The 70378-nt window shown below is 40.6% G+C and overlaps 8 protein-coding genes across 8 annotated transcripts in view; 7 read left to right on the plus strand and 1 right to left on the minus strand.

Annotated features, from left to right (window-relative positions):
* LOC122761000 (anaphase-promoting complex subunit 13) overlaps window positions 1-1084 on the plus strand; it is a 2973-nt gene extending 1889 nt beyond the window's left edge. Inside the window, exon 2 of the mRNA XM_044016195.1 lies at window positions 1-1084. This exon is cut by the window's left edge and continues 594 nt beyond it. The gene's annotated coding sequence lies outside the window, so the exon portion shown is untranslated.
* LOC122761001 (lathosterol oxidase-like) overlaps window positions 1-5120 on the minus strand; it is a 5938-nt gene extending 818 nt beyond the window's left edge. The window contains exons 1-6 of the mRNA XM_044016196.1: window positions 4949-5120; window positions 1761-1978; window positions 1505-1637; window positions 1210-1310; window positions 841-969; window positions 1-35 (exon numbers count right to left, since the gene is read on the minus strand). The exon at window positions 1-35 is cut by the window's left edge and continues 818 nt beyond it. Of these exons, the coding sequence (XP_043872131.1) occupies window positions 1-35; window positions 841-969; window positions 1210-1310; window positions 1505-1637; window positions 1761-1978; window positions 4949-4958 (626 nt within the window). The 5' untranslated portion in view covers window positions 4959-5120. The remainder of the gene's footprint in view (window positions 36-840; window positions 970-1209; window positions 1311-1504; window positions 1638-1760; window positions 1979-4948) is intronic.
* Window positions 5121-6868: 1748 nt separating this feature from the next.
* mt2 (metallothionein 2) lies at window positions 6869-7753 on the plus strand. The gene is made up of 3 exons (XM_044016213.1): window positions 6869-6979; window positions 7068-7133; window positions 7530-7753. The coding sequence occupies exons 1-3, from the start codon at window positions 6955-6957 to the stop codon at window positions 7622-7624; spliced, it is 186 nt and encodes a 61-aa protein (XP_043872148.1). The 5' UTR covers window positions 6869-6954; the 3' UTR covers window positions 7625-7753.
* Window positions 7754-8775: 1022 nt separating this feature from the next.
* On the plus strand, window positions 8776-9892 carry steep1 (STING1 ER exit protein 1). The gene has a single exon (XM_044016212.1). It carries the CDS (start codon window positions 8938-8940, stop codon window positions 9613-9615), a length of 678 nt encoding a protein of 225 aa, XP_043872147.1. The 5' UTR covers window positions 8776-8937; the 3' UTR covers window positions 9616-9892.
* Window positions 9893-12559: 2667 nt separating this feature from the next.
* Window positions 12560-35073, plus strand: nup93 (nucleoporin 93). Its single transcript, XM_044016211.1, has 22 exons — window positions 12560-12716; window positions 14294-14476; window positions 15007-15124; window positions 23993-24055; window positions 25137-25265; window positions 25940-26014; window positions 26715-26807; window positions 26954-27093; window positions 27508-27640; window positions 28314-28471; window positions 28570-28735; window positions 28912-29005; window positions 31357-31548; window positions 31647-31773; window positions 31941-32013; window positions 32586-32630; window positions 33246-33362; window positions 33447-33565; window positions 33649-33766; window positions 33868-33951; window positions 34123-34257; window positions 34799-35073. The coding sequence occupies exons 2-22, from the start codon at window positions 14298-14300 to the stop codon at window positions 34907-34909; spliced, it is 2469 nt and encodes an 822-aa protein (XP_043872146.1). The 5' UTR covers window positions 12560-12716; window positions 14294-14297; the 3' UTR covers window positions 34910-35073.
* A 1361-nt stretch (window positions 35074-36434) lies between these two features.
* On the plus strand, window positions 36435-42346 carry zpd (zona pellucida glycoprotein d). The gene is made up of 10 exons (XM_044016206.1): window positions 36435-38323; window positions 38469-38520; window positions 38616-38723; window positions 39661-39869; window positions 39965-40122; window positions 41254-41368; window positions 41483-41610; window positions 41689-41872; window positions 41964-42069; window positions 42199-42346. Exons 1-10 carry the CDS (start codon window positions 38303-38305, stop codon window positions 42318-42320), a joined length of 1203 nt encoding a protein of 400 aa, XP_043872141.1. The 5' UTR covers window positions 36435-38302; the 3' UTR covers window positions 42321-42346.
* Window positions 42347-43129: 783 nt separating this feature from the next.
* On the plus strand, window positions 43130-57746 carry mmp15a (matrix metallopeptidase 15a). Its single transcript, XM_044016205.1, has 10 exons — window positions 43130-43859; window positions 46176-46324; window positions 47352-47474; window positions 47565-47887; window positions 48507-48668; window positions 51091-51494; window positions 52842-52980; window positions 54262-54412; window positions 55078-55193; window positions 56554-57746. The coding sequence occupies exons 1-10, from the start codon at window positions 43728-43730 to the stop codon at window positions 57018-57020; spliced, it is 2166 nt and encodes a 721-aa protein (XP_043872140.1). The 5' UTR covers window positions 43130-43727; the 3' UTR covers window positions 57021-57746.
* Window positions 57747-61703: 3957 nt separating this feature from the next.
* LOC122761004 (cyclic nucleotide-gated cation channel beta-1-like) overlaps window positions 61704-70378 on the plus strand; it is a 28704-nt gene continuing 20029 nt past the window's right edge. The window contains 15 exon segments of the mRNA XM_044016204.1: window positions 61704-61782; window positions 62748-62829; window positions 62950-62971; window positions 63094-63139; window positions 63254-63356; window positions 64668-64687; window positions 64795-64894; window positions 65935-65959; window positions 66038-66125; window positions 66286-66398; window positions 66760-66823; window positions 67423-67498; window positions 67591-67615; window positions 69621-69945; window positions 70228-70377. Of these exon segments, the coding sequence (XP_043872139.1) occupies window positions 62749-62829; window positions 62950-62971; window positions 63094-63139; window positions 63254-63356; window positions 64668-64687; window positions 64795-64894; window positions 65935-65959; window positions 66038-66125; window positions 66286-66398; window positions 66760-66823; window positions 67423-67498; window positions 67591-67615; window positions 69621-69945; window positions 70228-70377 (1238 nt within the window). The 5' untranslated portion in view covers window positions 61704-61782; window position 62748.

A 70378-nucleotide genomic window follows, 5' to 3' on the forward strand; every position in this document is an offset into this window, starting at 1 on the left:
ATGTTGACAAAAACAAAGAGTGAGAGGTAGACGACCTGCAATGTCAAAATCCCAAATGTTATTTAAAAAATATTTCTACATTTTCTGATGTAATGTGAATGCTGACATATGTCATCAACGTGTCCAAATTCATTGTCACAGTCTTTAAAGTCATAAATAGATTAAAGATCCACTAAGATTTAGGCCCCCTTTCACCTGGCATTACAGTGTGTTTTCTGTGATTCACCACATGGTATTAACATGTGTCCAGTGTTCACATCAAGATCTCATGTCTTCAAAGATATCCAGCAACAGACTACAGCGTCACATTCTGTGTGTTGTCATATCAGCATCAACAATTATAGATACAGGTGAAGTTGCACTGTTGTATGGACTCCTCTTTGCTCACATCAATCACATTTTAATGTCAGGTGTGAAGGGGGCCTTATAAGGGGTATATTTGCAGAAATTGCATTGTAAGTGTGTTAGTTTAAGTTTCGTACCCTTGGAATGAACCTTTTATAACCTTGCACTTTAGGCATTGCTCTATAGTTGACACTGTTTTGCGCTGCACTGTTCTACAGCAGCACAAATGGATGCTTTTGTCATGCAAAAGCCACCGTAGTTCCCCCATTGTGCTTGGGAAAGGGAGGGGTGAGTGGAGGAGTCACCAACTCTTACACACTGGACCTTGGAACATAACTAATGCAAACCGAGGCTCGACAGTCATGATGTTTGTCACGAACAATGGTTTGAAAGCTTCATTTTCATCCGTGATAGTGTCCTCCTAACTTAAAATACTACCTAAACCATTGGTCTAACACCCAGATATTTTGAAAAGAATGACAGTGTTGCCATCACCTTGTGGAGTGGGAAGATGAAAGGGTAGACGTGGTAGGGTAAGCTCTGCAGGAAGCCATCTATTGGGTGGAAGGCATGGCTGGCAAATGGCGTAGGGATCTTGAATACGTGGTGCTGCTTATGTAATTGCTGAGGGGGAGAAACACAGATGGTGACAGTTTTAGGTGCAAGTTTGTGGGGGTTAAACACACCATGTAAGCAACATGGTCACAGTTATATAATAAAAGTAAAGTTCAAGCTTCAATCTGCCTTTCTATTTTGTTCCTCACCATGTCCCCAAGATAATGTCTTGCTACTTGGTAGTCATTGTAACATTTACCTGCCCGTCTGCTGTTTGATGCTGAGCTTTCCCTCCCCCTTGAAGCTCACCTTGTAAATGCTCCTATGGTGCATGCACCGGTGAATCCAGTAGATGCACATATCAGTGAAGAACAAGAATCCAGCAACGCTCAGGAAGACTCCAGGCCAGCCTGAAACAGACAAACCAGTGCACAAATGAGTCTCATCGGGACTTGTTATTTTTTCAAGCTGTCATCGTATGAAATTTCCAGTTGGGTGGTCAATTAATCAGTTTTGCTTTTCTGTTAACTTTCATGCTCACTTAAAATCACTTAAAATCTACATGAACTCATGGTCTGGCTTGTAGGATTTTGAGTTTTCTCACCCAGCGAGGATTCACTGAAGTTGTCGTAAAGTTTGCTGAATCCCCTGACCTCGCAGAAGAAAAGGGCTACTGTGGGGAAGCTCATCCAGAAGATGGCGGCAACTCCTAATTGGATTTCTTGTCTGACCTGGTTCTGTTGTTCAGTCAGAGACATGATTTAAGAGATTTAAGAGAGAAGAACAATCCCATGCTTCTAGTTGAAGCAACCAATAGGTTCACTGTTTTTAACTCATGCCTTATCCATTTCACAGCCTACCTTAAGAAACTGTGGATGTTTCATCAGCGTATGATCGAACACACAATAGAAGCTCAGAGCACCAAAGCCCAGGTAAATCAGCTCTGCTCCCAGGGTGGTCAACACCCACAGGCTGATGATCTGACGCAGAGCTTCATCCTCGGGCCACGAGGCCGGATAAACGTACGGCGTGAAGACGTAATGGTCGGCTATGCTCAGCACATGATCCATGGCAAAATCTGTTCAAAGCAGTTGAAATGTATGTCTTCACCGCCACAATAATGCTCACGTCTGTGTGAGAGAAACAAACTAATCAGTGCATGATGAAAAAGAACAGACTAAGTTCAGGAAATTCTAATTGTAAGGCAAAAACAACATCATATAAAGGTTGCAAAGGATTATAAATCCAGCAGGTCTAACCCAAAAAGCTTGTTTGAATTAATTTCTAGTAATTTAATAATCGAATAATCGCCCTTATTTATTTTGGGTGTTTTAAAGGACAAGTGTCTGTTAGATGAACCTAATCAAGAGAGAGACAACATATGAAGCCATGGATGGATTTACTTTGTAACAAAATAAATCTGTCACTTTCACAGCAGTTAAATGATCAAAGTTTCAACCAAGATATTCAGAGATTATGTCAAACACTAAAATACTATGACTGCCACATTACTAGACAAACATAAATAACACATTCAGCAGCATTATTAAAGGCCCAGTGTGTGAAATATAGCAACGTTTACCGGTGAAGTTGCACGTTGCAGTTGAATATCCCTCACCTACCTCATTCAAAAGGGTTTTCCGCCAAATAAAAGATATTTTCACCGGCATGTTAAAAATGGTGTCTGTCCAGAAACAGTTTGTGATTTCAGAGGCAAAATACTGAAGCTTTTCAAGGTTAATTCTGCTTCTCTTAATTTAGCTTCTTTGAGAGAACACTGTTTTAAATGTGCTGCTACAGAAGTGACAGAGACCAAAGTCCTGACTTTGAGTACTGTAGTTATCAGAAGCTGTTTAAGTTGCATTGTTTCATTTATTTGATTAGAAGCCCCCATCAGACTGTGGTCAACCATGACACGCCACTATTACCATACAATTGGTGTGATAAAACACGATAACAGGTTTTTCCAAGTGATGCATTCCCTTTTTATAAATTGTCCTCTAAGTGAAGAAAAATAATAATAATTTAAAACGATTGGTATTTTCCTGCAGTGAACATTAAAATCAGGAAAAAAAGAACTAGAATAACACAGTTTCTGCACCTTTGCTGGAAAACAAATCACAAGAACTATTTACAAAGAAACCGTATATTAACCAACCTGCTACATAGGACCAGGTCCAGGTGTTTCAAGTTCAAGACAAGTTCTTCTTCACACACGGCATGTCCTCCAGCGTTTGATACGTGACACAGAGCACATGGTCAGTGTAGTTTACACACTTGACATATGAAGTGACCATGCAGTCCGACACGTTTCCCAGAAGACACGTATGGATTCAGAGAGAGAGGCTAGTCTGTGCTTTTTGAGTATATGCTCGTAAGATCCCCAGAGACACAGATGTGAGTCCAGTGGAACAAGATCCCGGCTTGCTCAGCAAATAACAAGCAGCTCACTGACAGTGCCAGGACTTCAGCTTCCACTCTTTTCCTGCTCATTTCAGAAAACTGCAGATTTTTTTCCCCCACTGGCAGACAGCTTATTTGATCTCATGTAATCAACACAAGGGTAAATGATGTCTTTATAGTCACATTCAGGACACATCTGAACACATCCAACACATGCACACAACTCGTTTCAAATATAGTTTTCAGATTTTACTGTTGCACAGGGGAAACTCCTCCATGCTGTGCTGAAGGATCATGTTTGCCCTGAGCTGGATGGCCTTTACACACACACACACACACATTCATTCATTCACTCACTCATACACAGGTTTCCATGACTTCAGAGGACATTTCAGTGACTTACATTATTTCCCTGTAGACTTACAGTACTTTAACCTTAACCATAATTACTAGTGCCCTAACCTTAACCTAACATCAGTATAACTTTTTAAAAAAAATGTCCACACCTTACATTATGGGGACTTGATTTTTGTGTCCCCCATAATGTGACTGTGTAAACAGATTTAGGTCCCCACAACATAAGGAATAATAATGAAATAATATGAGATAGTAAGTCATAATTAAGATAAGTTATCTAATAATTATGAGATAGTAAGTCATAATTAAGATAAGTTATCTAATAATTATGAGATAGTAAGTCATAACTATGAGATAGTAGCTCATAATCATGAGATAGTAAGTCTGACTTATTTTTCAAGTAGTGTAAACATGCTTCCATACGAATGTAGAGATTTAGAGAATATAAAATCTTGCAAACTCTCAAACGTTATATTCATTAAAGTGCAGATGTTTCCCTCTACAGTTGTCCGACACAAACAGCATGTCTTGGTGCAGTGTGCAGTTCCCTCTATGACTGTCTGTGAAGCCACCCAGAGTTAATTATTACAACAAAGATCCCAGATATAGAACTTTCAAGTTTACATCAAACAAAAAAAACTAATATATATATATATATTAGCCAACTTGTCACTTGTATAAACGAATGTATTAATTTACACATTAATGCTATTGTGATTAAGTGTCTATGCTATAGGACTCAAACTGGGTATGGGTGTTTAAATAATTCACCATAAACACCACATGACCTTAAATCTGTGTCTGTGGTTCGACTCTAAACATGTTTGTTTAGAGTCGAACCTAAATCACCAATTTAATGACATTGTGTCTCTTATTTTTGTGTAATTTTTGTATCTTGAATTTTAAATTTAAAAATGAACTTGAACGTGTTTGGCCCCTGAAAAATAATATAGTCACTGACCTACTCAATAAGATTTTAATCATAATCTTATATAAATATATAATCGTACACTATAAAAATGCAGTTTTAAGGCCTCTGTTTTCACTCGTTTCACTGTGGGGTTTGCACTGGTTACATCCTGCAGTGACTCAGCTGCTTCTGTGTCATTAACGTGCACACGAGTGAATAAAGAGTGTGGGAAAGCCTTTCACAACACAGACGTGGCGGGCGCAAAATATACACAGGGCACAGTGTTGCCTTCAGGAGCCAAACACGAGCTCCCACATCAGAGAGAAATGAGTGCAAAACACACTGACACTACAAACAATAACATATAAACATACATACGTTTTGTCATTGTACTTGCTGAGGATATCAACAGATTATCTCCACTGGATTCAAGGCAACACGGAGATGATTAAATTGTCGATTCCACAATTAATTTATATCAGTGGTTTCAGTAGAAATATTAACATTTAGTGGAATTTACTTTAAGAATCTATTGTGTGGTATGTGTGTGAAATTGTACAAAACGTTAGGAGATTCTCATTTGCGCACTGCTCCGAAATGTAAAAAAATCCCCTAAAGCACTCGGTACATGAAGGCAGCATACTACAATGGTTGTGTTTACACGAGAGCCGTGTGCAAAACTGCGGGAGGGGGGAAAAAAGAAGAAGAAAAAAGCCCAGGAACAACAACAACAAGCCGTGTGCACAGTCACACGGGCCCAAACTGGCGAGCATTTTTACAGGCGTGGTGGTTTAACACGTGATGATGATGAGGAGGAGTGGTGTGAAAAGAAAGACAACACAAGAAAAGAAAAGTTTTTTAAAAATGTTTGGGCATGCCCATTGAAACAAAAAATTAAAAACTGTAAAATTGTTGTATTGATGTATGATTAAATATCTAAAAGTTAACTCATAATCTGCTCATATACTGACTACAGGATTATGGTGAATGAAACCTAAATAGGAAATTTACCTTTCAACCAAGATCAAATAAGATGATATAATTTAAACTGTAATGGATGTATAAAAAAATAGGCTTTGGCTTTGTCAATATTTTTAAAGTTTGAAGCTAATGGCGTGTTTCCACCGCCTCGGCACTGCCGGCCACTGACTGGTCAGAGTGCCGTTACAGGAAGAGACATCCGACACAAGAATCAAGCCAAACAATGTCGAACTGTAGATCGGTTGAAAATCCTATCCAATCCTAAAAACATGGGTTAATCCCCAACAATTACCAGGGCAATGTCTAAAATCTCAATATTTCACAGAGGAATCTGTGTATTTAGCGACAGCACTGCTGATTGCGACCGGCATCACAAACCCTGCCGCCGTATTTCAGTCCAGTGATTGCCTCCATAATATATACAATCACACTTTTTAAAAACGAACAAACACTGCTATACCTTTAACTCAACCATAACAGTGATAGGAATGGTCTTTTTAAAGCCAGACATATTCTTGTGTTGTATTGAGAACATTGAGAACATTGTATAAAATACTACTTATTTATTTGGTGATGGGATAAAGTAGTAGAATGGAAATGTGTTGTCATAGTAAATGATTAACATGTTTGAAATAAACTATCTATCACATTTGGTTTGACTAATTTTGTGGGTGTTCTCATGTATTGTTTTATTGTATGTTTTGTCTATTTTAATTTACTTACAGATTTAAACTGTACAGCCCTTTGGTGCAACTCTAATGTTTTAAATGTGTTTTTATAAATAAAGATAAGATAACATAAGATAATATTTTATTAGTCCCGCAGTGGGGAAATTTACTTTGTCAACATTGGACCTATCTATCTATCTATCTATCTATCTGCCTGTCTATCTATCTATCTATCTATCTATCTATCTATCTATCTATCTATCTATCTGTAACCACACATGTGAAATAATAATATAAAAACACATGATGATATTTTGTCTTCATTACAAATGAACTTTAGTAAACTATATTCCCTTATATAAGGTCGTTTTTCTGTAAACACATTAATATTCCTGTTTTAGAGAGGGGGTGGTGTGTGTGGGTGTGTGTCTGGGGGTCTTATGTAATTTTCAGACGACACTTCGCATCCTCCTGATGTGGGAACCTGCCTGTGCTCCCGTCTCCACGGCAGCGACACCAGCGTGTGTCGTGTGCACAAACCTCTTTGTAATCATCGACTACGTGCGGGCGTGCAGCGTGAGCGCGCGTGACAGGCATGCGTTTGCACACGGCACTGTTGTTGCCAGGGCTCCTATAAAAGAGCCGCTCCTCTCCAACTCACATCAAAACATTGACTCATCTACTCTTCACATCCTTCAGAGAAAGAAAGGAAGAACTTGACCTCTACTGTCAGCGATGGACCCCTGTGAATGCTCCAAGAGTAAGTGTTTTTATTCTCTTTGTCACTGTATGATTGTCTGAACTGTTCTTTTTTGATAACCGTTCTACATTTATTTTTTAATGTGTAGCTGGAACCTGCAACTGCGGAGGAAACTGCACTTGCACCAACTGCACCTGCACTACCTGCAAGAAGAGTAAGTCCCCACGTCATTGGAAAAACACATCAACTGCGTACATCAGTGTGGCTAATGGATGCAACATTTAATTTGGTTGTTTAATCTCTATTATTGGAACTCACTCATGTGTGTTTCATTTAAGACACTGGATTACCAGTTTGTTTAGTCAGGTTGTCCATTAAGTTAAAGGTAGGAACCTGCACAGGTGACCCTGATTAGCCTAATTTGCTGATGTGTAGGTGTAAAAATGGGTTTCACCCATTCTTTAAAGTTAAGCTAATTAAGTCTTTCTTGATCCTGAACCATTTGCTTTGAATGTATTCTCTGCCCCAACCAGTTCATTGTTAGGTAATGAAGAAGTCAAGTCTTTAATTTATCATTGGTCTGTAACTGGAGGATGTTTTGACCTTGCAGGCTGCTGCTCATGCTGCCCATCTGGCTGCAGTAAGTGCGCCTCTGGCTGCGTCTGTAAAGGGAAGACATGCGACAAGACCTGCTGTCAGGAGTGAGCCTGCACCACTGGCAGCCTCTGCCCCCCCACGTGTGACCTCCTGAATTGTAGTCTTAAATTGTCTGTATATGGAAGTCTTTTGTATCTGTCTTAATGAATTAAATGTTAACACAATGCTGTAAAATCACTGCTGTGGTGTTGGTTTCCATTTATTTCCCAAGTTTGAGCACCAAAGCAGGCAAAATGTGCATTTGTCTGCAATTTCAAGTGTAGCCTAGGAGATTACCCAATCTAAAGTGTACAGCACCAAAGCTGGGAAAGTTGCTCAACTTGAAAGTAGGATTCTGCTCAAAACTTGCTGTCATTGAATCATCTTAATGATGCCATTGAGTAAATGTGTGCAAAACCTGCAGTTTCTGTACTAAAAGGACATATGCTGTGTTAATTGACTTTGAAATCTAGCTGATAACAGCCTTGTTGGGTCTAATTTTAGACATTCAAATATGTTGCCTGCTCATCACACCAAAGGTTGTGTGAAAAGAGGCACAACTCTAATACAAACTAGTGATATTGGAATAATTAACATAAACCCAAAGAGTTCAAAGCTCAACATGTTTCTTTAAAGTTCCTAACCTCCTCGCTGGCAACTAGTATTGTGCCAAAGCAAGCTATGAAAACAAGCCTTGTTTTCCTATTTAAAAACAAGGGAATGTATATTAAAAGCACCAAAACAAGGGTCCATGGCAGACTGGGTGTTTAAAAACCTGCTGTGACCATCTTGTATTCAGAATGAGTTTTGGAGGGACAGTGAGTTGTTTCCATTTCTGAGCTTTGTACCTTTTTGTATTTTTCATAAAGACATTCCCAGCTATGTGCTGAAAAATAAAGATTACAGGGACTGAAAGTCTGTGTTGCCATTTTAGAAATTATAAACAAATTTTATTTTTACATTTGAAATATTAAAGTTTGTTCTGACATTATTTAAGAGGGTAACTAAGTACTTTGGATCAAACCCACATCAAAGGCAAAATGTTGAGTACTCCGCTGGCTCAACATTCCCAACTGAATTATCTGATTAAAAACACAAGTTCTAATAAAAAAAAGAAAACGGGAAAACATTTGCTCGCTTAACATTTCCAAATATATGGACATTTCACGAGCTTGCAATAAGACGGAACTTTTTCATCAGGCGGAACAAAAAAGAGACACTGTGGGTACGATGATATTGACGCACACCGGAAGTATTGCGTTGTTGCTGTGTTGAGGACACATTTTCGTTTACCTAAAATCTTGTTCTTTTCGTCGTCATGGTGACTCTGTAGCTGCGTTTAACTAACCTAACATTTCATTAAAACTCATATTCGTGCGAACATGCCGAAAGTCGTGTCCAGAAGTGTCGTGTGTTCGGACACCAGAGACAGAGAGGAGTACGATGACGGAGAGAAGCCTCTCCATGTCTACTACTGCCTGTGCGGGCAGATGGTCCTGGTGCTGGACTGCCAGCTGGAGAAGTTGCCTATGAGGCCGCGGGACCGGGCCCGGGTCATCGACGCGGCCAAACATGCCCACAAGTTCTGCAACGTGGAGGAGGACGAGAACACGTACGTCAAGAGAGCCGAGGGCATCGAGAGGCAGTACCGCAAGAAGTGCGGTAAGTGTGGCCTGCTGCTCTTCTACCAGCACCAGGGGAAAAACAGCCCCGCCACCTTCATAGTGGACGGATCCGTGGTCAAGTTCGGACAGGGCTTCGGTAACACCAGCGTGTACTGCCAGAAGCAGCCGGAGGCTCCCAAGAAAGTCCGCGTGATGATGACCAAGCGGACCAAGGACATGGGCAAGTTCAGCTCCGTCACTGTGTCCACCATAGACGAGGAGGAGGAGGAGATCGAGGCCAGGGAGGTGGCGGACTCGTACGCGCAGAACGCCAAGGTGATCGAGAAGCAGCTGGAGAGGAAGGGCATGAGCAAGAGGAGGCTGCAGGAGCTGGCTGAGCTAGAGGCCAAGAAGGCCAAGATGAAAGGGACACTCATTGACAATCAGTTTAAGTAGATTATTTCCACCTACGAGGGGACACACTGTGACTGTGGAGGTCTTTACATCCCATAGTAAAACACAGTTAATCCTGCTGCTCCAACCATCTGATCTGTCCAGTGTTGTGCCAGGTAACAGATCTCCAAGGGACAAAGACAGTTTGATATGCTGGGACATAGAGGAGTGACGCTGCATGTGAAGATGGTGATGCAGGGACGAAGTTATGGACCTTTATTTTTTTAAATGTTTTTTGTTCCATATTAAAAGACCAAATAAACAATTTTGGTGTTTTTAAGGCGTTTGTGGCGTAATATTTGGTTACTCCTGAGTGAATGTTGAAGATTAATGGTCACTTTAGCAACTCTTTGTGGACATAAAACTACAAACACTTAAAAACAGAAACATTTAAAAAATCTGAGGCCAAACAAAATACATGTGTTGTGTCTCAAAGTGTGTTTTCACAGTACATAAATATATTAAACTTCATTTTACATTGATATTATATTATTGCCAAGCTGGCTGTTTTAAAAACTAGAAATTCAAGACCACTAATGATCAATGATTTGTCTGTAAACTCAATGTAGGTCAGTGTTTAACTGGCAGGTCACAACCTGAATGTGGGTCATAAAAACACAACAGTGTCTTTTATGGACTGGATCACAGGGCTGCTGTCGTCTGTTAATGAACAGGACATTTTCGAATGCTTCAAATATAAGTTTCCTTGTAGGGGGCAAATTAGTAAATTCAGCAATAATATGTAGTGTGTGCTGAACTATTTTTCACTGATAGAAACTAATAACTGATAGATACACAGGCTTGAAGATTACAATTGTTTTTCAGTAAAAAAGTAGCTGGTAAAACTAATGATTGATAAAGTGGAGGGAATTTAGACATTTTATTTTTCTTCACATCAGTACATTTTCCACTGTGACATGTCAAAATGGTACATCAGCAGAAATAATTTTTCCTTTTTCCTCCCTCGGAGCACTGTCTTGCAGAAGGCGGAAGAATTAAATAAGCTCATCATGAGGTTAATTTATGTTCAGATTGATTCCAGAATCCTGCTGCATGAAGTAAAAGACTCCTGTGTTTTATAGCCAACAGTCACACAAGAAGTGATGTGCTCTGTTGAGGAAACTGTGGGGTGTTTGTACTCCACATGAGCAGATACAAAGTATCTTAGACCCTCTGGGTTTACTGACACAAGTCAGTGGATGCATGCCGTTAAAGCAAAACATGTCAGTGTTTCCTAAAGTCATTCCTGACATCACTTTTTCTCCATGTCCATATCAGAGGATCAGAAAAGAATCTTGCATGTACACTGTAGATTGAAATGGCTATGTTCTCAACTCAGTTTTACTATTTTGTTTCAAATTCAAACAGGTAGTATTCTATTCTCTAACCATGCATGATGAGTGAATATTTTGTTTCTCTGTGTCGGAGCAACAAGATCACTTGAGGAAACCAAACATTTACAAGCCAGTTTGAAATCAGACATAGATAAAGCCAGTCTACTTATTTACTAACTAACATTGCACTAAACTCCCTTGACCCAGCTCTGTTGGTGTTTTTACGCTGGACATATGACCTCATTAAACACAGGGGAGTTGGGAGTTAAGAAATATACCAGCCATACATTTACAACTAATTCCAGAACAGCCTTCTTCCCCCTGCGGAACATTATGAAAATTAGAAACATTCTGTCTTTACAGAATGCTGAAAAACTAGTTCATGCTTTTGTTACATCTAGATTAGATTACTGTAACTCCTTATTATCAGGATGTTCCAACAAGTCTGTTAGAACCCTTCAGTTAATTCAAAATGCTGCAGCACGAGTTCTGACAGGAACTAGAAGGAGAGACCATATAACCCCTGGCTAATTGTACTTGATTCCATTGTAAGTCGCTTTGGATAAAAGCGTCTGCTAAATGACATGTAATGTAATGTAATGTAACTCCAGTGTTAGCTTCTCTACACTGGCTCCCCGTACAATTTAGAATTAAATTTAAAATCCTCCTCCTCGCGTACAAAGCACTTAATGGTCAGGCCCCTTCATACCTGAAAGACCTAGTCTTACCCTATCACCAACTTAGGTCACAAAATACAGGTTTACTTGTGGTTCCCAGAGTCTGTAAGAGTAGAACGGGAGGCAGAGCCTTTAGTTACCAGGCTCCTCTCCTGTGGAACCAGCTCCCAATGATAGTTCTCTCTCTGTATTCAAAGTTAAACTTAAAACTTTCATTTTTGATAAAGCTTATAGTTAGAGCTGGTTCAGACTGCTGATATCATTAACTGTATAAACTTGTAACCTGATACAGTTGTGTATCTGCTCCTGGTCTTGTCCCCTCCCTTGCTTTCTCTCCCCCACCTGTTTTTTTTCCTTTCACCCCAACCGGTCGAGGCAGATGACCGCACATCTCTGAGCCTGGTTCTGTCAGAGATTTCTTCCTGTTGAGAGGGAGTTTTTTTCTCTCCACTGATGCCTAGTGCTTGCTCATTGTGTGAACTGTTGGGGTTCTCTGCTCTCCTTGATGTTGTCTATGTACAGTGCCTTGAGATAATGTATGTTATGATTTGGCGCTATACAAATAAAATTGAATTGAATTTAGTTGGTAAATATTGCACAATTGCGTACTGTGTACTTGTACAATGTAAACAAATAACTCTTGCATTTGTGGTGTTTGTCCTTATATTTTATTTTATAATGTTCTACTCACATTTGGTGTAGCTGCAGAGTGTCCTTATAATTATATGTTTAGACACATTTAATTTTAAATCAAAACTGTGATTTGTTTGGTCAAAAGTGCATTTCATCACAGTCATGTATATAATAATGACAAACACAAATGTCTGTCTGTCGATTGTAGGGTTATTTGACACCAGAGGGTGGCAGCTATGCAACTCTATGGAAACAAGCTGCCGTTAAACCCCTAAAGAAGAAGACGACTTCCGGTCCGGACCGGGTATCGTCCAATCAGTGTTGACTCCAAAAGTGCCGGGCCAAATAATACTACAATTCATGTTCCACTGCTAAACAAACCCCAATAATAGGTAACAACTGTTAAAGACAACCACACAAGGAATTCAGATAGGACTATTAACGTCCGCCCAGAAAACAGGTAAGACGTGTACCTGTTTCCATTAATATGTAGTAAATAAAAGCAATTTAAGGTGAATCAACTGCGAGCACGCGAGCCAACGTTAGCCATCTAGCCAGCAAGCTAACCCCAGAGCGCCATTCATTTTGACGCAAAGCTAGCTGAAGTGTACTAACAAAACGGGCATATAAAGTTAGGTTTTTCACTCGGGCGTCTTTGTTTGTCACACGCTACTGATATGTTACTCTGACTCTTGTTGTTATCATAAATGTCATAACTTTGGTAGTTCAGGTGTTAGCATCGTGCTACAACCACCGGAGTCCACGCGCGGGCTGCAGGTGTCAGTGTGTATATATGAACTGTCACGACTGTGACTGTGATACCTGTATGTTCCCCGTGCTTTAATCGACATAGGTTGTTTTCAGTTTGTTTTCAGTTTGTTTGACAAACGCCTAAAGCTTGATACTTTTACTTTGAAGGGATAATGGCAGCTGTCATAGAGATCCTGCAGATGGATGGAATAGACATCAAGATAAAAGCAAAATCAAAGGTCTATGTGATGACAAATCTCTCTAGCTTGTATTTATAATTTGATTTGCAGTAATAAATTGAGAAACTGATTTGAGTGTTACAGCATATTTAAAAAGAAAGGGAAAATACTGAGCGGTATGTTTGTCTGTATGTCGGACAAAGCACATTTATTTGCGCCTCAAAGTGCTTTACAAAAGCTTAGAAATGCATTCAGAAAGTCACAGAATGAAAGCAAGACATTAAAATGACACAAAATAAATGGACATTAAAATCACAAGCGATGAAAGTGTGATTTGCCAATGAAAGTGCATTTAAAAGGCAAGAATGGATTTGTAACAGACAATTATTTGAAAATTTATGAAAAAGCAATAACATTTTCAGGCCTAATTTCAGTGAGCTTACAGTCTGAGCAGACCGTAGGCATTCAGGAAGTTTGTTCCACAGGTTAGGAGCAGAATAACTGAATGCTGCTTCACTTTTTGGTGAAGCAGCATTTGGTTCCTTCTGCTTGTGGGAACACACAGTAAACATGTCCCTGATGATCTTAGGGCTCTGGATGCTTCATAAGGGCCTAATGAGTCTAGAATATGTTTTGGTCCAGGACCATTCAGTGCTTTGAGAACCAAGAGTAAGATCTATCCTTTGACTCACAGGAAGCCAGTGTAGTGATTTGAGGACTGATGTAGACTAATTTAACCAGAGATGGTGGACAAATCAGTGCACTGGTCAAATGATGGTGACAAATTTCTTATTGTATTTGTAGTCTGGGTTTGTTTCTTTTCTTTAATTGTGAGTTCTGAAATGTGGTGATCAGCCCCAGTTCATTTGCCGTGTTAATGATTTAAGTTTTAAAAGGCCCCTACACTGTCAGTAACCACTGTTCATTCAGTATAAATATGAATACCCTTAAACTTTAAACTTCATTGTTTAATTTCAAAAAAGTGCTTTAATCTGCAGTGCTTTCTGCATAGTAACAGACCTCACAATTTACTGATTTGTCTTCCCATATTTAAGTGGATTCCTGTTGTATCCAGTCAGTTTAACACTTCCTCTGTGTGTGTGTGTAGGAGAATGGATGCAGAGGGCTTTGGAGAATTGCTCCAGCAGGCAGAGCAGCTGGCTGCAGAGACAGAAGCAGTGTCGGAGCTACCGCATGTTGAGAGAAACCTGCAGGAAATCCAGCAGGCAGGGGAGAGGCTTCGATCCCGCACTCTGACTCGCACCTCGCAAGATGCAGCCGACGTAAAAGCGTAAGGAAAATTCCCCTTTCTCATGCGAGCATACTGCTCACTGTAGGAAATCTCTGTTGGTTTAGTTTGTCTATAAAGCATATACACAAAACCATGCACTTCTGTAAAGTAATTGGTTGTGTGTGGTTTTGCATAATCCTCGCCTCACACTATGATACTTTTTTAATTAGGAGGCCCCATTATCACAGTTTGTTTAAATGTATTCTTTTAACAACCAGGTAAAAATCAAAATAAACTGATTCCGGAAGCCCTCTTTTAGTTGTGTTGTCAGCTTCTTATCACAAAAGAACAATAAATCAAGGCCTGTTTCACCTCCATTAATTTTTTTTAACAAACGTCTTTATTTTGTAATTACTTTTATTTTTTATACTTTTTATGTAGCTGATGTGTTGTGATCTGTGACCAGTTGACAATGCCACGTTGAGAATTAGCCAAGCCTCCTGTACCCTCTAGTGGTTATTGAGGACAACTGCAGTTCTTAGGCTTAAAGTTGCACAAAATCCTAATCATTTTCTCTCTCCCACTTTCAGGTCAATCCTCCTTGGTTCTAGAGGTTTAGACATCTTCCACATTTCTCAGCGATTGGAAACTCTAAGTGCTGCCACCACCTTTGAGCCCCTGGAGCCTGTCAAAGACACTGACATACAGGTAAGGAAGACACCACGGGTCATGAGTGCTGCTTGCTATGTAGTAAGCAGTGACACTTGCATAGATGTCTCACCAGAGAGTGTTCTTGTTTCCAGTGGAGAAAGAATCAGCTTTATGGCTTGTATATTGCATATTAGCCACATAACAGGCAGGAGTTAAACATGATGTTTTTGGTAAACGTGCTAAAATAAAAATCTGCTTTTCTTGGTTTGGAGTTTAGGTTTGCAGTTTGAGATTAATTGTTACTGTGGTGTGTGATATGCTTTCACTGAGACAAATTTTCTTGGCTAACAAACCCGACAAACATCATCGCAGTGGTCAAAGATTCTGTAATAACTCACATTTAACTGTATCTGTAAAGTTGCAGCAAATAAACACCTAGCAGTGGTGTAAAACATTTTGGACATATTTGTTTACTGTACACAGTGAGAAACTGAGCATTTGTTAATAATGTATTGTTTTTAATGCCTTTTTTATGGTGAAGGAGGCGGTAGAGCTTTGTAACGAGAAAGTTTTCTGTACTGAAGCAGGTTACTGTGTATTGGTCGGCTAGTGGAACGCTGTAATTGTGTAGCAGAGCAGAAAGATGGGTTTCCTTTGTGTTCACGGACATTTAACTATCTTGACATGATTAGGATGATTATGGTTTGAGATTGATGGGGGCTTGGTTTAGATAATGGGAAGATAGAATTTATATACTACAGGTTTAAAGCTGATAAAAGGTCGTAAACAAAGACAGTTCCAATTGAAGAATCATACTTCTCAAGTACGTACTTCCCAACTATGCAAGTACATCCTTGCATACTTGAGTATTGAGAAAGGGCCATAGACACACACACACCCTCTTCCTCCCTGCCTTGCTCTTTCTACCTTATTGGTTTGTAAAGAGCTGGTGCTTTTCAGTTCAGTAAAATATAATGTAGGGTTTCTGTGGTTGTCGGTATTACATGTTGTTCAGGCGGTGAATGATCACATTTTTTATTATTTATTTGTATGTTTATTTCGGTCATGACATTTAGATCACTCATCACACATAAGTGTAGGTCATTATCATCATACATTACATAATTATTCTTTTCTTATGACATTTGACAAAAAACATGTTTCAGCATCAGGTAGCTATATATAGATAGATATAGATATAGTCTAACTCTAGACAGTCAAATCAGACTCCATGTGTGTCTGTACATGTGTCCATAATATTCCGTCATGAGTGACAGTCTCGACTCGTTGCCTGGCATGTTCAACTTCCCAAAAGTCACAAAATGATCCAATCAATAGAGGTCAATTCATCATTTTTTATTATTTTTTTCCTTTAGTCTTCATGTCAAGGTCATCAACATCCGTGGATGTTTTTGCTACGCATTTGTTGACCAGGTGTCTAATCTCTCTGTCCCACCTGCCTCATTGTCTATTTAATATTTTATTAGAAGAAACCCATTTTATTTTTACGTATTGTAGCAGCAGCACTCGTATACATTAGGGATGAGCTGATGCGATGCTTGGTATTGGTATCAGTCCGATAGTGGTCAAAATGACTAGATAGGATATCGGACGGTTATAAATGTAAAATCTAATTTTATCTAAATATCCTATATCGCATGCTTCACTATTCAAAGACACGTGTGTCAGTAAATATCAGCACCAGCAGTTTAGCTGACTCATGTTGTGGGCTATATTTCTTCTAAATAGGAGAATTATGTCTCCTAACCATTATGAAATGGTTAGATGGTAAACGCGCAAATGTGTTTTTAACAACATAATGTCAAATGTGTAAACAGGGGATTTATATCGATTAAATCATTATTAATTGATTATTAATTTGTTCATACTCAAGGTCTGTATATTGGTATTGACATGAAAATGTGATATAGAGACATCCCTAATAAATATACATATATGTTTTAGACTTTTAGACTTACAAAATATGTTACATATGGTACATTAATATTGTTGAACCAGGTCAGTTATAATAAAAAATCAATTTTAAGCGTTTAATATTGTTTTAAAAGATGAGAGAATGGCACTGGGGTTGTGGTAGTTCATGAGTTTGTTAGACGTGCAAACATACTGCGTGTGTGTTTGTATGTTTCTGCATGAGTGAGCTGATGGATGCCTCCATGGCTCCTGTGTAGGACTCACACACATGCTCTCTCTCTGTGTGTCTCTAACACACACACAAACACACACACTGCACTGAGGGCAGTGGTGTGAGAGTGATATGTATGTACTGCATGTAAGGGTGGATACAAATTAGAAAGGGTCTTACTATAGACTCCTGTATAGATGGAGGCAGCGCGAGATTCAGGGCTCCGTGGTTAACAGTTTATTCCTCCCCCTTTGTCACATATTTAAGATGTTTTTAGGTATATGTTTTTATTTTAGTCTCTCCAGGGAATACTTTGTAGTTTAATTTAAAATATTGCTTATTTCTCAGTTATTACTCAATTAGTACAATGTTATTTATATGCAGTTGTTCCTAATTAATTTCTTTCACATCATATGCAGACACGATGATTAAGTAATTCAGTTATTTATCGGGTAAAGGACACATTATCAGGATGTGATGGCGAGTCATGACATAAAATAAAAAGCTAGCTGGAGACACCCATACCTATGATTGTTTTTTTCCTCTTTCAGTATATGGTGATGGTGCCATTTGTTCTATGTGTTTGCAATAGTCATGCGCATGTCTACTAGTCTTCAAAGCTTGTGAGTTATTTGTGTCTGTCATAAAATAATGTGCAACAAAAGGTGATGACAAACGGAAAAAAATATTCAGACATAAAGAGAAAGTCCAGAAAAATGAAACTGTAGACGACGTAGAAGGCGGAGAGCAACGCTGGTCGAAAAATGGCGACTGACTGCAGTTTTTTTTTTGTCTCCGTGTCCTCGTCTCACTTTTCACTGTTCCATCTTTCTCTCTCACTCTTTCGCTCTCTCCCTCCCTCTGCTTGTATTTTCCTCACCTCTCTCAGGTGCTCATTTTGCACACCCTCCCTTTCTCTTCTACTTCACCTACCTTCTTCTTGCTCAGATTTCCCCTTTCCTTTCCCTTTTACATCCTTTCTCTCATCTTCTTTTCTCACTGTCTGTCACACACACACACACACATCCCTCAGCGGTGATGGCGTGCGTGTAGGGGATGCAGTTGGCTAAGCCCAGAGCATCTCCTGAGATAGACGAACAGCACTGACACAGCCTCACACAGGCTTGTCTGTGCCTATTTCTGTGTCAGGCTTTATCGATTGCTGGCACATACAGTGCATCTCCATGTGCTTATGAATGAATGCGTGTGTACTAGCATACGTAGATTTGGCTGCACGTGGGAGCCTGCGTTTTCATTCTCGTTTGTGCTCGTCCACACGTATGAATGCAGCTTTATGGCATGCACATGTGCGTGAATGAATGTGTGCCTGGCTGTTGTGTGTATTAACACGCCTGCTTCATGTTGCTGTGACAGCCGATTGACACATAGGAATGCCCCCCCCCACCCCGTGGGCCACCCCCCACCCATATGTGCCTCCTAAACCCTTCATTAACTAAACATGACCCTTAAGAGCATGATTAGCCTCATTTCAAGACAGGATGTCGGAAGCCATCAACCGATGGGGGAAAAATCCATTACTATAATTGCATTGAGCTGAGGGAGAACGGGGGAGGGAAGAAAGGGAGGATGCATAGATGGATAAAAAAGGAGGAAAATGAGTGGGACTGAGGGAGGGAGGAGGCGGAGGTCCATCAGAGATGCTGTGATGAAGTGAAGGAGGGAGAGAAAGAGGCAAGAGGAAGAGAGCTGAGGGAAGGGGGGGTTGTCAGCTGATGGTAGGAACTGATATTCTATATGAATCCATAGCTCCTTCCCATGGATCCCCCCTGTGTCTGTGCACTCAGTTGGTACAGCCCTCCGACAATAAAACCACCTCCACTGAGCCTTCATGTAGCACTTCCACTTGGTTCTCCAGCTCAACTGCAAGAGTCTCTGGCTTGCTTTCGAATGGGGAAAGGCTGCAAGCGGTCCGCCATGCCGGCTCGACAAGGCACAGGGAACACGCCCCAGAATGGTGGCCACGGCTTCTCCCCTGGCACAGGGACTTAGAGGTATGGACAGGCAGAGGGGCAATGTCCTGGGTTGTCAAAGCCCAGATACCTGGGCACAAACAAAGAAACGACAAACTATATATTTTTATATTTAACTCTGTCTTGTCTTGTTCTCTCTACTCACCTGTCTGTCTGTCTGCCAGTCAGACAGGTGCTCAGCATGAGTGAGTATTGTCTATACTCATGAATATGCACACACATATTCATACACACCTACACTAACTCACTGGTAGCCTTGGGCTTTGTCTAACAGACTTTTTTGTCACCTTTCTTTCGTTCTAAACCTTTTCTCTAGGTGTTACATTTTGTTTGACAAACATAGATATGATGTTGGTGATGATGATGATGATTTAATTGACAGATTGTAAATGAATATAGGGAAACATGACTGTCTCAAATGTACCTTGTATTACATTTCGTGCGTGTGTATATATACACTTGGATGCAAAGGAGCAAAGGGTGGGGTTTCTCTCGGACACGCACGCACATGCATTATTGGGCAGTGTGTAGCGCATTCTGTGATGGCAAATGAGGACAGCCGTTCACTCTTTAGAGATGACCGGCACAAGGCTTCCTCCTTGCGTTTGTTCTGCTCAATGACTGTGTCCTTATGTAGCCTTTAGATTTAGAAGACCCTGTGTCTCCAACAACATCCTAATCTACTAGTCTTAGTCTATAACCGGCACAAAGCTTGATTTGAAAGTGAAAAATCTGATTCTTTGATTTATGCTGCACAGACAGTAAGATTGCGCTCAGGCACAGGCAGTGAGACTGTCTTGACCAAACAAGGGCCTTTGTATGGTGGCACATGCGTGTGTTAAAAGCACACATTCACCACATTTTAAAGCTTATTAATGTTTTTTCCAAAAAAAAAAGTCATATTCATATTCTGTAGAAGACAAAAGACTTTCATCAGCTGTGTTTAAAATTAGGTGATGGATTCATTCTTGGTTCTACCCTCCAACCCTTTTCAACATGCAGTTTTGTATTCAGAGAATTTCCCAATTTATCCAAAGTTATTAAATCTACGTTTTTGTGTCTGTGTTACTGTTCCTGTCGAAGCTTCTGGGCTGTCTGGCCAGCAGGCTGTGGGTGTATAGTGGGTTGCAGATCTCTGAGGATACACAATACAGGGGTGGGGCAAGAGAAAATGTAAATCTATAGATAGACCTACCTATTGCCTAACACTGAATAAATGAAAATCATGCATTTGTCTGCAAAATTGTCTTTGTCTAAGTGCTTCACCGTGGCTCTTTAAATATGACGTTTTCACCTATTTTGTGTTTTTTTTTTTTCTTTTACCAATGAGAAATTGAAGCATCGGCTCTGTTTAGTCGGTGTGAAATGTTGGGTACAGAATGTCTCAGACTGAATCACCATGCCAAGTCTTACATATATTTCTATATCACAGTTGTGATATGATCAACAGTTATGTTGAGCCTGTTCTTTGATAAAGCACTGAAATATTCTTAGAATATAATAAAACTTGGTTAGTAATATCAAAAGTGTGACGTCTAAGAGACAGTTCTTTGTCTTAGCCCATTTTTATCACAAGTAATATAAATACATACGCCTAACAGTTCTTTCAAAGAGAAAAGCATTTGTTTGTAAGATTAATGGGAATTTTTGGCCACAGCTTGGCTAAGTTGTCGAGCTACATTTGGCACAAGAAATGTTGTATAGGCAAAGTCACTGGCAGTGCAAGTGCAGCTGGCAAGAGGCAACAAAATGACAGCAATGAAGGATGGTTTCCTTCTGTTGTAAAAATGCTGAGGCGTCTGCCTAGCATAGTCATCCAGTGTTGCCCACTGTGCCACTTCAGATGCTTTTGTTAAGCACAAGATGTCCATCTCATTTACCCTCTCATTTACGATCAATCATTGCTTTGACAAATACTGTCTCCCCTGCTTTTGTAAATGGACACAGTATATACACCATAAGCCCTCATCATGATAGCTATTTTATTCTGTTCCATTTACTCGCATTCTATTCTAATATTCTAATCGTTTCTATTCTATTCCCTTTTTCCAGTGCAGCTCTCCAGTGAGCATCAACCTGAGCTCCTCTCTGTTTAGACAGCTTAAATATAGACCCATTGTCGGCCTCTCCTGAGGAATAAAGTGAGGAGGGAGAGCGGCGGTGTTGGGCAGGTTGGAGCAGGAAGACATTTATTTTTCCTAAGTTTTTCTAGGTTTAACTAGAAAAACACAATTTAGCATTTTATCATGACTGCAAGTTGGACTGCCTTAGCCCGAGCTGCATAAATGTCTATCCACTGTGCAACTGCAAATCTATCAGTCGATTACCAAGAAATGAATGGCATTTTAGGAGTAGTTAAGTAACATTGCCACACCCCATAAAAATAACAGGTCAACAGATGCCGATCTCAAGAAATCAGAGCGGCCGATGGCAGATATACAGTGCCAAGTTTTTAGGCGAATATGTTTGGCCCATATATTTTCTTTCCTCCAACTGATGAAATGTCTGATCTGCACTTGTATATTTTAAATACTTATAATGTTGAAACAAAATAGTATTTATAAAATCTTTGTCACATAAACCTTTGGATGAGAAAAATAAGTTTGACTTACATAATAGCAATTATCTAGTGTCTGAGAAAAATGCTGATTTAAAAAAGAAAATACTAGCCAGATTAATCGATCACTCTCCCTCTCATTGGAATGCATATTTGATATAATATTTGCTCTTCTGAAGTGTCCCAGAAGCTGCTTTGGATTTCATGCTAAGATTTTAAGGAGGCTTGACTCAATGAATTGAATAATTTTCTGTATGAGTGAGTTTGTGACCAGAATGGGACCTTAACTGCAGTTTCTTACTGTTCAAGACACGTTATTAATTAATTCACTGTCATTCTCCTTCCTCCTCCTCTTCTTCTTCTTGTATAATGGAGGTTCCCCTCTACCTTTTTAGTTGTATTACCAGAACCCTCTGGAATAATTCCAAAATCTCCCTATGTTCTATATGTTCTGAGTCCCTTTGCTGTATTGCAGTAAAATCCACGAAGGCAAGGTTGATTTGAACCTGCCACATTAAACATTGTTGATAGATATAAGTGCACTAATTATCTGTCAGAAGTGGACAGACCTATGGGGCAAGTGGGGGAAAAGAGGTGCGGGTTAGAGGTGATGAGAGTGGTTGATACTAAGAGGAGAGCAGCTAAGCTCACTTAACTAAAGAGCAGAGTAATCTCTACTGCCAAGGTTATTCTGCATGCTTCAGAAAGAAAGACTGATGCCAAACAAAGGGAACAACTTTGCACCAGCTTAAGAGGCTATTACTTGAGGAGCAGCAGAAGCTGTTGACCTAATACAACAAACATCCCTACTATTATGACACACTTTTTGTGAAACAAACCAAAAATCAGTCAATCTTTATTTGTCTAGTACCTTTTTTCTTTTTCTATTGCCACCAAAGTACTCCTATTCATCCATAATGCAAGCTTGTCAAGTGGGCTAAAACAATTATTTGAGCAATTAATTAGTTAATGGCAAGAACATGGCAGCATCAGCTCTGATTAATGATCTTCATAGTGAGGGTTTCTGTGGTTCTCTCCGTTTCTTATCGCCAATTTAATGCTTGAAATCTGTTGGTTCTTATTAACGTAAGGGTTAATAAGCACCAGCTGAAAATGATGAGTACTTCTCACTGTTTTTGACATTTTGTTGACTGAATGACAAGGTTAGATTAATCAGGCCATTAATCAGTGAACAGCGGAGTATGACATTAATAATGTAATGATACATGATTTTAAAGAACAAATTTACCTGCATGAATATGATGAATTATATCTTGGTGCTGATGCAAAATAATCAATCTCAACCCTCAATCTGCAGTTTTTTAGTTGGACAGAAATGACTAAATAGACATTTATTGCTTTTCATGTGGTCTTTTGTTGCTTATTGGCATTATAACAAATAAAGGTGTTAATCATATGAACAGAAGCATAAATTAAAAGGCTTTTACATTAATATTTTTGAATATAGAGTAGAGAAGATGTTTTGAATTGAACTCATGTCCATATAATAAAGAGCTTTTCATTGACGACTGTATGTGTTCTAATATGTCTCACCACCAGTGACCCGTCGTTATGTTTGCTTGTAGAGAACTGGTACAAAGTCTGTACAGCATTTCCACCATTTTGGCTTTGCATGTCCATGTTTACCGACTCTCTGTCATGTTCATTCTCGTGTACTTTGTAGTCCCTTCATAACTTGGGCCTTGTGTGTTATATAACTGCTTATATTATCCGTTGAACAGTATATGAATAATTACCTTGTCCACAGAAAAGGGCCCAGAATAGGGATGGTGAGTATTTGCAGCGGCAGCCATTTTGATTGGATAACAAAATGGATGCTGTGATAACTGCTGTCTTGTTGCGAAACGCTGTGTGAAATGCATCAACGCTCCTCCGGCCTGCATATACGTCTGGAGAAAAAAAGGCGAGCATATGCTTGACTCATCCTGACAGTGCACGGGACTGCACTTGTCTGAGAAAGGAAGAGAAGAAAGAGTGGAAAATTGAGGCGCTGCTTCTGTCTCCCATAGAGCAAAATGGTTGTGCATCTGCTAAATCTGTCCCCTTAGAACTCACTGCGAACAGTTTATCTCTTTTTTATTTTGTCCTCATCAGTCGAACTAATATCGCTCCTGTTCCCTCTCTCTCTCTCTCTCCTTCTGTTTGTCTTTTCTCTCTCGTCTTGTCATGCTGCATCATCTCCTCCCTCTGTCTCTCTGCCTCGTTCACAGGGCTTCTTGAAGAATGAGAGGGACAACGCCCTGCTGTCAGCCATTGAAGAGTCTCGTCGCAGGGTCAGTATTTTGTCTCATGGCGAAAAACTAACTATCGGAGTTACAAAGTCTGAATCTGGCATTGTAGGAAAATAGTTTCTAATCACCTCCTGTTTCAGACAGTCCTTTGCAGCCAGTATAATTAGCTTTTAGCTTTACGTGGGAAATATTCAAATGGCCAATACAGTGATTAAACCCTATTCACATATAGTGTTATTTGTGTATTTTGCACAAATGTTGCTATACAGTAATGCACTATTATCTCAAAGTCCCTCTAGTATGAACCTTTAGGGAATAGTTTTGAAATGGCTTCCCTGATGTGCAGAGTTAATAGGCCCTGTGTGTAATTAGCTGCCATTCCTATTATCTCCGTGCTCCCTGAGAGAGACAGAAAAAAGGGGCTCGTTTGTGAAAGTGGAAAACCCAAAAGCACAGAAGATTTAAATGAAAGTGGATGTTGCATATTCCTGCAGATTTCCATATTACTGCTTTAGCATTTACTTCACAGATGCAAAATTCCAGTCTTACAGCTACAATTTCATATTAGTATGACCTCATTGAAATGTAAAACCTTGTTACCAGTGGCACTAGTTTTTAAGGTCAATGCTAATATCAGCATTTGGGTCAAAATTAATAAGCACTATCCTTTTTTATAATCATATGATATGAGAATTCTGTAGAGGGCTAACTAACTAAATGAATCAGTTCATCCAAATGACCCCAAACTCACCTTTTAAATATATATATATAAAATATATAAATATATATTGACCTATTATTGCTTTGAAACTGAAATCCTGAAAGCTTTGACATCCAGGCAGCGACCAATTTAAGCCAGTAAATGGTGGCTTTAGTCTCACTGAGTCTCCCAGAGCTGGAGATTCAATTATCTCACATTCCCATTATCTCACATTGAGTCTCTGTGGAGAGATAAAATAGGCTGCAGAGTGTCCTGGTGGAGTTGTACAATCTTGACTGAGGTCTGCTGCTAAATCAGGTGTTTTTGGTCATGGGTTGGCCCAATTTTTACATAACGAGTGTAATGCAGTGGAGATCATCACCCAGACAACTTCACTCACAATACAGAAACTTCACATTTCAGACGTTCCTCTTGGCTGAGGAGTACCATCGTGAGTCTATGCTGGTCCAGTGGGAGCAGGTGAAGCAGCGGGTCCTGCACACATTACTCGGTGCAGGAGAGGACGCGCTGGACTTCAGTCAAGATGTAGAGGTATAAGATACACTAAATCCTAAAAATCCAAGACCACCACAGATGGACAACTAAAGAGAAAATGTGTTCTTGCTGAAACAGATCTATTGTCTCCGTCTGCTGGACACTACATGGGCTGTGATGTTGATAGTTTACTGGTGTGATGGCTAATTTTAGGTTATTGAATGTCCTACCATATGGCCCCAGCCCTGCACAAACCCTTCTTCTGTTTAATAAGATCTGCAATAAAGAGATAAACAAGGCTCCCAAAAGAAAAATGCAGATCTATTACAGTTGATATTTAATAATGTGGAGGACAGAAGACATTTATTTTTGGCTTAAACCTGGGGGAAAACAGTTAAATAAAAGAAAGCAGATTCCACCCCAGAATAAGATGTCATCTGTCTGATAAGATAATTTCAAAACAGACTATATTCACTTCTTGTCTTCACAACATCATGGATGTTTTCATAAAATCATAAACCACTTACCTTCTGGAATAAATTGAATAATTTGAAGTGATTTTCTGCACACTTTATAAAGCATCAGTGTAATTTTTAATATTGCCAATGGCTCCTGTAGGATCAAATAAAGTAACTGTGTCACTGGCTCATTATTTGCTGTGCTGATGCTTTTGAATATTAACATTTATGCTCCATTTTTGTCTGCTAAGTAAACTGGTGTCTTTGTTACAGCCCAGCTTTGTGAGTGAAGTGACAGCTCCTGGAAGGAGTGCATTAGACAGCGTGGAGGTGGCTTATGGACGACAGGTGAGTCACTGTCGTTAAAATCATTTTTGACGTTTCCATCAAACCCCCAAGGAAGAAATGGGGGATTTTAGCAACTACAAATAAAATTTACCATGGACAATAAATGATAATCCCACTGTCACGGTGTGGTTTTTAGATTTATTGACCAAGCAAGTACTCAATTCATGGAGAAAATAATCATCACATTAATTGATCGTTAGTTACAGCCATTAATGTAACCATAACAGTGTTTGTGATTTCCTGCCTGGTTGTTGAGTTAAAAAGAGGTCACAGCAAGCCAGGAAGTAGCTGATCACAGATATTGATTAATTGGGTGGTAGAGGGGATATCTGGGTAATTTTCTCTCTATGTCGCTCCACCCCCACCTCCCCACCATCCTGTCTGACCTTTTCTTTATCCCTTTGTACTCATCTTTCTCTCTCTCCCGAATGAAGCAGTGGCATAAATGCAGCTTTTCATCTGACCATGTGTCGACATATTGCATGTGGAGTCATATGTCTGGTTTTTGTTATCCTTTTTGATGACCTTTTAAACATTTTGATTCTTTTCTTTTTGTTCTTTGTTGTGAACCATTTCACTCGATGGTCATAGCTTTTACTTTTTCTTTTAAAGCTCAGGATGGAGAGGATTCAAACATGTGTGGAGCTATTCTTCCCTTTAAAAAAAAAGAAAAATGTTTCTCTTCTCTCTGCACGTTCAGATCTACATTTTCAACGAGAAGATAGTGAATGGTCACATTCAGCCTAATCTGGGAGACTTGTGTTCTTCTGTTGCCGAAAGCTTGGATGACAAGGTAACACTGATAATCACATCTGCTGTCGGCATGAACATAATTATAGTATTATCTTCCTACGTATAATAGGAACTAAAGGATAGTATTTACTCACTCTGTTTCCTCTGTGCATGCACCTGTGCCTTTCACTGCTCTCCTCATTTCAGAACATATCAGACATGTGGCTGATGGTGAAGCAGATGACAGATGTGTTGCTGGTACCAGCTAAAGACACACTCAAGAGTCGCACTTCAGTTGAAATGCAAATAGCTTTTGTACGTCAGGCCCTCAACTTCCTTGAGAACAGGTAACTGCTGGGTAGTTCTTCTTTTTTTTGTATTAGACCCAAGTTAAAGGTCCAGTATGCAAGAATGACACTTAATACCAGAGACGGTGGATTTTAACAAACGGGTTACTCTATTCACCCCTCCATTTCCCAAGTGTTTTAGGAAACTATGGTCGCTTTCACATACCAGAAAAGCTGTACACTTCCGCTTGTAGTGTAGCATGTTCTCTGGCTTGTTTGTCAATTCAGACTGTTCCAGAAAATGGTCTCTATAAAGCCCTACCCTTGCTTAAAGTGCATATTTAAAGCTTATTTTAAGCCTCACACAGTTAGTGTATTCACGCTGGACCTTAAATGTCGGATATTAAGTAGTTGCCGTTTCTTTGAAATGTATCTTGGTGATGAAGTTTAATGTGTGTGTCCTCCCTCTCCTAGTTATAAAAACTACACCATGGTCACAGTATTTGGGAACCTCCATCAGGCCCAGTTAGGAGGGGTGCCAGGAACATACCAACTGGTCCGCAGTTTCCTCAATATTAAACTACCAGGGCCACTGCCTGGCATGCAGGTAACATGAACATGTGAATGCATTTGTCTAAAGAAAACATCACCTGCACCGCACAGGCTACATAAAAGCATAAAGTGACAATATTTTGCAAGCTTTCAAGCCCTTTGTAAAACTTGACCCAGATAGAGCTCATTTGTCGAGCTGCCAGATATCAACATCCAGGCTCGCTGATATTTGTAACCATCTCTGATATTCCTCTTTTTCTTCTGCATTCATCTACAAAAACCACATTGTTGGGGTTTTTTTTTACTTTTACTCAGCCACCACCCACTCTTTGTTTAATATTGTTTTCATAGTGTTAGCTACTATGCACACGTACACCTATAGTGTCCAAAGCACATTCAATCTCTAATGCACTGAACAATAGCTCTTTTGATAGACAAGATGTTTATTAAATCCACAGCAGATGGTGTTATTGTGTAGTGCAGGTTCCAATGTGACCTTGTCTACTATGGCATCTCAGCATACACATTCTCCTCATACATTATTAATTTAAAGACGCTTCTGATTATTAAGCAGTAAAGTATATACTGTATGTGCATTCAGTGTGTAAATGATCATCCTGGCTGGTTAATCCCTGTTTTTGGTCAAAAGCTTGATAGAAAAAGTAAGAATAGGTATCAAAGCAATATTGTCACCACTGTTTAACATTAAACATTTCTGAATACAACAGGATGGAGAGATTGAGGGCCACCCAGTGTGGGCTGTGATCTACTACTGCCTGCGCTGTGGAGATCTGACTGCAGCCATGCAGGTGGTGAACAGGGTGCAACATCAACTGGGAGACTTCAAGACCTGGTTCCAGGAGTACATGAACAGCCCTGGCATACGGTGAGAACACAGCAGCTGCTTGTTCTATGTTACGATGTCCGTTCATGTCAAAGGAGGTCAAACTGCAACATTTTTTTTTGCTGTTTTGTTCTTTTCAGCCTTTCCCCAACTTCAGAGAACAAGCTTCGACTCCACTACCGCAGAGTGCTAAGGAACAGCGCTGACCCCTACAAAAGAGCCGTCTACTGCCTGATCGGTAAATGTGACATCAGTGATAACCACGCAGAGGTGGCAGATAAGACCGAAGACTACCTCTGGCTTAAGGTGTGCTCCATTTCTTCATATACCTCTTTCCATTTATTGTTTATTTTATTTCAATTAGTTTGTGTGACCAAAGCAGAACCTGGTGATTTTTTTTTTTAAAAGAGTTAAAGCTTAATTATACACAAAACATCACGGTTGGGACTCACATATTGTGTATGTATGTTTTGTCTCTGCAGTTGAACCAGGTTTGCTTTGACGATGACAGCAGCAGCTCTCCTCAGGACAGACTGACCCTGCCACAACTACAGAAACAGCTGCTGGAGGATTATGGTATGTCAGTGTGTGTCACGGTCTGTCCAGTGTATGAATAAACACGCACTGATAAACATGGTGTGTATGCATCCACACGGCCCTTTGAAAATATAAACTGAAAATGCAATAGCAAATTGGCAAAATCTTAAAGTTGTTTTCCCTCAAAGTAAATTCTCAGGTGAATGATAATCTCAGTGTTCCTTCGCAGGGAAGAGTATCCTTGTGGACACTTGCCTTGAAACTGTCATCTATGTCGAACTTCTTTAATTACTGCAATACCCATGAGCCTCGGCAGCTGTTGCTATGGATAACAAGCCAGCCAGAAGTCAGTCAGCCGTGTAGTCAATTCAAAATGCTTGATCATAGTGAGCAGTAACGCTAAGCAAAGTTCACAAATTTGTGTAGAATTTGTTTGTGAATTGACTTTTCGTTGTGTTGCCTTACATATAGGGTACAAGGGCCACACATTTGAGTTGTCCCCCCTAGAGCTGAAACGATTTATCAATTATTAATCGATTACTAAATTAATTGACAACTATTTTGATAATCGATCAATCGGTTTGAAGCTTTTTTCATGATTAAAATAAGATTTTCAATTGTTAAAACTTCTTAGACTTCATTTTTTTGCTCTGGATAACAAAGAAATCATTAAAAGTCAATCATTTTGGTTTGTGGACAAAACAAGACATTTGAGAACATCATCCTTTCCAGGGTTGACAAACACCGATCAACATTTTCTATGGTTTTCTGATATTTTATGGACCAAACGATTAATCGAGAGATTAATCGATTATGAAAATAATCGTTAGCTGCAGCTCTAGTCCACCCCCACCCCCCCCAAGGCAGTCATGGTGTTTCTGTGTTCCCCTGGTCATAACTGAGCAGCCATTTATAGTGAAGCCCTGAGCATCCTTTGACATTGATTCCCCACTTCACTCCATTTCAAAATAAAACTACCCACTTAAACAATCACACACGCCGCAACACAGAAAGGGGGCATGGGGGCATTAGCTGTCTCTACCACAGATTACAAAAAACACAGTCTTCTCCCCTGGGTGTTGTCTTCTCCACAGGCCGATCCTGCTCCTTTCCGATAAGCCTACAGTGCTGTCCTCGCTCTCTTTTAGTAGCTCTCACGCTTTCCCATTTTCCCCTCTCACACTCCCTTCTCACAGTGGGAAGTACAGCCTAAAGCCTTATTCCTTTTTCTCCCTGCTGCTCAGCTCCCTCACTCGTCTGCTACAGTGTTCCTTGTTGTCCTCCATCTTGCTTCACAGCAGGATATAAAGCCCAAAGCCCCTCTCTCTCTCTCTCCATTTCTCCCACATACTGCCAAGGCTTTCCAGCCTCATCTGTTTTAGGTTCCTCTGTCCCTCATTTGCTGCGTCTCCATCTTCTTCTTTTTCTTATTCCTCTTCCTCTTTTTCCCTGCACCTGCACTGCTGTTTTCCCTCCTTCCTCCCACTGATTTTTGTCCATGTTCGCATTTTCTTGCCTTTTGCATGTGATTTTTTTTCTTTCGCCTTTCTTGTTTGCACACTCTGCTGCAGCCCTCCCCCTCCCACCCACACCCTTATCTCTCCTCCTTCTTCCCTTTCCCTCACTTCATTTCTCTCTCCTTCTCTCATACGCTCTCTTTTTTTCTCCTTTTTTTTGAACTAAAGTGCTGTGAGTTTGAGATAAGGCTATAAAATGGCTGACATCGTCCACCCTGCTCTGCTCCCCAAACTTACAGCCAGGAAGAGGATTAAGGATTATAATTAAAAAAGTAAAGTTGATGACTAAGTACTTACACTAGACACAATGTTTATAAAATACCCCTCACATGTAAGTTGCTGTAGCAACTGTCAAAAGTTGACATGGCGTGCAGTGACAATTGTACATCACTGTAAATGGAGCTGGTGCAGTTAAATTTTTGGCGAGCAGCTCAATGTTATGAAAAAATAGTTTATTTGCATGTTTACAGATGTATATGTCACAGATTAAAACCTGAGCTGCCCTTTTCAGCTAGTCTGGACACCAAGATGGATTCAGATTTAGATCCTTCTGATGCTCCTTGACAGCAGTGTGTTTTTCATAAGGAGGTTTATCTTGATGACTTATTGGTGTACACCTCTGACCATGAAATCACAACTTCCCTGTGAATCTTTGTTTAATTTCATACCGCCACTCTTTAATTTCTTAATTTTATGACCAAACATTGCTTTTGTATTTACATCAAAGATGACATCAGTGTCTCATTCGAAGCTTCGCAATAAAACTCACCTGTTATATCTGTTCTCCTAACCTGAAATGCAGGTTTAAGTAATATAAAAATACTTTCAATTACTTTATTTAATGTAATTCTCTCCTATTTTTCCCCCCAACAGGAGAGTCCCATTTCTCAGCGAGTCAGCAGCCCTTCCTGTATTTCCAGGTGTTATTCCTGACAGCTCAGTTTGAGGCCGCTCTAGCTTTCTTGTTTCGCGTCGAGAGGCTGCGCAGTCACGCTGTGCACATGGCGTTGGTTCTTTACGAGCTGCGTCTGCTGCTGAAGTCATCTGGCCAAAGTGCTCAGCTGTGTGAGTATAATAATCTTGCTAATAATCAGTGCAGACTTTGGAGAAACTAGTTTTGGTTTAAATAAAAAAAAATATATATATACCCGTTCTTTATGCAGTGAGCCAGGAGCCTGGAGACCCTCCCATGATCCGTCGCCTCAACTTTATCCGTTTGCTCATGCTTTACACTCGCAAGTTTGAGTCCACTGATCCACGGGAAGCCCTGCAATACTTCTATTTCCTACGGTGAATAATTTTACTCTCCCTTTCCCGCAAGCACATCCCTTTTCTACACGGGCAGTGTTGAGGGGGGAGAGGATTATGTGACACATAGCAATAACCAGATGAAAAATTCATTGCATTTGATGATTACTTTTTTGTGTGTGTAATTCCTACTGTGTGTCTTTCTGCAGGAATGAGAAGGACAGCCAGGGAGAAAACATGTTCATGCGTTGCGTCAGTGAGCTTGTGATTGAGAGTCGAGAGGTGAGTGACACACATGCACTGTTTTTAAATTCCAGTCAGCGCCGCTCTATACTGCCAGACTAATACTAAGTGACCGCTAGATGACAGATGAACACCCACAGAGCCACTGTGAGCCGCTGTGAGTCAGAGGTTTGCCCATGTGACTCCTCTCCTGCACTCATTTGATCAGACTTGTGCAGTTATTTCCTCTTAAGTTACATTTTCACTCTCTCTGACCAACATAAATACTTTAGATTGGATAGATTAAAAGGTGTCATCAGTAGAGAATGAGACGATTCAAATATTCTTCATATCTCACTCAAAATACGGGGTTAATGCTTTTTGAGGGCAATATTTGTGTCAATATGTGTGTATATATATGTATATATAAAAGTACCATTATACAATATTTCAGCTGTAAGTAATTTCCTGTGAACAAATATCACTGATTTTATAATTATTATTTTAAATGTATAGTTAAGGAAATGTGGCAGAAATCACAATCCTTGTGTCAGAATGTGGGTTTAGAGAGATTTTATTTAGCACTTAAACACCTTACTGAAAATGCTTTTGTGGTTTTGCCTCTTTTGCAGTTTGACATGCTGTTGGGGAGATTAGAAAAGGATGGCAGCAGGAAGGTAGGGTTTTTATCTCCACCTTTCTTCTCTCCCCCTTCATTTCATTACCTCCCCCTACTTTGCAGCCATGTCCTTTTCTTCTGATTTCCCTGCTTCACATTTCTTTCCTGTCACTCTTTGTATTCACATGTTTGGTTTTTTTGTCAGACATTATTATTAGAAATCTTGTCTTTGTTCACATGTCCCCCACATGTTTTGACTTCACAGTTCGGCAGTGGACTGCTCCACTGTCACTGATCAAAAAGCTGTTCACAAAACTGCTGTGTAGCCTTTGTGAGCTAAGATTTGAGGTGCTCTGCAAAGATGTTGTGTTTTTAAGGGAGCCTTTTCCCCTCGTAAATATAAATATATATCACTGCATGTTTCATCCCATTCCTATACTGTGAATGTGCAGATTAACTACAGTCTTAGCCTTCTAGGGCACTGTATTCAACATGAATTATTCATGTAATTCAGGCCTTAAAGGCTCCTTGTTTTTATTGTTATAGGGAAAGGTTGTGAAACTTTACATGTAGCAATTACTCTGGACCGTGTTTCTCTCTCTGCTGATCCACTGCTCTAGCATCAGAGGTAGAGCAGTATTCTCATTCTTGTCTCTCCCCCTCCTCTCTTTAGCCTGGAGTCATTGATAAGTTTGCTGGGGACACCAGAGCCATCATCAGTAAAGTGGCTCTCGAGGCAGAGAATAAGGGCCTGTTTGAGGAGGCAGTCAAACTCTACGAGCTGGCCAAGGTGAGCATCTACATCCTGAACCGCCATCTTTCTGAACAAGTCTCTGTTGAATCCACTCACTATCATCACCTAATCCCTGTTTAGAACCCAGATAAGGTGCTGGAGTTAATGAACAAGCTGTTGAGTCCGGTCATTGCCCAGGTCAGTGCTCCTCAGTCCAACAAGGAGAGGCTGAAGAACACAGCAGTGGCCATTGCTGAAAGGTAAGAACACACTCGCCTCCTGGACGAGTCTGTTTCTCGTGCAGAGCATGGTATCGGAGGAATGAATCCTTTTTTCAACACAGGTATCGCTGTCAGGGCATCACGGGAGAGAAGTCAGTGGACAGTACTTTCTACCTGCTCTTAGACCTGATGACGTTCTTTGACGAGTACCACGCTGGACACATCGACAGAGCGTATGACGTGAGTGCAGCTGTGATAATGCTGTGGAAATATCTGCGTTAATAAGATGTGAGGATGTTGATGGAGCTCCTGTTCATGTCGCCCTCCTCTGTATGTGTCAGGTGATGGAGCGCTTAAAGCTTCTACCTCTCAGTCAGGAGAGTGTGGAGGAGAGAGTGGCTGCTTTCAGGAACTTCAGTGACGAGGTGAGATCACAACACACAGTATTTCTTTTTTTCTAAAAATGTGTTTGTGTGTGTGTGTGTGTACATATATATGTATATATATATATATATATATATATATATATATATATATATATATACATACATATATATATTTTTTTTAATCTCACTACTCCTCCCCATCCTCCCCAGGTGCGACATAACCTGTCTGAGGTGCTGTTGGCCACCATGAACATCCTGTTCACACAGTACAAACGCCTGAAGGGGGCGCCAGCAGCAGCAGGCACGCCAGGTCGACAACAAAGGACGATGGAGGACAGGGATATGGTGAGGACACCAAATACATCTGCAATACCATGCAGAACAACTGGCGAGTAACGTTAAGCAAGAGAGACCAAATTAATTGATGCCTGGGAAATTAAAATTTCAAGATATCTGTCTCACCAAGGTCAATCGCTTGTCTAGATGCAGAAAGTGCTCCAAATCAATAAAAGTGGACACCATCATGGGCGAAGCTGCTCTTTCAAGTTACCCTTCTATCTTAAGCTGTGTCAGCATGTTCAGTCCTTGAATTTAAGTGATTTGGTCCTGGAAAGTCCTTGAATTTGATGTCAACCAAGGTGTGAGAACCCTATTTTTATCACCTGACATTTGTCAGAATAATTAGCAATAGCAACTGATTTGAAAATGTCGGTATCGTGCAGCCCTAGTTTTTTGTACGATAAATTATCTCCAGTTAATAGATATTTACATTTATGACACTTGGTGCTGATGATGAAACCACCATCGTCCTGAGCCACAGCTGTCAGCCGTTCATCTGACCGCCACACTCGCATCGGTGTATTAACGCTTCTCCTTCTTTGAACAGCAACTGCGCAGCCAGGCCAGAGCCCTGATCACCTTTGCTGGTGTGATTCCCTACAACATGGCCGGGGACACCAACGCACGACTGGTGCAGATGGAATTACTGATGAACTGAGATGTCAAAATCTCTCTTACACACACACAGTCACACACACACACTTTTGTTTACCTGCCATTTTTTGTTGTATAGGCCAACATATTCATCATCGTGTTAACAGATGCATCTTCATTTCCCCCGTTCCTGTTTGTTTGTTTTTCCTCATTTTGTTGTTTCATATTTGTATCTGTAATAATTTGGAATAAAAAAAAAAAATAAGAGTACTTTTCAGTTTCCTTTTTTATTTTCATTCTGCCTTTTTTTTTTCTTAATTCATTTTGTGTAGTTTTTACAGTTTCCTATGTTTTGTCCCGTAATTCTTACACACACAAAGCAGCCAATCATGTCTCATTTTTATTTGGAAATTACACATTTTGACAGACACGAACACACACCTTAAATGGAGGGATCATCAGGTCACATGTTTGTCTTAAAAAAACAAAAAACATTTTCATCCTCCATCATCGGGTCTGTTTGGATTCTATCATTTACTCCCCTGGAATAAATGATAACTGAAAACAGTGACGGTCACAGGCTGCACCTGCTTTGACCACAAACATCAGTGAATTCATGTTTCATGTTACACAAACAAAAAAATAAATCATGTCATGTTAAAAGAAGCTACATGTGAGTCTCATCAGACTCTGGAAGAGAAGTATTTTGGTCAAATTGTTGCTAGTTATATTCAAAATCTGTTGAAGGATCCATTTTAGACACTTCTCTGTGGTTTGAATTGACAAATATCACCATCTGCAGTCGATCTGAGCGTTGTTACAGCCCTGAACCACTTTTATGTCCACAGGCAGTAGTTCAGTGTCTGTGACACGACGACGGCTCCCCTGGCAGATGGTTGGTTGGTTAGCCTGAAGCTAACTGAAGGACTGGAAGGATATTTCTGTATCAGAAGGTTGATATAAAAAAAAAATAGAAAGGCAGTATTTTACTGAGTGGAAAAGCTTTCCTTATTTATGAAGCATATAAGCAGTTTTTTCCCCTTGAGAAGAACTACTTGGCTTACAGGAACACACAGGTGTATCCAGCTACAGCTACCAGCTTGGTAATCACCAACATTTAGCAGTGAACACAGATTTCAGGAGACAAAAACGTTCAAATCTTGCTCCCCCCACCACCCCCACCCCTCGGTTAATCCTGTAGCCCACACTCTCATGCCCTTCAGTCTGGCCTGAGAGAACACAGATGGAGGTTCAGTCTGTCTTGGCTGTTCCACATTACTGTACGGAGATGTTGAGTTCATTCAGGGTCGCGCACGGATGGAGCTGAGCCAAAGTGCCATGCTGTTGTGATCAAAGAGACCAAAGCCTGGCACTGATGCAGCACAGAGTGCCAACATCACCTGGTGTATATGAAAGTTGATGATGAGCCACTGATACACATCTGACCAATGAAGGCTGTAGTCAACTGTATTTTTCCTGCCTTCCTCGTGTGTTTGTGTGCGTGTGTGTTTTCAATCCCTCGGGCAGCAGAAGAGCCGCCTCTCAGGTGTGTGTGCTGCAGCTGGTGTTGTGAATCAGGCCGATGACAAACACCTCAGATAACCCGGCTATTTCACAACACCAGGGTGGCACTGCACCACTGACGACGAGACCAAGAACAAAACGCTGTGACGCTGCAAAAGGAGGTCATTTGCAAAAGGAGAGATTTTCCTCAGTGTCAAAATGGTTAACATGCATTTCAGAACCTGGAAATTAATTTCAGAGGCATGTATGCAAACACTGGTGTGTTAGTAAATCTGATTATTAATATTTAATGGTTTTTCTCGTCTCTTCACATCACTTTCTCTTTTATTCTGTTTTGATCATTTCATAAACTAAGCAACGTTAACCACCATCATCTAAACACATCACAACCTCCTTACAGCCCTGTATTTCTTTGACCTTTTATAAATACAATCATTCTACCCCTGTTTTGTTTCTGCTCTTTTTGTTCTTTTAAAATACTTAAAGGTTTCATCAAAAAAGATGAATGTATGAGATGTTTTCAAACTTCATGTTTATCGTTTCGTTGACTTTACACCAATTCCTCTTTTGTACTAAATAAGTCAGACTTGGGTTTATGACTTTAAAGCAAAAACATCTTGTTAATAAACATCGCTGGTACTGTTTTTTATGCTGTTAGGTGATTTGTGGACTAGATTCTCTCTTTTTTCCCCACTGTGTTGCATTTAAGGTCCCATAATCCCTCAGATGTTTAATACTGGTAATTCAGTAGAAGTTAGTTTTTCCTGTCCATGAGCCTTTTTTAACCAGGAAGAGTTAATCACATATTTAAGTGAGGCAGCGTCACTAATGGCAAAGAAACACACACGTGTCAGTGCGTGACAGCCGCAGACCTGACTCTGGTGTCCTGACACAAAACAGACAGTTTTTACCAGGGGTCTCAGACTCAAATGACCTGAGGGCCACGAGCGTGTCGTCTGGTCAGAAAGCAGCTGTACAGTCAGTGTCTGTATTGATATGGAACAAAAAAAACAACTCATGTCTGATGATGTCTGAAAATATGGACTGTAGCCTCTGAGTGAAGGAAACACAGCGACCCACTTCATATCAATCCCTGTGGACATTTCCTGTCATACGCTCATGTCACAACACGCTGTCCCATCTTTTTACCTAAAAACATGTGATCCAAAATTGCTCACCTTTGAGATTTCACTTTAGTATGTTTAAAGGTACAGGGTGGCTACTGATATGAATATAAAAGGCTCATTCTGGATTCTGGTGTAATGAATAATATAGAAAAGGATTAGAGCCATGTGAAAAAATACTTTTTTTTTTTCTTAAATCACAGAAAACTGACTTTTATCTTCAATAATCTGATTTAAATCGCAGAATACTGAATTTTTCCTTAGAATTCTGTGTTAAATCACAGAATATTGACTTTTTTCCTCAGAATTATGATTTTGTAAATTAAATTTGTTTCAAAAAAGGTAATTGTACACTTTTAAGTGCTGCATATGTACAAAATATTTTGTATAATTGAAGATAAATTGAGAAGTGACGATAAATTCACCTAAATTGTATAACACACAAGTACACAAATAATTACAAACTATAGTAAAAAATTTATTTTTATATAATGTTAATCTATAACTACTACTACAGTTCGTTCAGATAGTAACACAATAAAATAAAGATATGTTATATGAACAAAGAAAAACATTAAATACCTAATAAAAATGAAATATATATAATAATATGCACAGTGTATTTGATTGGAGTTCCTCCTCAAGGAAACGTTAATGAGCGCGAGCGCTGTCTGTGGCTCGAGCTCAGCAGGTGTTCATGATTGATTAACAGCAGGTGTTGAAAACAGACGACAACAGAGAGGGCATCCGGTTTTACCGCGATTATATTGTATTTAAAAACCACGAATTAAAGATATTTTTTTAGAGAAATGATCCAAATCGGCTTGAAGGTGAGTATGAAAAAGTTCATTATTGAAAAAAAACAAGAAAAATGAGATACATGTTGAGCGGGTTTTTAGTCATAAACTAAATACTACATTATCAAACAGCTGACACAGTTAAAGAGGAAAATATGTCATTTTTTGGTCGTCACAGCTGAGCGTGGTCCTCGTGCTTCTCCTTGGTTTCACGTGCTACTGTCTGGCAGGTAACAATGTTTACTAGTAAACATATAAACACCGTCATGTAATGATGAGATTAAGTCGCGTCTTTGTGTGTGTGTGTGTGTGTGTGTGTGTGTAGGAATCTGCAGCGTGGAACACTGTAAAGACCCCACGCGATGTGCCATGACTAAAGACCGCAGACGCTGCAAATGTATAGTGGGCTTTTATGGCGACCAGTGTGAAAAAAGTAGGCAAAGTTATTGTTGTTGTTTTCTTGCTGTGCACTTAATTCACCAGTTTCCTCTAAATGAGCACCACAGCCATTTATTTTATGCTTTAAATCCCCACATTTCCCACAATTCTACCAGCGACACAAGCCACTACAGACTTAAAATGTCAAAATATGTTTAGTTTGTCCATTGTGGGCTATTGTAAAAACATGGTGGTCCAAAACTGTGATGTTAGTAGATTTTTTTGCTTTCTTATTTATATTTTCAAACTTTTTCTTTTAATATAAGGGACAGGTCAAATGAAGCCCTTTTGACCTGTCCTGCTGTATATCCTGCTTAAAGGTCCAGTGTGCAATTTAATATACAGTACAACCCACAATGTACAAGTGTTTATCACATTAACATAGAAATAATTTGGCCTACATTGGTATTATTGGCGCTTTTCCATGTTACAGTTCTGGCACTACTCAGCTTGACTCGGCTCTACTTGCTCTTCCATTATGGATAATACCTTATGCTGTTTTAATGACTCAAAGTGAACAATGCCGAACTGTAGATCAGTTCACGACCCGTTCACGACCCGCTCAGATGACTCCGGTCATACAGGAAGGACTGAACTATTCTTTTTTTTAATTCAAATGATTCAGTACACTGAAAACACAACTGCTCTCACAACCCCGCCCTTGTTAACGAGGTACTATGAAGTAATGGAAAACGAGTAAATACATAAACTCCATGGGATCAAATGTACAGAAAGAGCATTATTACACACTGGACCCTGAGATCAAATCCAAGCCACTATAACGTAGCCTCCTCAGTTATAGTGGTTGTCACATTCAACAATCACATTGATTTTCTACTGAATTGACTCAGCAGTACATGCATCCTCTTATGTAAGGCCCTGCTTTAAAGCTGTGTACATTTTCATCGGCATGTTTGGGGGGTTTTTTCCAGATGGAAATATTACAGTTTTGTGTGGGAGCAACTACATCGCCATCAGAGCAATTGAGGATTTCTTCAAGTACCATAACGTGCCGCTGGAGTCCCTGCACTTGCCCAACCGCTCCTGTCGCGCTCAGAAGGAGGTCATCGACGGCGTGACCTACTACATGTCCACTGTCTCCAAGGAGACGTATCTGGTCTGTGGCGGCAAATCGCTGGAGGTACAACTGCACAAATTTGAGCTCATGTCTCTTTTGTACAGTGAGTATTTATTAACGTTTCCTTTATGTTTCTTCTTCTTCTTCCGCACTTGCAGACAAACTTTACTCACATCACATACGCTCTGAGCCTCCAGTCAGACCCTCAGGTCAGTGGTAACATCATCAGAGATCCAATCATCAAGATCAACTACACGTGTGTGTTTCCGTACATCAGGAGCGTCAGTCTGCCTTTCCCGGTCGTACCATTTTCCACGTAAGCAGGAATGACACTGATGCCATGTCTTTATCTATTCATGTTATTTTCACCTGGATGTTTAAAGTTAATCTTTCCATTTAGGTATGTACAGTTACATTTTATTTTGAACATGCAGATTTTAGTCATCTCAAGCCAGAATGCCAGATTATTTGCTCTCCATGTATCAGATTGCAGACGGCATGAAAGAGCTAAAAGGTAAATTTCTTGACGTTGAAAGAAGCAGGTGGACAGAAAACAAAGCCAAACTTTGTTGTTAAGAAGCTTTTAGCCACAGTCTGTGGACTTCTTATCATTTTCAAATTCAAAAAGCAATTTGAAACCATGCCAAGACTGCAGTTTAATAGTTTTTTTGATTGTATTATGTTTCAAAACCTACTGTAGATGTTAGAAATGATACTAATCTTTGCATAATTGAGTATAGGAGTTGATATTTTTGGTGTCCTGTAGTAGTCCTCATAAAGAGTAATATTGAACTGATATATCGCCAGTCTTTACTCGGTGGATCAACATATGAGAGGCTGTAAATGGTTCGTAGACGCCCTTCTGTCCAAAGGTTCATAGGGTTTCCATGGGTCCTTGAAATCCTTAAAAGATTGTGAATTTGAAAATAATGTTCTCTGTAAAGCCTGAAGATGGTGGAGTGTGAACATCTCAGTTAAGATCGGTCAGAACGAGTCATGTTCAAAGTCACTTAAATCAGCTCTTTTTAAACTTAAGATGGTCGTGCACATGTCTAAATGCACTGAATTGATGCCATGTGATTAGCCGGTTCCATATTTGTGTTAACAAGCAGTTGAACAGGGTTACCTCTGGGACAGATTAAGAGCCAGTGGGCCTCCCGGTCATTAGGATACATCACATTATATTACCACTGTTATGTAGTTATGTACAGTAGAACCCTATTGAAATATGGTGATGAATATCATCAGGATAGCAGACGCTACCCCTGTAATCAATCCATGGTGTACCTAATAAATTGGCCATATGAGATGACCTCATGAATCACCTGTAGCACCATAGAAGTGATGCACTCTCACCCTCCTATCTGAATTGACATATTTTAGTCAGATAACAGCCTCCATCTCCATAGCAGCTGAGCGTTTTCTGTGTCCTCTTGCCCTGGGACAGTGAGATGGTGGTGCGTGTGGATGAGCTGGACGCCACGATACAGATGCTGCTGTACACAGATCACACTTACACACAGGCTTTCGTCAGCGCCCCCACCATCGAACTCCGAGACAAGGTGAGAGAATGTTCCCGCTGAGAGTTTATTGGCCTTTTTATTGTGTGTTGAATTGAGTGTTGGCTTTAAAAAAAATAATTGTGTTTTTTTTTTTTTTTTTCTTCACGTGTGCAGGTGTATGTGGCCGTGACGGTGACGGAGCCGGCAGATTTTTTCCTGCTCCGACTTAACGAGTGTTGGGCCACGCAGACTCCCCAGCCCAACTCGACGGAGGGATTAGTCCACGCCCTGCTTCAAAACGGGTACCGGTCAACAGTCTGCAATCTCACTCGCCATGAATGCAATAAAATAAATAACCCCCTCCGTCTCTTTTAACTCAGGTGTGTGAAAGACCAGACTGTCTCCTTTGTGAACGTGACCGAGGATGAGTCCGCACGTAATGGCGCCAGCTCCACTGTGCGCTACAGCTTCAGCATGTTCCGCTTCACGTCGGAGCCTCACAGTCTCTATCTTCACTGCACGGTGCAGCTGTGCGAGCCAGACGACCACCTGTCCTGCACACCTGTGAGCTCACCCCTCTCACTTCACTCTCACTTATGACCTGTAAATGTAGACATTGTCTTAACGTTGTCTCCTGTGTTCGGTGTCTTTACAGAGCTGTAATTCAATCAGTAAGAGAGAAGCAGTGAGAGCAAAACCCGCCCAGGGTCTCCTTTCATACGGACCCATCAGGATCGAAGTTCCAGACGGACCACAATCCAGTAAGCTTAATATAACCACACTCCCGCTTCCAGAGATGGGAACAGTGTACTTGAAGCTGTAGTGTGTAACCTTTAGGTGGTTGTGGGTACAAGTATGTATTTTATTTAATCTTTTTAACTGTTTTTTAGGCATGCTGACGATGGTGGTGCTTCCTGTAGCCGGTGTGTGGACTGTGGGCCTCTTCCTCATCATCCTCATCACTGTGGCAAAGGCGGGCAGGCGGAGGCTTACGCAGACAGAGGAGCACTGAGGACAAAAATAAAACTTTGACAATAATCCTGTAATGTCCTTTTTTTTATTGTTGTCCGGGGACACATGATTGAATGAATGAATATATTTTGTTTTGTTCTTGAAGAACAAGAATAGGCTGAGTAACCTGTACATTTAATTAAATAATCCAGATTATCAGCCACAATGACCACAAAATCAAATTTAAATTGTTCAACAGCAGACTTTTCATAACTTCAGCATAAATAAGAGCAACACGTACATGTACGAGCTTGTTCCATAGGTTTACAATCTTAAAATATAAACTTTTACAATTTCCTTCTTAATTTAAATTTATTTTGAATACAGACTGGAAGGCCTTTGTTCACAACTCAAAATATTTATTAAATTTTCAGATGCACAATATCTGGATATTTTAAGAAAGAGGACCTAATTGAACACTCATGAGTGATATGATGCGGATTTCAATGTATTCAAATAATTCCTCATTATGAATTTATCTTGAATTTAATGTAAAATATTGATTCTTTTCTATACCAATTAATCAGGTTTTTTTTGTCTAACCTTTTAGGTTAATATTACAAAAATTTTTTACTTCAACTTCTACCAAAGTAATTTTGTGGTAAGATACTTGTACTTTTACTCATGTATCCCTTTTAGGTACTTTATACAAGGCTGCTTTGAATCCAAACTTTTCTTCTGGTGATCACGGCCGTTGATATTTAGCTGCAGTTCCGTCTGTTACCAGCAGGTGTCACCCTGACGCGGCTCTGCACTGTTGTTAAGGAGAAGCAGGAGCAGGAGGAGGAGGAGGAGGAGGAGGAGGAGATTGTTGACTGTTCCCAGCAAAATGATTAGAAAAGTTGAGTGTGGCTCTCAGCTGTTTCTCTGACCGTGATCTGGTGAAAGTCAGTGTGACCTGAGCAGAGTCACAGCTCATACAGTGTTATTCAGCTCTGATGTCACTGTTCCTACACCAAGGTCAAACACTTTTTAACTTTTGAGGCTCGTTGTTTTTTTTTTTTGTTTTCGCTCAGGCGCCTCTGGAGTTTTATAGAAAGTGAGGAACACTCACTGGATTCTTTCTTTTTTCTTTTTTCTTGTGTCATTACGCTGACCAGACCAGACATTGTGGACTTGTAGAAGGACAAAGGACGCTCATATCTCTGCTGGAAGCAGCTGGAGGTTTTTATTTTTTACGCCTGAAAGGAAATCACTGAAGCGCCATGAGGCTCAAATCTGAATGGATTATTATCTCCTTGTGATTGTCTGAACACGCCTGCACCAGTGTAATCTGCTGTTTTTCCTATCTTTTATTTTTATTGATGTGCAAACTCCAGTAATGATCAGATAAGACGTAAGTTGTTTGGACAGAGAGAAAATCCCGGCACCTCTTTTTGTCTCCACGTCTGAGGAGCACGGGCTGCACATGATGAAGACTATGGCGTCTCAGCAACCATGGACACACAACATCATCATCATCATCATAACCACATTGTTGTCCTGCTCTCTGGTTGTGTGCAGCACAGTGACAGAGGAGGAGGAAACCTTCAGTGCTGAGGTGCAGTATATGAAGCTTTCATGTGTTTACAGGTGTCATAAAACAGCCACATTACCAGGAAACTCTCTTTCTTATTTCTTATTTTCTCATAGTTCTCAAACTGTGGTGCGTTTCCACCACTGGTGCACAAGCTTCCTCTGGTGGTACTTGGAGGAAAATCAGAAATGACAGTTCTCCTGTATAAATTAGGGTATGTGATCGCAGAAAATAAAACAAATAACATAAAAAGAATAAATTATTACCTTACCTGTGGCTCCATCTTCCTCTAATGTCACTACACCATTGTGTGAAGTATATGTGAGGAAGAGGAGGAGGATGAGAAAGCAAATTATCTTATTGGGAATAAATTTTGCCTCCTGTGAAAAGTCCATAGCTGACATTGCTCGTCCATATTTACACCACTGTATTTTACAAAGTCTATTTAATAGATAGCTTCGTAAATGTGAATAATTCCCTATTTCTATGCTCCGTTTAACAAAGAAATAATTAAAACTCAATCATTTTGCTTGGTGGACAAAACAAGACATTTAAGAACATCACTATCATTTCCAGGTTTGGGAAACACCGACCAAACAAGTACTCGATTCATCAAGAAAACAATCGACACATGAATCGCTTAATCGTTAGTTGCAGCTCTAGTTATAGATGAAAGGAAGTTATAATAGGGTTGAGATTATTATTATTATTATTATTATTATTAATAATGTGCTTTCATATGTAAATGTTTATACAGTATATACTGACTTCAGCTGGACTGTATGAGGAGCTTCACTTCACTTGTTCCCTGTTCTGTAGACACTTGCTCAGCACTAGCATCAGATGGGTCAAGACTTGTCATGTTATGTAGACACGGTCATGAAGAATTGTCCTCATATTGTGAATGTATGTAGTATGATTCTGTGCGTGTGCATGTGTGTGTGTTTTGCCCCCGGCCCTGTGTTTGATTTGTACTTACATGAGTATGAGACAACCTGTGGTGTTGTTTTTGCTGTGGAGGCTGTTTTAAAAGGGCACATCTTTAAACTTGACAGAGTTTTTTTTTCTTCTCCTTCTTCTCCCGGAGCCATCGTCCTGTTTACTCGGCGACGTGGCTCCACACACTTCATTTTACTTGCAAAGAAAAACATCAAAAGAAAGAGACTTTTAGTTAGAATTACACATATGCAGAGCTTAGTTTATTGACATAGGGTTTAATTACTGTCTAGAATGGTCTTAGATTTCCTCTCCTGTCCTGTCCTCTCTTCTTCTCTCCTTCTTGATACTATCAGTGTCAGTTGCAAGAAGGAAAAAAAACAAAACAAACAGGAATGTTGTAATGTTAATGGGATCCATCTGTTTTGTATCTCTTCATTCTGTTTTTCCTTTAAACTTCATCAGAAGCTGCTCGTTCCTGGAAAAACAAAGAAAATAATGCCTCCTTCTTACACATCGTATACGTCAAGGGTGTCAAACTGGCGGCCCGTGGGCCACACACGGGCCCATCACTTAATATAATGTTATTATCAAAACATGGCTGACGACCTCCTCTTATTTTAAACACAGCGTGTGTGACCGGCTGCACAGTTCTGGACGTTTTTATGATACGTTTTTGATAATAATAGGTTAATTTTGCATTATATATACAGTATTCGGGGTGGGAATCACAGGGTTTCGATACACGATACCAATAATATCACAAATACATTGATTCTGTGATAATCAACATATTGCAAGACAATCACATAGCGATTCATCACAATATCTGTCTAACTGAAGAAAACAAAACGTTAATGTGAAAAGTTAAAAGTGCAGGATTTCTGTGTTATTTATTCACAGCATAGAGAACAAAGTGCATAAAGTCTATGTATTGAACGTGGATGGAGCATCTCTTAACGTAGCTTTCTCCACCGCTATCCAGCTGTAAACTCCCTCTTCTTCAGCCAGGTAACTTCCACCCAAGTTTCTCCTCATTCATCTGAGCAGCGCCGCCACAAGGAGACATGAAGTAGTGACGCCAGACGAGTGAAGCTGGCAGAGACTGTGTACTGTGTAAATATTGATATTTGCCCTGGTGTATCAGTTATCGAGTATACATTATTCTATAGCAAAACAACCACTTTTATTTTGAAATTCTGTGAAATATCACCATGAATGTCTTTATTGCGATATCATGATGGAATACTGTGTTATAATTTTACACTTCTTGAGCAGACAAGAAGTCCATTGGCCCCCAGGTCATTTGAGTTTGACGCCCCCCCGACATACGTCCGACATCACCCGCATGTGAAACAACTAAACGCAGACCAAACTAAGTGGGAATCATTGTCTTCTCCCCAGGCTTGGCTTCGTAGGTTTGGCTACCTGTCTCAGGCGAGCAGGCAGATGTCCACCATGCAGTCGGCTCACATCCTGTCCAACGCCATCAGTGACATGCAGCGCGTCTACGGGCTGGAGGTGACTGGACACATGGACCCCGCCACTGTCGCGTAAGCAGCTCCGTGTTGTGTAGTAGTGCTGTGTTGTTTTTTTTCGCTTGATGTCTTCCTCACAAACATGTGGAGTTTTGTCTGCAGTGACCACAACATGACACCAGGGACTCTGTGGTGTGTTTTAAAGGCTTGAAGGAATTTGTTTTTCGTTTTATTTGTTTCTTTTGAAAATTAGGTTTCTCAAAATTCTGTTGTTCTAGGTTTTTTTTTTCCTCTCTCCATGTATGCCACTCCACATGGAATGATACAAGGCCACACGTTTTAGTTTGAGCCTTCTGAAGATACTGGGCAAAAAAAAAATCCCACATCACAGCAACCACACATTTGCAAGAATTATGTTCCCAGATTCACATGTTCACATCAACACTGACAAGTGGAACTGTTACAACTCTTTATAACCTTTTTTTCCACGATGATAAGATTTTATTTTTGCTTTTAAATATCATCTGCTCACTAATGAGTCTGGTCAGACTATTGCATCATATCCTTATATTCACATTGTGACCTTGATTGAATCTAATAGTCCATTGTTTTCATACTGTAAACTGTATATGGTTGAAGGAGATGTCACATGTTTTTTTTTATTGCCATGAGTGAACATAAGAAGTGTGATACCACTCATTTGATACTATAAATAGCTGCTGGTCAGTCTAGCTCTGCGTGACAACTCGAAGTGGAGTACACCAGATGACAGAACTTTTAAAACCTCAGTGATCAACATGCAAGATAAGCAGCTGCGGGTTGTAGTGTCATAATTCAGTGTATGAGCTTTGTCTGCTCTGAGGTTATTAATTCAATTTATGGAAATCAAAAGCTTGGGAACCACTGGTGTAGGTGTAGTGCTACAGATGCCTGATTTCCTCCTATATTTTTTTATACAACTTAATTAATTGATGCCTGTCAGGACCTGAAGAGGATTTCAGCAATTAGAAACCAATTGATTTCAAGATGAATCATGTAAAATATACTGGAAAAAAATCTGTGTTGTTTGTGAGTTTGTGTTTTTGTGTGTTCGCCTGTGTAGAGCCATGCGTCGGCCACGCTGTGGTCTCCCCGACAGAAAACCGGAGGAGCCTGGTAAAGGTGCAAGAAGGAAACGCTACACACTCACTGGGCAGCAGTGGGACAAAGACCACATCACCTACAGGTTAAATAGTAGTGGAATAAACGTGTCGTAGTAAAGTAAAGCAAGTAAAGCAAAATAACTTATCTGTGTTTTTCTTTCCTGTGGCTTCAGTATCATGAACCAGATCGTCCCGTCATCGCTGGGAGAGGAGCACATGTACAGAGCAATCCGTAAGGCCTTTGATGTGTGGGGACGGGTCACCCCGCTCACCTTTGAGGAGCGGCCTGTGGAAAACAACATGCACTCCAACAGCAGCCAAGCGGAGCTCGCCGACATCCTGCTGTTGTTTGCCTCTGGCTTCCATGGGGATATGTCCTTGTTTGATGGCGAGGGGGGGTCATTGGCTCACGCCTACTATCCAGGACCGGGAATTGGTGGCGATACACATTTTGATGCTGATGAACCCTGGACGCTTGACAACCATAATCCTAAAGGTCAGCGTTTGTTGAATTATGTGGGATCTGAACTCGAATCGGTTTCTGGTGCAGGAATGACATAACCAGAGGGAATTTGATACCATTGATTCCCAATTAATAATATGTAAACCTCTAATTATCTTTGTCGTTTAATTTAATCCCTTAGTTGTATTGTTCTCTGAGTCGTTATCGCTGTAGTGTCATCATGATTTGCAAAATTGTGGAACAGCTCAGCTCACACTGAGTGTTTCAGCAAAATTGTACAGTTAATTATTATTATTACTTTATTTATTTAACCTTAATTTTACCGCGCAAATGAATTCTTATTTATGATTAGCCTGGTAAGTGCCAGGAAATACTTACTTAAGTGTAAGGGAAGAGGTGTGAAAACAAAAGATGCAAACATCCAACACATTAAAGCAGTAGCTCACATGTAATTGAAGTCTTTAGAAATGTCAAACTGTGTCAAACGTGTACAATGAACAATAGAGTATGAGTTATTTTATTTACATGGTAAATATTTGAATGCAACTTTATGTTAATAAATATCATATTGAGTATCACGTTGTCTTGGTTTAAATTGGATATTTCCAACACATAATCCCATATTTCACCCGTGTCATTGTCTGTGTTGCAGGTATAGATCTGTTCCTGGTTGCCGTCCATGAGCTTGGTCATGCTCTGGGTCTGGAGCACTCAGATAACCCCAGTGCAGTAATGGCTCCTTTTTACCAGTGGGTCGACACAAACAACTTTACACTGCACAAGGATGACGTCAAAGGAATACAGTACATATATGGTGAGATTCTGATGCACCTCTTTGTCTGCAGTGTCAACATCATTGAAAGCTGCTCTTGACAAAATCTGGATGTCATAAACTTATCACATGGTAATATTTTCACATTGGTCATTTTCTAAATTAATCTAATACTCAGTTTTAATGATTTTCTTTGTTGTCTGGAGCAAAGAAATCAGAAAATATTCACATTTAAGACGCTGAAAAATCTTAGAAAGTATTAATTACTGGAAAAAAACTCAAGCATAATGAATTGTTGCAGCCCAAGACTGGATAGCTAACTAATTTTAGATAATCCATTGTCATTATTTGTACTAGCAAAAGACCTCTATATGTTTCAAAGCTCAGGTTTTGGCTAGGCTAGCAGTTTTGGAATGTTTTGCAAACCACTTGCTAGCAGCTGTGGTGAAATCATTCCTGACCCAATTTTCATGTCAAGGCCTTGTGGCATTAATTCACACTTTATTAGTCATGATTAATGCTAGCAGAATACCTTGATATGTTTCAAAGCTCAGGTTTAGGCTAGGCTAGCAGTTTTGCTAAGTATTGGCTATACTTGTGTGATACAAAAAGCTAACCACCTGCTAGCAGCTGTGGTGAAATCATTCCTGACCCAATTTTCAGGTCAAGGCCTTGTGGCACTAATTCACACTTTATTAGTCATTATTTATGCTCGTAAAAGACCATTTTTAAAACTGTGAACAAAGCAGTTTTGGCTATGCTTGTATGATACCAAACGCTAACCCATTTACGAGCAGCTGTGCTGTATAAACAACCTGTATCCGCGTGACAGGTCAAGGCCTGTAACTAAAACGTACTGTGATTATGGTCACATCCTTTAATTTCCTCGGTTTTTACTAAACAACTGATGTCTTTTCAACTCGTTTTAAAAGAATCCTCTTAGAGGATTTTTATCATCTTCCAGCCGCTGTGGGGACAGAAATAGTCTGACGGTGTCTTGCCTGAGGACAGTGAACAGGGGACAGATGGAAAGTTTTTTTGATGTTTAAGATCACTGGGAGGATGCAGAAATGCAGTACGACAGCTCTGGTTCAAGGTTCTATCACAGAGTTGTACGACATCTGGAGCCTCATCAGAGGAAGACAGGAAGCCAGAAGCTGTGAGGAGATATAGTGGACCTCACTCGACACAGCATGTCAGGCATGCCATTATGATGTTATCATGCGTTTGCTGAGTGAATGGATGGCATTGTTAATAGACAGATAAGAGCTTTGTGTGTGTGTAACAGTGTGTGGGTGTTTTCCTACAGTCACCCTCTTATTAGAGCTGTAATTACAGCTCAAACAGATGTGAATTTATCACCTACATTGTTTACACTGTGTTTTTTTTTTTTTTTTGCTCCAGACAAAAACATTCAGACATTTTCAGTGAGGAGAATCATTTCCATTTTTAAACATATTTATTTACTGTTCATTGTTTTGTCTTGGTTACGTCTGTGGTGCCACATAACAGAAGAAAAAAATCTGATTCACTTTAAGAATGTGGTATATGGTTTAGTTTAAGAAAACCCCAATTCCCCACACACCCACACAATCCTGGCCCTATTGATATGTCTCCACCCAAGGTCTGCATCAGAGGGAAGTTCTGGCAAAGCAGTTTTCTGCTGTAAATGCTGTCAGGTAAATATTTGCAGTGAAATTATACAGTAGTTCCCTTTTATTAAACGGATCAACTATAAATGATGGTGTAGAGGAAAGAGCTGATTTCTACTTAGGATCTGAAGGCTAGCACAGTGTAAACTTTGTGGGTGAATAATAAACATTTGTGCTCTCTTGTAGAGGTATTTATGTAACAGCAGCGTCACCATTTTGCCAGTTTCTGATCATCAGATACTGTTCTATCTTTCACCATTTGAATTAAGGGTCAACATGTGTCTGAACAGCAGCTGAAGCTTCTATAGAACCTTTGATTTCTTAACAGGAACAATATCGGGAGAAGGGCTGGTTAAAATGCTGCAGATAACAAGTTTCTCCACATATCCATGTCTCTGTCTAGCAGCACTGCAGCCTTGATTTATTCGTACTAGATATATTTTTGGTTCAGAGTAAGTCAGTGCATCTGTGAGGCCATCAGCTGTCTGTCGATGTTACATAACTCTGGCTGTTTTCCTCTCTTAGCAACCAGCACGGCTCCTCTTTGTAGAGAGCAGCACAGGCACAATCAGTCAAGTGAGCTTATAGCCGCTGCACAAAATGGAAAAATACTTTCTCTTTGTGTGAGAGGGAGATGGAGAGGGCACTGTGAGGAGAATATGAAAGAGCAGGAATAAAAGAAATGCCACAGAGACACATTGAAGGGGTTTATTTAATCTCGGCTGGAGCTTTCCCTTTGGCCTCTGTAGCTGTGATTTCAAGTCTTTAATTTTCTTATTTTAAACACAAACATTCCATGTTTTCCTTCCAAGGTCCTCCTCTCGGCGCTGACGCTCCACCCACTACTCCTCACACTCCTGATGACTCTCCCACCTCTTCTTCACCTCGTGAAGATGACATTACTTACGCTTCCCCCACTGACCCCAAACCTGAGGCACCCAACCCAACACCAGCCCGTCCAGAGCTGACCCCCAACCCTACCACAACTTTGGCTCCCCCCACTTCCACTACCACTGTCTCAGTGCGTGAGCCCGAACCTGTCACCCCGCGGGTTAGAAAAGACATCCCTCCTGCTCCACCTCCTCATCCTCCTCGGCCCCCTCATCCTCCTCCTCCTCCACGTCCTCCCAAAGTGCCGGACAACCAGGCCCCTGACATCTGTGATGGGGACTTTGACACGGTGACCATGCTGAGAGGGGAGATGTTTGTTTTCAAGGTGAGAATGACAAAACAATGACAGGGTTTGCATTGGATTGGGTGGTTAAAACAGACTTGACTGACTTGTTGAACTCTTACAAGTTGCCCTCCCATATTAAGCTGTGTCAGCACATTCAGTCACTGAATTAGAAGGAATTGGTCCTGGAAAGTCCTTGAATTTGAATTTGGTGTCAACCAAGGTGTGGGCATCCCTGTTAAAAGTTGCACCCACATGTTGTTGATTAGTACCTTGGTTCCTGGAATTTTTTTTTTTTTACAACCCTAACACCTAACGTTTACAATCTGTGAACTCACACGACCCAGCTTTGAGTCACAACAACAAGAAGTTGCGCAAGGGAAATTTCTTTTTTATGTTTGATGAAAGATGGCAAAACATCCATCCATCCATCCATCCTAGGAACAGAAAGGATAGATTTCTGGTTTAGAAATGTGCTGTGTTTTGACATTTGGTTTGGTGGAGAACATCTGGGAAGACATATGTGCAGTTTTTATTTTGAGTATTTGCAGTGTTTGGTAGAACATCTGTACAGTGTCTGCAGCCTGGTATGTGGACTGTTGCTGGTGGCTGATTGTACATGTATATATAAGCTCGAGGCACATGTTCGTACACTCCGAGTCTGGTTCAGTCAGAGATTTCTTCCCGTTTCGTCCAGATTTTTCTCTCCACCGTTGCCAAGTGCTTGCTCATTGTGTTCCCGGGTCGGGTTTCTTCTGGCCTTAAGATAATGAATGGTTATGAATCAGCACTATACAAATAAAACTGCATTGATTTCAATTGAATAAGCTAAAAAACTGTCTTGTATGTGTGGTGTCATACTGTGGTAACAGTATGTGTGGTGGGGCACCATTCATGGATGCCCAGCACAAATGTATCCCAATGGGCTCATTGTATTCTATTCTATTCTATTCTATTCTGCTTTGCCTTTGAGGTTCTCAGGGGAAGCTAGAACCAACTCCAGCTGACACAGGGTCCCTGGATATGTCGCCATTTCATTGCAAGGGTGTTAGAGGAATTGTACACTCAATCTGCCACTTTATTAGGTACACAGAACACCTAATAAAGGTGCCGCTGTAGCCTGTGTGCTTCAAGCTTCAATGTGTCATGCATGAGTGATTTCCTTTGCTGTAACAGGTGGTAAGTTGAGTCATTTCAAACCAGTCTGGCCGTTCTTTTCTGACCTGTAGCATCAACAAGGCATTTTAATTAAATTTTTGAAATACTCAGACCAGCCAGTTTGGCACCAACAAATGTCAGAGTTTCTGACATTTGATTGGCTGATTAGATATTTATCTATATAGTAGCTTTTAAGTTTAAACATCGTCTATTTTTTGCCTGCTTTTCCAGGGTCGTTGGTTCTGGCGCGTCCGCAGAAACCGAGTTTTGGACAACTACCCGATGCCCATATCTGTCTTCTGGAACGGTCTGCCAAACGACATCGACGCTGCCTATGAACGCCACGACGGCAAATTTGTCTTCTTTAAAGGTACGTCAGAGCTGTGTAGTGACGATAAAACTACAACATCACGGCCTCCACGCTGACTTCTTAAGTAAAGCCCTTCTCATGGAGTGCGGTGAGCATATTTTGGTTTAGCGCCTTTGACTACAGGCACGACAGAGGGTCATTTTCACAGCTGCTTTTCCTTGTGCGAATCTGAGGCCATCATGGAGTGGTTAAAGTGTGTGTGTGCCCCATTACCACAAAATGGAGAGAGAAACACACATTTACTCTTTGATTTGAATTGTTCAGAGTGGAAGGAATCAGTGCAAACTCAGCATTTCGGGTTTTTCCTCCACACACAGTTATGATTCATGAGGAGACGGTCGTAATTAAACACAGCTATAACTTTGTAGCTGGCACACACACACACACACACACAAACTACATGAATGATTCACTGTTTTAACAGTCTGACAATATTGCAGTAGAAAAAGATGAGGTATTAGGTTTGTGTGCATGTGTATGCGACTGCCTCACGTCATTGGTTGTGTTGAATGAGGTCTGTGCAGTATGGCCGCTGCAGCTGGCCCCAGCACGACTCCTAGTCCAGCTGAGGCCTCAGAGGAGAGATGGAGGATTGCATCAGCCTTCTGTGCACTCCACTCGCTGCTCCACATCTGAACAGCTGCACAGCTTTCACTTTTACAACGAGGGCAGATGGCGATTTGTCACGCATTTTGCAGGCTTCTCTGTGCGATCGATCCCAGCTTCACTCCCATGAACATCATTATTGCTGCGTTTGTTTTTTCCATCAAATTCTTGGGAGCTTTGACAACAGCTGCTTAAGCTAAGGAGACTTGAATTGTGAATGCATCAAAACCTGCAGAAATGTTCTATGAAGCAGTAATTTAGCAGTAAAAGTCCCATGAGCTTAGCAACTGTTGCTAATTGCATTTTGTTGCAATGCTGCAGGACCTTGGCAATAGATGTGGAAAGTGGCTCTAAAGGTTAGGGTTAGGGGAGGAACTGGCTTCCACATATGGAAAATCTGTGTTATGCCAACCACTTGTACCCTGTCCATCCTGTCCACATTTCTACTCGAAGTGAGTTAACCCCATGACAAATGGCATATGCCAGACCATTGCTTTTTCTCCATATGCCCATGATTGTTTTGGCCCTGTGTGTTCCTTCTTTGTTTCTGTTTCTCTCCGCTTGTTTGACTCTCTCTCATGTTTCCATTCTCTGAGCCAGGTAAACAGCACTACTATACTGTATGTACCATTGTGTCTTTACAGAAATATTTAGTTTTACACTTTGTCCCTGCAGATGATAAATACTGGGTGTTCAGGGAGGCTGATGTGCTGCCAGGATACCCACAGCCCATATATGAGTACGGACGAGGAGTTCCTTCACAAGGGATTGACACGGCCATCTGGTGGGAGCCCAATGGACACACGTACTTCTTTGCAGGAGACAGGTATGTCAGATTGCCGATACATTTCCAGTGCTAATGTCACGGAAATACCAGGATTCTTGGTTTGGAAACTCAAGCTTCTCAATCACTTTATTCCAGTACATCCAGAAAATAGAGGGAGTCATTTATGGGAAATAATTGCAATGCCCAAACCCTATCACAAGTGGGGTTCAGCAGGTTACCCTCGCCTCTCTGTGAAAGGTAAACACACACAGATCCACGCAGTGTGGCGCACGTGCAGCCCCGGACATCTGAGGGCATCACAGACCTGTTATTGCTCAATCTTGTGTGGCTCAATTCCACTTGTCCCTCTAAAAGGTTGGACACCGACCGCACGGTGGCAACGTAACGTATTTAGCCTCACTCCATCACCCACAGAATCGAGGAGGAGCTATCAGTCTGTCAATCCTTTTCGTTTCACAAAGTTTCAGGGAAACAAATCATGTCAAATATTTAGAGGGACCTATCCCCCTCCACTTAACGACAATAGCACCACCCTGTTTCTCTTAAACCTGGAGTGAAACCCTCATAAATGTTACTGCTAACACCTGTGTTTGTCCTGCTATTTCACGTCGACAGATATCTGCTGTGAAAAAGGCCTGTTACACTTAATAAAATGTATTTTTCTGACCTTTTGTGAACCTTCTCTATTGCACGTCTGTGTGCAGGTACTGGCGATTCAACGAGGAGACCCGCATTACAGACGGTGACTTCCCCAAACCAATCAGCAGATGGGGCAGGATCCCTCCCTCGCCCAAAGGAGCCTTCCTCAGTGATGATGGAGGTAAAATAATGACTTAAAATGAGGCTGAAATGAAACAACAAACACCAAAAGCAGGAGTGAGTGGAGGTGGAGTGAGAGACAGAGTACGAGGTTAGAGGGGGTGAAATGAGGTGTGTGGAAGACGGGGAGGGAAAAATAATTACATTTGGGTCTGGTTAGGCTGGAGCAAGCAGAGCAGAGAGGAGAGTGAGAGGATGAGAGACAGAGAGAAAAGAGGAATGAGAGCTCTGGTTTGAGGGTTGGCCCGTTCTTCCTGTGGAAATTAGATTTGCGGGAAAGCTGCTCTGAATGCATTCTCCTAACATTCAGATCTTATCTCCACCCACACCGCTAATAATGTCACTGCAGTCACCACACAGCCACATTTACACCCAGAACACATTCTGTGTGGTTCAATTGTACATGTCATTTACAAAGTTTAGTCTACTGATAAGCACAGGATATCAGTTTATGGCTTTAAAAAAAAAAAAAATAAATAAATAAATATTGATATGCACACATTTAATTTATAATTTGTTGTTAAACTTCTGAATCAGCTGCATCGGACCAAAATGTGGGAAAGTTGCGGCGAGTGCAAACACTAGGCCGCTCCCCAAAGATGCATTCCTGAGTCTGCTTTTTGTTTACACAAAAGATGAACTTAGTTTTACCTTGTCAAGAAGACAAACAGTAAAGTGAAGCAGGCAGTTCAAATCAGTGCAAATCTGTCATGGGACTCAACCAGGTCCAGTTCTAGACGGCTTAACTGCCAGACTTCAAATCCTGTTACCGGAGCACATTAGGACTGCAAGCTATCATTTTATGCATTTAAAACTGAAGTCATGTCATCTAATAATGCTTTTTGGGGAATGTAGCAGGATGCTTTGGTGGAACATTTGGAGCATTTGGTCCCGTGTCGCTGCCAAGAGACGGGCCTGGCTTCAAAAGCTTTGCTGAAAAAGAGTTGATCAAATTACAAAAGGATTAATAGAATCCCACTTTCAGCTGAACCGGAAATTATTCAGCCTTTGATGTGTGGTTTTTTTTCCACTTAAACCTAAAAATACTTTCTGTGAAATCAGTCTTTCACAGAACAAATTTTAAGAAACAGTTCAGTTCTGTTTCTCTAACACACGTTGACATGATGGCAACGTGGCAAACTCGTTGGCAAACTCTGCTGTTTGTTCTTCCTGACGTTCATGTAGAATTTTAGGAACTTGACCTCCATCCCAGCATCCACCTGTGGGCTCTTTAACCTGCAGTAGAAGGGGGGAGGTATTATCTGCTCTGCTCACTCCATGAGCTCCAGCTCTATATGATTCCTCCCGTCAAAGTTAGGTTCTATAACCTGACTGAAATCTCTTGTCTTTCTCTGATGCAGCTTACACATATTTCTACAAAGGCAGTAACTACTGGAGGTTTGACAACCACAGGACGGAGGCAGACAAAGGCTTCCCTCGCTCCATCCTGAAGGACTTCATGGGCTGCAGAGGAGCTCCAGACCCTCAGCCCGATGCTGACACCGAGCAGGAGCCAAAGGAAAAACCGGTGAACCCGTCAGATCGAGATGAAGACAAGCACAGGGAACCAGACAAAGGCAAAGACCCAGTGGAGGACCCAACCTCTAAACCTGACGACGCAGACGAAGAGGAGGACGAAGAGGTGAACGTGGTCGTCACAATGGCCGACAATGAGTCAAAAGTCATGACCCTGGTCATGGTGACTGTCCCGCTGGTGCTCATCTTATGCATCCTCGTCCTCATCTACGCCATCCTCAGGACTCTGCAGAACAAGGAGCCGCCGAGGGCCTTGGTGCACTGCAAGCGTTCGATGCAGGAATGGGTGTGACGCGCACAAACGGAAGCGGCAGAACGGGTATCGATCGTGTGTCTGGTGCAGAGGTCGGCATCGAATTTTTACTTGGAAAAGAAGCTTCGACACGGTTCTTAAAGTCTGAGAAAGCTGAGGATGAGTCTCGGTCAACTTGTGCCGCTCATGTGAAATTGTGGTAAATTTAGTGCCTGTGGAGCTGCAGCGTATATTTCCTTCTAATGGCCGTGAATGTTTGTTCTTGTGCCTTTTTGTATTCTGTGCCTTCCAGATGCGTGAAAACATTAATCTTTAAAAGTCATGCCTTAAGAAAAAAAAAAAATCACACTCAAGGAATCACGGTTAAACCCTGAGCCACTAATCGTACAAAGGAGGAACATGTTTCCAGTAGAAATGATGTAGAAAAAGTTGATAATGCACATACATTAACCAGTAACACACACACATGCACACACACTGTACATACAAACAAACATGAGTGCTTACAGCTTTTTTAAAAACAAATATGCGTCTTTCCTTTCATACGTTTGACTTTGGTGCTTTAACCAGTTCTGACATTATTTTTCTGTCTAGAAGAGATATTTTTTGCACTTTTGATCCTGTTTTTGTTTTGCTGAGTTTGCTTCACTGCAGATGTGCGTATGTGTGTGTGTGTGTGTGCGCGTGCGTGTGTGTGCCTGTTGGTACAAAGCAGATCTTGCTTTGTTTATTAAACACACACACACACACACACACACACAGACACAGACACAAGCAGGACAAGCTAGTACTCTAACCAGCACAGGAATGTCTGACAGCTGTGTGAGTCCATGACTGCCCGTCTCCCACTGAGCCCATTATATCTGCCCACACACACACACACACACGTTTGTGCAGATATTCTTCTTAGGACACTGCAGTGAGCATTATCTCTAACCTTAACCATAAGTTAATGCCTAACCCTAATCTTAACCAAACCACAATTCAAATGTTTTCCCTAAACTTAACCAGAGTTCCTTAGAAATGATATTCTGCCTCATTAGGAACAGGTTTTTGGTCTCCATGAGGACTACTGCTGGTCGTGGCAAAGGTTAGCGTTTATGTTAGTAAAGAGGTAACAATTACAAGTACACACACACACATACTTGTACAGCATTCTTCTGAGTGTGGACACTCCCTAGCCCCTCACCCTAACATCACAGCTAAATGTCGAACCCCTAATTTTCTAACTCTTAACCTCTTAACCTTTGAAAAAGCCCTTTAAAGTTGAGAGGACCAGCAAAAACTGTTCTCGCAAAGATTAGATTGAATCCTAACAGCCTAATATAAATATGTACTCTCACACACACACATACAGCTGTTCTTGTCCTTTTACACTCACCTTAACTTTAACCCTAACCTTAATTTCTTACCTCTCACTGTAACCAGAGCCTCAGAGATACTAGTCAGTGTTTGTAACAGACAAGGTCTAAGGTGAAAGATGTATTTAGGACATAATGCTTTCCCCAACCTAAACCCAAATCTAACTTTAAAACCAGGTCTAAACCCCAGAAAAAAACCCTTTTACAGATGTTGAGGACCAGCCAACATGTCCTCACTTTCCTAAAATGTCCTCACTCCCCTATGGTTTATAGAAATTTATACGACACACGCAAGAAACTTTACTCGTTTTGCATGCATGTCTTCACACACACACACACACACACACACACACACACACTTTGCCAGACAAAGGCACATAGAGTTTTTGCGCACAGACACACGGGCTCCGGCCTCTCCTCCTCCTCCTCCTCCTCCTCCACCACAGCCACAATGACTGTTCAGACTGCACCATTAAAAAAGCACAATCCCACCGGAGACATATTGATATACGACCGGTGCCGAGGCTGGGGTGAAATACAAGAGGAGGGCAGTTTAATCATGTATACAAGCAGAAGTGAAAAAGTATTTGCGGTCCATAGCAAGTCTGTCCATCTCAACCTGTGAAGAGTGAAAACACATCAGCAGTGTTGTCTCTTATTTTTGTTTGATTCTTTATTTTCACGCTAAAGCTAAAAGGAGTCAAAGCCGTATAAGTGTATAAGAATAAGAAGCCTACAGATGAGACAAGAATGGGCCAGGGTCTGGTTTCCATTAAACCCACATGTTGCTGATTTAGTAGTGTCAGGCGCATGAGGGGAGGAGGAGGAGGAGGAGGAGGGAGCCGAGTTGGGAAAAATGCACACAAAAAAAGGAGGAGGAGGAGGGTTTATAAAAAATGGTGGTGCAGAGTTTTGGAGAAAATAAGAAAGAAGGAGATGAGGTGGTAAAGGAAGGGACTGGGGGAGGCAGAGATGAAGGAAGAGAGAGAGAGGGAGGGGAGGGCTCTGCCTGCATTTCCTTTCTGAGGGAAGAGGGGAGGTTGGAATGATTTCGGGGAGGGGCAGCGCTGGCGTTGCACCTACTGACCTAGATTGGGCCACAGAGTCCACTCCTCCTTTTCAAGCCTTCTTGTTTTTGCTCCTCTGCTTGTTGTCATGTCCCTGATATGAATCCCCCGTGACACCGTCCTCCTCCTCCTCCTTCTAACTTTATCTATTTCCCCCATCTTGTTCTTCAGCCTGTTGCTGATTTCCTCCCAGATGTATTCGTCGTCTTCTCCACATTTAAGAGATAATTCATGTCATGTGACCCCTGTCTTTCACTGTCTTTCTTGTCTCTTCGTGAAGCCACTACTTTCACGCTACAGTCATGTATCTGTTTATATTTGTGCTCGTATTATGTGTCATTTTGTCTTTTTCTGTGAATATTTTTAAGGGGTTGGGGGTGGGGCAGCATTTTTCATACAAATATGCCTTGTTTTTATTTTTGTTTTGTTTTTTTACTCCAGTTATATTTTTTGTGTTATGTACATTTTGTTTCTGTAAGAACAGCAGTAGATTTAATACTATATGACGTTGATGCATGCGGGGCATGTTCTGTTAGGCCTGTGCACTCTGTGTATGGAGTACGTTAGAGATTTTCACAATAAAACTCACAGGTAAATGCACTTTGCTGCAGTTTATGGCCTTCATTTATTTTACTAAGTGCAGCATATAAAACCTTCAACCTGCTGCGCAAATGTCAAGTTCAAGGAGTCGTTTGTGGATTTGGCCACAAGAGGGAATTGTTGTCTCTAAAATGTTGGCCTCAAAGAATTTACACACGGATGCAAAACTCAATTTATAGAAGTAAAATCTACAGATATACATATATAACTGTTTGAATAAATAAAAGTTGCAAGGAGACATAGTTTATTGGTCAGTTACAGGGTCTGAAAGGAAGAAGGAGGAGAAGGAGAAATGGTTTCAGAGCTACTTCCTGAGCAGGGAGTGGTTCATTTCTTGGGAATTACCGTATCGTTAAAATAGTAGCTGCTGGTATGGAAGTAAAACAAGCATCAGTCATGGTAAATTACACATGCAGAGAGAGTCATACACATGGGTCAGACATGGTGGTCTGATGTGATCTATTCACATCAGACCACTATCAGTGAACCATGTCGTTGTGCCTGAGAAACGGTGAGAAATGCTTAATGGTGCTGATGAGGCAGGAGGCTGAGGGCAGATCCCATTATCAGCTCAGCTGGGGGGATAATCTGGGAGAACATGTCCATGACACAGAGAGTTGGCTGGAATATGTAGAACCACAGTGGCCTTAATCCTGACGGAACAACTGGAATCTGTGCAAAGTTTGGGCAAAGATTTCAGGGAGAAAGGAACAGAGTGAAGCTAAAAGTATGGGAACTGGACAATTGTGGAGACTGTGAGGGTGAATCATAGTGGTTCTCATGCTTTTATATTATTATTTTTGTTGCTGTGATATTCAGTGTGTGGTTATATAAATGGATGGAAAACATTACAGTAGAGAAAAACATTAAACATTTTGAAAAGTGAAGAAGAACAAAAAGCATTGAGACCTGAAGAAACTGATGAAGAAGAAAGTGGATGATCTGTGACTGAAAGTAATCCTGATCAGCTCTGACATAATGACGTGCAGGACGGTGCAATCACTCACTCACTCACTCACTCAGAAATTCATGTTAACCAGGGCAAGGCAGATGCTCCATACACAATTAATTACAGTCGTTTTGTGGATGTTTATGGCACAAAATACTTTAATTTCAGAATAATAGTCTGAGGGATTATAAAAGGGCCTTCATGCCACTGTTATGTTGGGTGCATATATGAATATTTCAGGTTTCCTCAACACTTACATCAGTCACTTCTGTCTGGGTTCTTGCTTCCCTCTCTTCAAGTTTTATTTCCAATGCTGTTTATGAAATAATTTTATCATTTCCTGTATTGATTAGATAGATTTTGTATTTCTGAATTGATATCGTTTCCATATTAAAAGGTTTTTTTTAAAGTTGAAGTTGGTAATGTAGCCGACACTGTGTAACTATTGAGGACAGGATTAAAGATCGTCGGGATTGTATTGTAGATGATGGAGACTTCACTGTGCATATGAGACAAAAAAAAACAAGAAGAAATGGAAAACAAATTTAACACATTAAATACAAAAGTAAGTAAGTTACTGATTATATTGAATGAAAGAAGAGGTCGACATGCAGAGGCCGCCAGAAAACAGCAGCAATCCCCGATAAAGAGACATTTCTCTGCAGTTAATCTGCAATGGCTCACAGTCCTGGATTGTGTCCTGACCTTCAGGTGGTGCTACTTAATCCCGTTAGCCACATGCAGCCAATGTGCTAATCCCAGCACTTGCAACTTGCTCTGGATCTCCACACCACTGGTATGCAGAGCCACCTGTAGAAGCACAGGTAAGAAAAAGAAACACAACATACAAACTATACACTTCTCATATGCAGGGAGTGTGTGAAGCAATTGTGGTATAATAACTCTATTTTTGTAGGTTTTTTTCTTTTGCTCTAGATGGTGTGTAGTGTCTGAGTCAAAGAAAACTCTTAGTTGAGCAAACCCTTCCAGCAGAAACAGATTTCTCCTTGTGATTTTAAGATCTTATTATGTGTGAAAAGGATGCAGACAGTGACGTGTGTCAGCGAGGACAGAGCTGCAGTGATGGATCTTTGAGATTAGACCCCTGTGATCTCTGCTGACTGCATGGGACAGTGTGTGTGTGTGTGTGTGTCAAGAGTTCAGTCAGAGTGTGATCACGTCAACAGATCAAACTGCTTTGTGAAGAAGCTTGATTTCGGATTTTTAGCTAGATAGGTAGATCGATTGATATCTCAGGTAACTTTCACCACTGATGAAATAATCATTTCAGAATAATCTACAAACGGTGCAAACACAACACATACCTTTGAGTTTGAGTCTTTGATTTTGGTGTTTAAATGTTGTCTGCTGTCCTGACTGAAGCTGTGTGAAACTCTGCTCCTCTTGTTGTGTTTTACAAGGTTTACATGACACGTTTCTAATTTCCCTTAATGAAAACATCCATGGTATTCACGACAAACTTAACCCAAGCAGACAAGTAGGGCTGCAAAGATTATTTGATAAAGCGGTTATTAATAAATTATTAAATTAATCGTCAACTACTTTGATAATCGATGAACAGCAGAACTTTCCTCAAAAAAGACAAACGTGATTTTAAAGGGATTATACACTTACAGACAACTCTGTTTGTCTGCCTGTATGAATAACTGACTGAAGATGAAGAAGCTTCTTTAATGAGGAGGAAAGAACGAAGAGCAATTATCATCAGCATTATCAAAAGTGTCTGACGGGTGTGTGTGTGTGTGTGTGTGTGTGTGTGTGTAAACAGGATGTTTAACTGGGTGGTGAAAGTGGTCCCTCAACCACCTCCTGAGACAGATGCTGCTGCCAAGACTCCCTCTGCTGCTGCAGTATGAAGAACACACACATACACACATACACATCATCATCATCATCATCATTGCAATACTTCTCACTCTTATCTCTCTCTCTCTCTCTCTCTCTCTCTCTCTGTCTGTCGGAACTCATAGATTCCATCAAATACTAAACAGGGTGAGGACCTTTGTTTTACTGTATTGTTTGTTCTGCACACACACACACACACACACACACACACATGCTTGTGTCTGCAGCACAGTATCATTAAAGTATGTGTGTTTTTACTTGTCCTACAGTTCAGAGCCCTCCACAGAAAAACACTGGGGATGTTTCAGAGGACAGGTAACAGCTTCTTTGAAAGTATTCTGGTGTGTGTGCGTGTGAGTGTGTGTCTGCGTGTGTCTGTATATATGTGTGTGTGTGTCTGACCATCTTCTCTCGACCTCTCCTCTGCAGTCAGGTCCAGACTGGAGTGTTAGGCTGGCTGTCTAATGGTTTCGTCAGCGCTCTGCCGCAGCCCACCGGCTCCCCTCGACTCAGCAGAGCATCTGAAGACAGAGTGAGTGAGTCCAACAAGTCTGAGTGGACATGGTTGTCCCCTAATGACATGGTCAAGTCCTTTTAAGGCAACTGTAAATTCAACTGATTTGAGACACTGGTTTTCGGTGAGATAGATATGGACAATGACTGTATCTCAGCTATTCCTACACACAAGACTCAAGTATTTATATATAAGATCAAGTGTCTCCACTTTTATTATTATTGTTATTGTTATTATTATAGTCATTAATAACAACAACAACAACAACAACAACAATAATAATAATAATAATAATATTTTTTTTTAATAATAATGGCCTGATTACAAAAGTTTAAATCCACAAAATGATTAACTGCAGTGCCAACACGGCCCACGGAGGGGGTGTTGCCCACACATTGGGAATAACTGTGTATCCTAATGAACAAACAGCAGGAGTCCTTATGCTGTAACATGACATAATATTTACAGTATTCTAGTTTTTGCATATGGTAGAAGGATGAGAGTTTCTGTGAGAGGTCACGTGAACATCAGAGGTGGAAAAACATGCTGTAAACCTTACCTGCGAACACGTCGATCCTGCACATCTGTCTCTGTTACACATCTGTCACTCACATGCTGCTGGAACAAAGTGTCTCACCTCAGGAGTAGGTGTGTTTAACCCCGGCGGCTGTTTGTACATCGATGATATATTTAAACATATTCAAACAGACACAGTTACTTACACGCACACAAATATTCAGGCTAAGGTCGTGCACACACATTAAATAAGCTTAAAGATCATGTGCTCACACAACCACATGAAACTTCCCTGCAGCAAAACTAATGAACCAAGACAATGTTTGGTTACAGCTGTAAAGAAATGCAGAATTAAAACCAATGTATTAACTCTGAGTATTGGTACTTTTGTTCAGTAGCTTAGGCACACTGGGGAATAAGGATCCAAATTAATTTCTATAGTACATCTAAAAAAGAAAAAAAACGAGTTGACCAAAGTGCTAAAATACATTAACATGTAAAACAGAAACGATATAAAACAATGTTAACCTTAAAAAAGCAATATACTCTTACACACGGTCAGGGAATGCCAAAGTGAAGAAGTGGGTTTTTAGTTGTTAGACAGTGTGGCAGCTCCTTCCACAATTTGGGAACTACGACAGTTTTTTAACCTTGATCTAGATAAGAAGTCATTTTTCTGAAGAACACAATGACCATCTAGTTTTAGGCCAAGCCATAATATAAATAAAGTATATAATTAGTCATTTTTGATAATGCAGCTGATTCATTTTAACGTTTTGTCCTCATTTATCGTTTTTCCATGTGCATCGTCAGTGTGAAGAGGATGGAGAAAGGTATAGTATTTTCCGAAGAGTGGAGAATATTTAAAGAATAAAAGGTTGTTGTTGTTATTGTTTTTTGTTTTGTTTTTTTAATACATTTTTTTTTTTCCATTTCTCAGGTCTGGAGTGATCAACTGGGTCACTCAGGGTCTGACCAAGGTTCTGCCTCAGCCTGATGACAAGTACAGAGAGACGGACACCAACGAGGAGCACACTGAGGTCAGACACTTATCAACCATCATCAGGTTAACTGTTAAAGTAGCTGAGTTTATTTTCACGTACTGACAGCCATCATCAATGAAGTTGTCTGATGTCAGTTCTCACACAAAGGCCGCAACCCCTGGAAGAGGAAAGACCACTTTAGCATTTTGGGGCGGAGTTTTGGGGATGGGCTGACAGAAAGAGGGTGGGATGTATTGGTTGCACTGTTTTACACACATAGGTTTTATTGGGGGTTTTTAGGGAAAAATGAAAATTTTCCTGCTTTGTTTTTATAAATAATCCTGTTCACACGTCACAAAGACATCTATGTCCACACGAAAACACAAAAACCCGCTGTTAAGTGCTGTCAAATGCAACAGGTGGCGATATACTGTGACTGTAACTAAGGACTGTACATACTCCGCAAAAACTGAACTGGTCAGGACATTTCATACTTTCATGAGAAACTCAAGCGCAGAACTCCTGTCCTCATAGGGAATGACAAGATTTCTGCGTTAACCATGGCCACTTCACATTTCTGGCCAATTACACAATAGTTGTCGGACACCACACAGATGATGTGTCCAGAACAAGCTGCAAAGACTCCTAATCCAGGGCTGCAATAAAAAATACTGACGTCATTCTTTTCTCACAGTTCTGGGAGAGGGAAACCAAATGTCTCTGTTCTTGCAGAGTTTGTACAGTGTGTATGTGGACAACTGCTTTGTCCAGAAAGTGTAGTTTGGTATTGCTGCCTTTTCAAGATCTCCTGACCCTGGCTTTAATATTGTCCCACGGGTTTATAATCTAATCCTGTTTTTTCAGGTTAAGCTCATGAAGGCATCTACTCTACGGGGGTTAAGTCAGTTTGCATGCCTCCGTGAACTTCACTTGGATTTTCATTCATGTTACCTGACAGAGATCATTAAGAGTTCCATCACGTTTACAAATGTTCTTAAGGCTTCTCCTCAACATCTCACCTTCATCATTCCCATTGTAAACAAATTTATCATGAACAATAATAAAGTAAACACACTCTGTTCTCTGTTTCTCCTCAGGTCTATGATTTAGCAACAATGCCAGGTCTGTTTCTTCTTCAAATTTCCTAGTTTTTCTGAGAACTGGTCATTCTTACCCTAACTGAGCTGTGTGATTGTCCAGATCATGACCCCCTCCCTCACATCCCAGTGGTGGAGATATTGTCAGATGATGAGGAAGAACCGAGTCAATCCTCTCAGTTCCCGCCCAAGTGAGTATTAATCACCCGTTTATATACAGATATTAAACCTGGAGCAATCATATGACCAAAGTCTCCAAGGTAGCAGTAGCATTATGACTGGATTCCCTCAGTGTTGCTGTTGGTCTTTGCAGGTATTTCAAATAATGTGTTTTCTGTTTCTCTGCTGCAGCGTGGTGAAATGGGTGAAAGACATTGTCCCTCAGCCAGTTTTACGATCCAGCGGTGCAATCACAGAACCGCCGATCAAGTCGTCCCACTCCTCTCGCTCCTCTCTGGACAAAAGTAAACACTGATTACTATGATTCATCATCTTTATCTTATTGAGGATCCTTGGCTGAGAAGCCTTGGTCTGAAGGTGTGTCTACTACAGAGAAGATGATTATGAGGATATTTTTTTATTTGAACATAAAACATATACAGTACATAAAATACAAAGAACAAAAAGTGTAAAGCAGTATTGACAAAAAGACCAAACAATAACTTAAACCAATTTCTCGATGTTCAAACTGAGTTGAAACTCCTTTTATATGTATTTTATTAGATTATCAATATCACTATATATACATAATAAAATAAGATGTTTTATGACTGTGTTGGTTTGATGTATGTTGTGTTCTTCTCTCTCTCTCTCGCTTCTCTGCAGTTCTGTCTCCACCGCCTGAATCTCTGAGTGGAATCTCACTTGACACCGACAACAAAGTCTCTGGGTACGTTTTCGTCCCTCTCTATTGTTCTTAACATGAGGAAATCCTTTTGTGATTTCACAGGATACATCTGTTTACCTCCAGCATCATTTTTAAAAAGTAAAGGACGTATTATTTATAACTATAACGTTGGTGAAAATAAAAAAAAAAATCTTTTTCATCAGATTTCCTATAGGTTGTGCTGGAAAAAAGGATATAAGACACTCTATATTGCACTTTCTTATAGCCTCTGTATATACGTTTTAACATTGTAATGGGGGGATAGCAGCCTAAATGCTTTTTAGGTTAAAATTTTTATTTTGTTTGTAACATGTATGGGGGTGCTAACTGAGGGTCACATGGTGGTGTAGTGGTTATCGCTGTTGCCTTGCAGCAAAAAGACCTGTGTTCACGACCTGAGGGTTTTCCTCCAGGTCTTCTGGTTTCATCCCACAAAGAATGTGAATGAGTGGTGGTTCGTCTCAGCGATGCACTGGCGACCTTTCACCCTGTGTCAGCTGCGATTGGCTGGGTGCTAGTTAGTGTTAACTAGTCAATGTAGAGTGTGGGGTAAGCTACCACTAGTATGAGTTAGAGTGACTGACGAGTTTGTCTGTCCATAGTGTGGTCAGCTGGTTCGTGTCAGGACTGGGCCTGAAGTTGCCTCAGCCTGTGAGTCAACCCAAAGATGATATCGAAGTAAGTTTTTGGAAAAATTCTTCTCTATTCTTCTTCTTCTATGCTACTATTAGTTTAACTAACACAACTTTCTTTTCCTTTCTGCCTCCCAGGGTGCAGTGGCGGCTCTACAGAAAGGTGAGTTCTTTATCTTAATTCACTTTTAGAAAACATTTTCCCAGCAAAGAATACACAATTATAGCAGATAAATTCCTTAATTCACTGGTGAATTACACCACATTCTTACCAGTTATCTGCATGAACTTACCAGATGTGTTCTCTGCTCAAGCAGCGTGAGGTTTTTTTCCTCTCATATAGTTTTTGAAGAGGTGTTTTGGTCTGGGGTGGTCGGAGCCTAACTCAGTCCCTCTTCTCCTTCTGTTTCAGGGGGGAAGGCGCTGCGAGCCCCTTAAACAGCAGGAGGAGAAGACTGGGGGATGCTCCGATTCCACCACACACACTGTAGACATACCCATGTGTACAATGTGCAACTCACTATAAAACAAATCTAGGCAGCTGTTAAAGAATATAACACTATATTCAACTCACCTTATTGTACTCAGGTACAGTCTGAATGACTAGGAATGTAAAAAATAATAATAATATGTACTGTATATTCGTCTTCCATCTTTCTGCCACTCTTTAAAGGTCCAGTGTGTAAGAATTAGTGACATCTAATGGTGAGACTGCAGATTGCAGCAAATGGGGGAACCCCTCCACTCACCCCTCTCTTTCCCACGCGTGTCAGGGAACTACGGTGGCCTTTGCATACCAAAAAAAACCCTTTGTTTGCATGAGAATATTAACGGCAGCTTCAAGGCCATAACATATAAAGTACATAGCATACTAATTCTCAGGCCATGTAAACCTAACTATTTTTTTTTATTATTCAAACCATTTTACAATTATCCAAACATACATATTTGTATAACTCTTCCTAAATGTTACACACTGGATCTTTAACCTATGGAAATGCTGCTGTACTGTAAACAGTTGGTCATACATTTAGACATAAATTGCATTATATGGTTATTTCCTGTCAGAAATAATGGAGATAATTATTAAATGGCAGCTATATAAATTAAAATATTGTGTTGGTATATTATAAATGGTATATTTTTATTTGATATTCAACAATGAAGAAAGTGTTTTTTTTAATCTTTTTTAGTCTAATTTCTTCCGATCTATATTTCATTAAGAGTTTGGGGATTACTACATGCCAGATAAGGCCTATTGTGATCCACTTCTAAAGTAGTACAACTCATCAACATAATGCTGAAACTGCTGGAATAATAATAAAGATTCAGTGTGAAATGATTCATTCATGTGGTGGATTTTCATGATAGTGAGGATACAGTGTGGGCCAGTTATCACATGGTACATTTTGGCTCCTTGCTGCGGCCGTTCAAGTGAATAAAAAGGTCACTCAAGGAACAAAAAGTGTATATATATATATACTGTCAAATGGCTGAACAACAGTGGGGTTTTTTTCACTGCTGAATATTTTATGTGGCCACATCCTCCTGTTTTCAATCAAACTGTTTGCACCTCTTGTTTGACTGGTACAAAACTGTTGCCTCTGTCTTTCTTGACATAAAACTAAGTGTGGGAATATCGTTGGGTGACAAGTGATCACTTTTCTGAGTCATATGGAGCTGATAATTATCATTGTGTGAACTCATATGACAATAGTTTGTTCATAAAACTTACAACTGGCTTTAAAATGCCAAATATATACAGTATATGTACATTAGAATTAGTCATGTTTGCACACACCATTTAGTGACAGTGAATTTGACCTATCTATCCTTATTACACAAGAGCACAAGAGCAGTGGGCTGCCCAGGGAGAAATGGGGGATTGGATGCATTGCAACCTTCTGTTTACGAGCCCAATTCCTTTCCTTTTATCCACAGGCCGCCCATATATGTGTATATATGTAAATAAGGAACTAACATCTGACATCCTGCCTTACAAACACCCTGATTGTGACTTATGTCCCAATCATCGCACAATCATATCCATTATGAGTATCTCCCTCTTGCCTGAGTATGTATATAGGTACAGTAGCTTTCCATCCACACACCCCTCCCTAACAACATGTCCGCTGTCAACCTCACTTTACTTCTTGACCTTCTCACAGCCTCATTCAAAAACAAGCCTGACATAGTGCTGGAGGACGTGGAGTCAGACCACGAGGGTCAGCAGGAACCCGATTACAAACCTCCTGTGCCGACCACAGCGGTGACTCCACCGTCACCAGAGACACACCATGAGCAGTCCTCTTCGTTGGCATCCATGGTGGTGTCCCACGAGTGTGGTGACTCCAGTCCGGTACCAGAACAACCAGAGAGTGCAACAAGAATTACTCAGGAAGATGCTGAGACTCAGACGGGCCGGTGGACACCGTTCATGGAGAGCATCAAGAGGGAGGCTGAAGATGTAGCTCTGGCTACCATGGAAGAACGGTAAGAGAGGTGGACAACAAGAATTAAATCATTAAATAACAGGTTCTTTTATTAACACATTGCAGTAACAATGTGGTAATTGTAATATTATGATAATATCTTATTTCTATAGTTGTCACCACTTAATAGCTTGGTATTAACAAAGAACAATGTGTGGGACATTAGGATGAATTTCAACTTAATATTTAACACGGTATCCCTTTAGTAACTTGTTTTACAAACAGTGACTTCACAGCGGCAGGCATGTACAGTATCATATCAGTGTGTCCTGTGTGTCTTAAGTCTGCTGGTGGAGCGCATGGAAATGGCACGAGTAGCTGAAGAAGTGGCCAGACAGACAGCGGAAATGACCATCAGACAGTTGGCCGGTGAAGGACAGTCTATCAAACTCTCACTGGGCAGTGAAGAGTTGCTGGAGGAACCTGAAACCGAG

Source organism: Solea senegalensis, unplaced genomic scaffold (genome assembly GCF_019176455.1).
Source record: "Solea senegalensis isolate Sse05_10M unplaced genomic scaffold, IFAPA_SoseM_1 scf7180000014299, whole genome shotgun sequence".
Lineage (NCBI taxonomy): Eukaryota > Metazoa > Chordata > Actinopteri > Pleuronectiformes > Soleidae > Solea > Solea senegalensis.

Bases quoted from the DNA above. Each gene is read 5' to 3' on its own strand.
- steep1 (XM_044016212.1), top strand. From the start codon at position 8,938: ATGCCGAAAGTCGTGTCCAGAAGTGTCGTGTGTTCGGACACCAGAGAC.
- nup93 (XM_044016211.1), top strand. From the start codon at position 14,298: ATGGATGCAGAGGGCTTTGGAGAATTGCTCCAGCAGGCAGAGCAGCTG. The intron at 27,641-28,313 runs GTAACATGAACA...TGAATACAACAG, and splicing joins GGCCACTGCCTGGCATGCAG to GATGGAGAGATTGAGGGCCA. The intron at 33,952-34,122 runs GTGAGATCACAA...CATCCTCCCCAG, and splicing joins TCAGGAACTTCAGTGACGAG to GTGCGACATAACCTGTCTGA.
- zpd (XM_044016206.1), top strand. From the start codon at position 38,303: ATGATCCAAATCGGCTTGAAG. The intron at 38,324-38,468 runs GTGAGTATGAAA...TGGTCGTCACAG, and splicing joins TGATCCAAATCGGCTTGAAG to CTGAGCGTGGTCCTCGTGCT. The intron at 38,521-38,615 runs GTAACAATGTTT...GTGTGTGTGTAG, and splicing joins CACGTGCTACTGTCTGGCAG to GAATCTGCAGCGTGGAACAC.
- mt2 (XM_044016213.1), top strand. From the start codon at position 6,955: ATGGACCCCTGTGAATGCTCCAAGA. The intron at 6,980-7,067 runs GTAAGTGTTTTT...TTTAATGTGTAG, and splicing joins CCCCTGTGAATGCTCCAAGA to CTGGAACCTGCAACTGCGGA. The intron at 7,134-7,529 runs GTAAGTCCCCAC...TTGACCTTGCAG, and splicing joins CTGCACTACCTGCAAGAAGA to GCTGCTGCTCATGCTGCCCA.
- mmp15a (XM_044016205.1), top strand. From the start codon at position 43,728: ATGATGAAGACTATGGCGTCTCAGCAACCATGGACACACAACATCATC. The intron at 47,475-47,564 runs GTTAAATAGTAG...CTGTGGCTTCAG, and splicing joins AAAGACCACATCACCTACAG to TATCATGAACCAGATCGTCC. The intron at 52,981-54,261 runs GTACGTCAGAGC...TTGTCCCTGCAG, and splicing joins CAAATTTGTCTTCTTTAAAG to ATGATAAATACTGGGTGTTC.